The sequence below is a fragment of the Emys orbicularis genome, chromosome 3 (genome assembly GCF_028017835.1).
Source record: "Emys orbicularis isolate rEmyOrb1 chromosome 3, rEmyOrb1.hap1, whole genome shotgun sequence".
Classification (NCBI taxonomy): domain Eukaryota; kingdom Metazoa; phylum Chordata; order Testudines; family Emydidae; genus Emys; species Emys orbicularis.
This window is the reverse complement of record NC_088685.1, coordinates 145,567,624-145,628,571: the sequence shown is the minus strand read 5'-3', so window position 1 is coordinate 145,628,571 and position 60,948 is coordinate 145,567,624. Positions and strand designations below refer to the sequence as shown.

Below are 60,948 nucleotides of genomic sequence, written 5' to 3'. Positions count from 1 at the left end.
AGCACCGCTGTCCCCGCCGGAGCCTCGCTCCCTGGGGGTCCGCCCAGCCTCCCCACGCTACCCTGCCCTCTTCTGCCCTGCCACCACAGAGACACTAACTCGCCAATCAGCGAGGCAAAAAGCCATCGCCACGGCAACCCTGCTGACCAATCCACACTGGTTCTCTGCCTGTGGGTCTTTACACCCCCGGCCCCCATCGTTCCGCTCCACTCTAGCGGCGCTGTCCAATCACAGGCCGTGATCGGTCCTGTGGGGCGGGGGGAAAAGAGGGAGAGCAAGGGCGTCCAATCGCTGCCGGGCTTTTGCTTTCGTCACCCAATGGAGAGCCGCTTTGCCCGCTTCTGTGCAATCCGCATTCCACGGGAGTCGAAGAGGGCCAAACCCGGCTGCCGCGGCCTCCTCTTCGCCTCCCCTCACCCGATAGCGCGGAGTAGCCGGTGGTTGCCTCGGGCTTTGTCCCAGGCCGGCTCCCCTCCCCCGCCCGGGTTCGTGTCTGCGGCCGAGCCGCCTTTTCCTGCCTCTCGCAGCGCTTCTCCCCGAGCCGCCCGGGTCCGCGGCGCCGCCCCCCCCCTCTCGGGGGCTCGGGCTCTGCCGGGGGAGGAGGGGGATTAGCGCTGCCGCCGCGGCCGGGCCCGTCTCCTGCCCCCTCCCCCCGAACACCATAGGCGGCTCAGGCACCAAGATGTCCAACCGAGTGCTCTGCCGGGAGGCCAGCCACGCCGGCAGCTGGTACACAGCCTCAGGTAGCGGGGCCGGCCGGGCGCAGCCCCGGCCACCGGGGGGAGGCCGGGGAGGGCAGGAGGTTTAGGGGCCCGCCCCAGTGGTGCCCTTCGCGGGGGGAGGGGGGTCGCTGCAGGGTGTCACCGCCGCTGGGTCTGGGGGCCCGGCTGGAGCCGGAAGCTGAGTCAGCGCTTTCCACCCCGGAGGGGCAGGTCGGCGCCGCGGCCGCTCATCCCTGCGCCGCCGGCAGGGCCCCTGCCTCCCTCCCCGGGGTGGGAGCTGCAGGCCCCGCCTCCGGTGCTGATACTGGGAGCCGCGGCGCGGAGGGGGCTGTGCGGGCACATGGCGCTAGCAAAGGCAGTTCCCTCCCAGGCAACGGGCTCGCCCCTGCCTGTCGCGCACACGCTCCGGAGCCCGCGGGCTGCACGTGCAGCCCCAGGTAAAACCGTGCAGCAAATCCCCGAGTGCGCCTGCAGAGCAAACTGGCTAGTAAAAGAGGACTGGAAGGGCTCGTTGTGCCGCTAACTGGCTGACCCGAGCTGCCCGTGTCCCAGGCACGGCCGTACCCAAAGCATCGACACGGGCAGCGGAGTGTGGTATGACTAGGAAAGGGAAATGTAAATTGATGATAGAAACGTAGGAATCGCTATATCAGGATCAAACCAGTGGTCTGAGATCGTATAATACCTCCGATGGTGTTGGAGGATGCTGGGTACCTTATAGGTGTGAGAAACTGTTGTGGACAATTATGGAATAATCAGTTTATAAGGGACGTTCCTGAAATAACTTTCTAATGTTGAGATGTGGTAGAACATGTAATGATGAAAGCCCCCATTTAAATGTAGGTAAAGTGTAACCCTAATAAACACATACCTAAGATGCTCAGAATGCAGTCTGATGTGAACCTAAGTAGAATAGAAGGAATAGAAGAATACATTGATGACCAATCCTGTACTTGTTTAGATGGACTGATGATTTAATGGAGTCTTTCTCTCTCTTCCACCTCCCTTTATACAGTGTGGTGATTGCATTGTATTATCTTAAAATAGTCTGTGGAGTAATTCATTTCAAAGAGCCAAGCATTAGTGTTTTTTGGCCTGCAAAACACTAACTGGGATTTTACTTTGTAATGGCATATATAATCAGACATGTTATCGTAATGTATAATAAAACTGGCTTACGTAGGTTGATTATGCCTTTGTGTCTCTTGCATATGAAACTCCTTGCGAAGTGGAGTGCATAAATGAATGGGTATATGCATGTGGTCTTGCCTCATAAAGTTAAGTAATTTTACACCCATTATGTCAACTGCTTAATTCTCAAAGCTGAGATGAAAACTCTCTTAATGTAAGTGGACCAAAACCAGTTTTTAAAAAAATAACTTTTGGCTTCCAATTCCATTGCTGTTTCTCTTTTTCCATCCCATCATCTTACTGAAAATCACTATTGAGATTGATAATGTGAGAACTCACTATCAGATACTATAGACTAGCTTTTATTTTTATGTTGATGCAATAATCCAAAACTAAAATGTTTTTATAGCATTTAATATTGTATAAACAGTACTATTATTTCTGTCCCTCAACCTCCATAGTCAATTTAATTATATAGGTGTCATATATTGGCTAGAATCAAGGATATTGTGGCACAAGCAGCTATCATAGCAATTTTTCCTGCATTTAAAAAAAAAAAATCTTACAGGGGGGGGGACGACACAGCATTTGTACTGCTGTTGCTTTTTCACCTAGCCCATTTCTGATGGCATTGTGGAATAAAAGTAAAGTAAAACTGATCTGATCCCTGTGTGTTTTTCCTATTCTTTCTGCTGGCCCTTTGGAGAAGTAGAAGATGCAGGTGCTGGGTGCACTCTATAGAGTTGATGGGGTTAGAGAGACACTAGCAATGTCTTTTCATGTAGTCCAAGCAGCAGTGAAGGAGTCTGTCATTGGCTATTGCACATGGCTTCTCCCTTTCAGTGATAGCAGTAAAGTGATAGATAGTGATCTGATCAGTTTCAAGCTGTGTCTGCTGGCACTTCAGGAAAGTGCTATATGTGGTGGCAAGAGACTGATCGTGAAGGAAGGTGGTGAACGTTGAGCTGGACAAAGGAAGTTGTACTGATGGCCTGGTGACACATCCAAACTTAAGAACAAGTTTTGTCACATGCTTTTTGGAATGTTGAGGTCTAGGGAATAATCCAGGAGGAGGAAAGAGACAAAGACAGGAAAACACAAGAAGAGGGAGAGACAGGAAGGTGAAATGAGTAGCTTGACTTTAGTAGGGATATTTTGTAACTTGAGTTTTATTTCCTGGAATCGTACACCTACTTCAGTGTAGTAGCAATCTTTCAGTTGGAAAATTTGTAGATGTGATCCACTCCAGGCAAAAACAGTAGATCAATTTTCAATTAAATTTAGAAAATAAAATTCTAATGCTTTACCAACTATTCTGTATAGACACCTCAAATAATAAATTTATTTGAATATGAGGTTACATATTTCAACACAAGTGAGGACATTCAAAAATTGTCTTTCATGGTAACATTAACTTGCCCAGATTGCGTTTATTTAATTAGGTTACTAAATAATCTTCTCACATTACATATCAGTTTATTATCCTAATTAGGAAAGTGATTTAAAATCCCCCCCCCCCCCCCCACTCTTATACTTAAATCTGGCCATGCTGCAGCTAAACATGGTTATTGTCTGCACACAACACAGAGTTTAGTTACCCAGTCAGCTAAGAGAGGCCTAGGTTGACACATGACTGTCTTTCTGTACTGGTTCAGCACACACTTTTTGGGCAGATGATACGCCTCAACAAGCCCGCGTAACTAGTTTTGTTCAGTTGTGCTTCACCCAGTTCTCTGCAGTAGGACATTTTAAGAGTGCATTGCCCTACATGCTTTTGTATGCATGCATTCTGGGTACTGACTGCGAAGACAGTATGGGATAGCTGGCCAGAGACTCTTCTCAAGGGAAAAAAAATAAGAGTACTAGATGTGGAGACACAGACACACGTGAAGGTAGAAACTGGACCATATTCTAACTAGTCACAAAACCATGGTCAAAATTTGTTGTGTGGATGGGGCCTTACTGTTACTTTATTTCTTTTAGTTAGTTTTTTAAGAAATAAAAGAAATTTGAAGGGAAAGAGCCATTGTTTGGTAGCTTGACTGGATTTTAGCCTACCCCCCCATTGTCCACACATATGCAAACCTTTAATCCAGGTTTGAATGTTCTTTGAATCTGGGCTTGCTTGTCTGGCAGGAGGTATAGATGAAAGTCCAGGTTTCACTTTAATGCGGGATCTAACCTGCCTACTTTGCAGTGAGGATACAACTGAAGATTGGGTTATGATAGTCCTCCAGTGCATTCCCACAGTTCTGCAGGGGCTATGTTTTCTGGTCCTCTTACCTACTCACTTCCTACTCACCTTCTCTACACCAGAAGTCACCTTCTGGTTTATGTACACTTGGTTGGCATTTAACCCTTCATTCAGCATGCTCCATTTCTGCAAAGTTCAGCTCATGTGAACAGCATGAGAAGATGCCGTCTCAGGGTGCTGCTAGCTGGCCAGAGGATCACATCAAGGTTCTAGTTGCTCTCTGGTGTGAGTTCAGTAAGGAAAACACAGTTTTGGGAGATGCAGTTGAAATTAGCATCTCTGCAGGAATATTTCAAAGACTGGGGGAGGAGAGGGATCAGGTGGATGACAATTCAGTGTAGGGGGAGAATTAAAAACCTCAACAACACCTACTGCAAGGCAAAGGACACCAATTGAATGTCCTGCAATTCCTCATTTACCTGCCCCTACTATGAGGCGTTTGACCAGATGTTCGATGCTGTCGTGAGTACAGAGCCCAGTGCCAGGCTTGATGGGCTTTTTGAAGTGGAATGGTCTGATATTTAGACTGGGGGCAGAGGAGAACCTCGTGGCAGAAGAGCTGGAGCAGATCGCATGGCCAGAGTGACTGGAGGATGTCCTTATGCTGGGTTCCATGGACCTGTTCAAGGATGTACCCAAGGAATGGAATGTCGAGGAAGCAGAGTCAGCGGTGGAGCCACAGTCAGGTAAGAGACAGCTATCACCTTTATTATCATTATGGGGGGGGGGTGTAAGTGTGGAGTAGGTTTTGCTGACTTTTGACCAGTGCAAATATTATTACAGAGGATATTGCATGCTATGAGGTGGCATTAGCTTCAGTTGAGGGTGGAAGCTATGCTTTTTCCCTTTTCCCTCTTCCTACTCCATCCATGTGTGATCCAGGATGGATTCCGGGATGGGAATGGGATGGAATTTAAACATGCAACTAGTGATTTATTCTAACTAGGATTTAACTGGTTGCTCATAACACACTTATTCAACATTGGGATTACAGGTTTAACAGGAATGAATGCATATATAATATGGGTACTCTGCGCTCTGTTTATAACTGTTATACTAGGATTAGCACTAAAGCATTGCCTCACTGGCTATATTAAGTGGAAACGTCCCTTGGTGACGGAGGTATTTGGCCTCCTTGGTTTGTGACATGTTGTCCAGGCCAGGGGAGATGGATTGGGGTGGGGTGGAGGAATGAAAATAAAAAGGCAGATCTATTTGTAGCAAGGCGGTGCATCCTCCTAGTTCAGTATCTTGTTTGTTTGCTGAATCCCCCCCCCGCACACACACACCTAGCTGATAATGCTTGAGAATTTTGTCAGTGAAGTTCCTTGGCAGGGCAAACTTGCTATACCTATCCCTGTAGCTTACTAGCCTTGTCCAGTCATTGATATGCTGATCAGGTACCAGGCAGTTAAATAACACCTTGGCATATATAAAGCTGATCCTCTTCCAGTCTGGGATCCCCAGTAGATCAACATCCCCCAACACTGTTGCATTGTGAAATAACGTTAGGACCATCACTAGTAACAGGCCCCTGGTCATGTAGGCCTTACTACCCCTTTTGCCCCCCACAATTTTAAAAATAAATAAATTATATAAAATACTTAAATTACATCTGTGGACTGGTAACCTGGGATACAGCTGCTTCTAATCATTTAAATATGTTATGGCTGAAATAAAGTCATACCAAGTAAAGAGAAGTATTTACTTGTGGCCTTTCTATTATACAGAATGTAAAACAGATACTTTTTCTTTCTTTCCATGGTCAAAAATATAATACTCTTTCATTGTCTTGTTAGGATCTTTCACCTCTGCTGGGCCCAGGCTTCTTGGGGAAAGGACTCCAGGGGAAAAGGAAAAAGGAGGACCTGGTACAAGAAATGGCTAATGACTTTGGATGCAATTTAGATGTGCACTTTGAGTTCCAGAAGGAACAGCTAGGGCGGAACAGGAAGGAGGAGGTAAACTGGTCATGGACTATCTTGAGCATGATGAAAGGATGAGGGAGCAGGACTGACAGCAGCAGAAGGAGCTGTTTTTCAGCTTGCTGCCATCGGGGGAGCCAGTCGCTCCACAGTGTCAGTGGACACTCTTCTGTGCTACCACGTCCTGCAGCTGATGAACAACTTGGGGTTGGTGTTGGTTATTAGCCATTCCATGTACTCCTGGAATGGAAGTGTGTATGGGAAACTTCTGTTCACGCAACCCTCATGCCTTGTGGCACAAGGAGACCAGGTGCACTGATGTGCAGTTCCATTTCAGTGAGATGGCATTGATTGTGGCAATTTACCCACTTGTTGCCAGCTGGGCTGCCTGTATGGTTCTTAAAGTATATTTGTAGTACTGTATAATAAAGTATTTTTTCACTATTGGTGTGTGAATGCTTGGGGAAACAAGGAGGAGACTGGAACCTCTATCCAAAGGTTTAATAGGTTGCTCAAAATTACATAAAAGCAGTAACAAATTGATAAATTGGTATGTGTACTAAACACTACATGGCATCACATTTCCCGTGCATCCCCCCCCAGCAGTGCAAGGATGTTGCACGCAAAGCATCCCTTACTTCTCCTGGACCCATCCCTAGTCATCAGAGGTATGCTTTCTGGTTGCCTTTACTGGGCCTTCAAAACAGCAGTCTCTTGAGCCCATTCCCAGTAAGAGCTCTCTTGTCCTCACAAATGTTATGTAGTGCACAGCACACCAATAATATGAATGTCATTGGGCATGCTGGCATTCAAACAGATTTATAGTTTATACCATCTTGCCTTCAGTTGGCGAAATGCATGTTCTGACTCCATCCTACCACTGCTCAGTTAAACCTTCTTCTGCCCAGTACTCTGACATCAGCATATGACTTCATGAGCCAGGGCAGCAGAGGGTAGACAGGTCCTCTGAAATATCAAGGGGGTTTCTGTGCCCACTGTTAACCATGTTATTTGGGTGGAATAAGGTCCCTTTTAGGCCAAACAGGTATGCCAGATCTCATGAATTCCGCGGTGTTCTACATCTTGCTGGTGTAGCCCACGTTGGTGTTCATGAACAGGCCTGTGTGATTGATCAAGATCTGCATAATGCGCAAGTAATATACTTTCTGGTTGATGTCTTCATGTACTCCTTGTAGTGGGCAACTGTGTACATGTGCCAGTAATAGCTCACGTTTCAGGAGCTATTAGTTCAAGAACATTAGCATTATCCACTGTGGGTGGGTAAACCACAGCAATAATGGCCTATACTGGGTATGCAAACACCACATTGGAGAACAAGAGGTTAAGGAGCAGTTCTGGAACCCGGTAGATAGGGTGACCAGATGTCCCGATTTTATAGGGACAGTCCTGATTTTGGGAGCTTTTTCTTATATAGGTACCTATTTACCCCCCCCATCCCCTGTCCCGATTTTTCACACTTGCTATCTGGTCATCCTACCGGTAGCACCCACAGACTCTGCACCAGCTGGAGGTGGAGCTTAAAAGGGGAAGCAGAGCAGCTCAGAATGGGGCAAGCAGTGGAAGGGAACAGACCTCTGCTCTGGGTAAATAACAGCCCAGGAGCTCATGTTGCCTGTGACCTGACCGAGTCTGCAAAGGAGAGATTGGTGACTGTGAAGATCAGAAACTTTATTTTTGGTTCAGTTCTTTCATTTACCCTTTGGCGTGGGGGACTCAGGCAGGAAGGGATGCAGCTATTTAGCACCTCAAGGTGCAGAACTTAGCTGCCTACCATCAGAGCCTGGTGTGAAGGCTCCACAGGATGGAGCTGTAGAGAAAAAGGGAGATGTCAGGGAGGGTGGGACCACTTGCCATACCCCTGCCTGACAAGAATGTGGCACTGCTAGAGATAGTCACCCTTCACATGGCCTCAGACACATCCACCGTCTCTGCCCCAACAGTTGACTTGCCAAGGCAAAACCGGTTAGCCACTAGGGTGACCAGATCACAACACTAACATATCGGGACACATTAGGGTGCTGTCAGCCCCACCCACAGTCCATCCCTGCTCCTCCCAGGCTCCGCCCCTGGTCCCACCCCCTCACCATACCCTTCCTCATCCCCCGACCCACTGCTGGCTTGCTGCGTCCCTCCTCAGTCCCTCACCTGCTGCTTGCCTCCTCACCCTCCGCTCGTTCGCTTCGTCACCCCCCCCCCCCCACGGTGCCAACTTCCCCTCTGCCGGGTGGGTGCTCAGCCCCCCTGCCTCTTCCTGCCCTCGCTCTGCCCCCATTCCACCCCCCTCCCCCAAGTCCCTGCCCCTGCCCTGCCTCTTCTCCACCTCCTCCCCTGAACGCACCGTGTCTCTGCTCCTCCTCCCTCCCTCCCGGAAGGAGGCACTAAGCGCCAACAAACCGCTGTTAGGCAGCGGAAAGCGCTGGGAGTGGGGGGAGAAGCGGGAATGCGGCAAGCTGGGAGGAGGAGGGGAGCAGGAGGTGAGGAGGGGGGAGCTTGGCTGCAATTTTTCCCCATGGGTGCTCCAGCTCCGGCGCACCCATGGAGTCAGCGCCTCCCTCCCGCTCACCTCCTTACCTGAATATTGGGACAAATGATGTCGCGATTGTACATTGATTGGGATGCGGGACAAAGGGTTAAATATTGGGATATCTGGTCACCCTATTAGCCACAGACCTGTAGCAGTCTGGGCTAGTAAGCTTCCAGAAGGCCATATCAACCCACTTCTGGACTAGTATGGCCTCCCTCATTTGAAGGTCAGGCGAGCTCTTTACATGGCTCTGTGAAGGTGGCCTTTCTTGAACAAAAGTTCTAGAGCCACTGCTGTTCATCCCAGGAACACACAATTATGTAGTCTTGCCACTCTGTGCTTGTGGTCCTGCACCAGACCACTGGTCAACCTAAAAGGAATCCACAACAATCACAACCAGCATTATCTGTGGCCTGTGCCATGCACCCAGCATATATGATCTTCTGGCTGAGATTTCTTGTTGCCTTCTTAGGGTTGCAGATTGCTGCCATAATGCCCTGTGCTATGTCTCATACACTCTATCTGCATCCTGCTGCATTAACAGAGCAGCCAAAAACAGAAATAACATTGTGCTGTGTTGCAACCATGCCTTTCCAGTATTGGAAGGGACAGAGCATGCACAGCCAGAAGTGCTTTTAGTTTGATGTGTTGGCAGGCTAAGAATGCTTCTGCACAGGAGCTCAAAAAACAGACAAGTTGGCCCACAATGCACCATAAAACAGGTCCTAAAGTGACTCAGTTTAGTGAGGTGCTAAGAATCCTGGGATATTCCCTTAGAAATCAAAGCACCTTCTCCTGGTTGCTGTAGCTCCACTGTGGAGTTGTCTACATGAGTCTGATGTAAGTGAGGCCAGGGTGGATTTGATTTAAGTCAAATTGATTTAAATCACTAGTCAGGAAGACTCAATTTAATCATGGTTTAATACATAAAAGTGCATTCTTGTTGGTTGTTATAACCTTAGTACATATTCTTCACAACTCAGAGATAGATGTAGGTTTCATTTTTAGAAGATACACACTATACATTTTTAAACAGTGATTTATTTTGAAAACTTTTCAGATTAGTTTTACAGCTATATCAGAAAATGAGTGATTGTTTGGTTATTTCATTTACCAAAGGTAATTGAAGCAGATATTTATGAAGTCATTGGGAGGTGAACTATCTCCAATTCAACAGGTTAATCATTAATATTTGGAGGATTTTCTTGCCATGCTGTATTAGGAGGAGAACATCACCAGACAGACATTTAAATTGTTTTATTTAATAAAAACAACAACGTTACGTATTCTGGATTTTTTTCTTTAACAGCAAACATATATTTTAACAAAACAGGCATATGTCCTTCGATTCTCAAATTTATCTCCAGACTTCTTCTCCTTGTCCAGATCTATTCCGCCCCCAACAATCTTCTATTCATTGAACTTTTTGAAACTTTGCACTTTTAGAGAGAGGTAAGGGATTGACTCTGTGTACACAAATTTGCAGAGGGACAATAGGCTTGAGGTCTATTATTTCTCACCTCTATATTTTATTTATTTACTTAAAAACATTTTTGCTCTTAACAAGCATGTTAGCTCTGGAGAAACAAATCCACAGTTTGAGAACTGCAAAACTAAGCATCTCTGATAGTATCTTCTAGACTGAGCACTGAGTCCCATTGGGTAGATAGAAAGATTAACCTAAATAATCTATACAGAAGCCCCTGGAACCCCATAAAATTGGGTCCCTAATCCATGAACTATTGGAACTCATTTACAAAACTTTTCTTAGACATTACATGTATATATTGTCTCATACTATAGAATTAGAATATATAATCCCTATTCCATGATGAGATCTCTTTGAGCTATAATGTATCTTAATTAAAACTATCTTTAGATAGGTTTTGTCCTCAAAAAGCATTTTATAAAAAAATATCCAACTTAAATAAAAAAAAATCGGATTTTTTTTTATTAAAAAAACAACACCACATTGATTTTTATCCACCCTGATTGTGGCTCTGCAGTGTGGATGCTTGTAGGCAGGCTTGGCTAACTGGGGTCATGGATCCAGTCTAACTCTCCAGTGAAGACATAATCAGAGAGGTAAACTTGGTGCCTGTTCTTGCAGCTTTTATTTATAATAGCGGTGAATAGTCCCACTGGAGTCGCTAGGATTCCCTGAGTATGGGGTAATCCTGTGGTTAAGGGTTGCAGTGTTTTTGGTGCTTGCTTAGTTTTCATTCTTTATACACTTCTGATGTTTATATTTCAATAAGACTCAATCTGTCTTCTGCAAACTTGACCAGCTGCAGCCTCCGAGTCTCTCCAACTTAGTTGGAACACTGTGTGTCGGAAAGGGAATAGGTGCTTAAATAGGCTGCTAAAATCTTGGCAGATGCCAGCGGAGAAGCTCTTCGTTATAGTTGCTTAACTTCATTTTTTATTTTCAATCCCCCTTCCCCAGCTGAATGAAAAGTATGTTCCTCAGTGAGGTCTGTTTATTTGAAAAGTTTGGAAGGTTGTTTTTTTTTAAGCTGCCTGATATTGTTTAGCTTAGAAAATGTTCTGAGGAGAGCTTTTTAGGAAGTTAGAGATATGGGTTATATTGAAATTATAGCTGCTATAGAGTTCAGAGGAGCATTGAAATGGCTTTTGTGTCCTACCCTTCTAGTTTAATAAATACTTTATTTAACATGTTATATAATGCCTACAGTTTGCTAGACTGATAGTAATAGATACAGTCTCTGCCCTGAAGAGTTGACAGTCTTAAGAGGCAAGTAGTGATATATCATAGGGGAGGGTAAATGAAAGGGATACGCATGGCTATACTACTAAGATTCCTATGTTTTTTATTGAGCACCTTTTATGGTGGTAATTCATTCTTTTTTAGCATTTACTTAATGTGACAGGGTGTTTTTGGGGGGTGGGGTGGAAGGTGGACTGTAAATGGAGAGGCAAGGAGTGTAAGGAACGAACTGGAAGAGTAGAGGGTAGTCTAAAGCACCTTTTCCATAGTACTTAAGCACTGATGTGGTAATGAGTCAAAGTGGGGAAGGAGGGTAGAAAGACAAGGTAGGTGAAGAGCACAATAAAGCAAGGTATGGTAGTGATATGGTTATTGTGTCACAATAGAATTCAAGAAAGCCCAATATTGGTGTCAATGACTGTCAGGATGTAGGGATTATTAGGCTGATTCTCTGGTGCTAGCAAAGGCTGTGTGAGGTGTCTTCCAGAAGCAAGGACCTTTATAGACCATTTGAGAACCTCTTTCCTGTTTGTCTGTCTGTGCACACGTGCAAGAGCCTATGGAGAGCTGCACCCTGGAGCAGTTAGTGTCTGGTCCAATGGGTAATGTGGAGAAGAGCTTCATATGGAGTAGTAGGGTTGTGGGTACCACTGGTGCTGTGCAACATTTTACCAAATGGTGACCACTAGCAGGAGCCTTCCACATACAAACTTTAATTTAAAGCTTTATTTTAACTACAGTCTGTGGTTCATATATTGCAAAACCTAAAAATAAAATTCAACTTTTTATGAACTTTCAAGACATTGAGCAAAATGTGTGTGTTTCCTCTTACTATTAATCTTCCACCTGTTTTTGGAACTTGATTATAGAGAGTGGATATGTCATCATTGGCTCTTAGAAGTTAATGATGTCCTACCATTCTTCACCTGGAGGTTGACAGGCCACAGATTTTTTTTCCCCACCTGTTTTTCTGTCACTGGAGGAGTAATCAAAGAAGAATCTCTCACTCGTATCTGTGTTTCTTTCCTTAAACATGGAATATTAACTGACAGATTTTGTTTTTAAGTCCTTCCCAGGGAAATTGGGGAAATGAATATCACAAAAAGTGTTGGATAATCACATTATTTTCATGAATTCTTTTTCTTACATTCACTCTAGACTTAGACAACATTGTGATGGAACATGGTGTTAATAATTAAAATGTGATATTTAAGATTACATAATCTTAAAATGGCAAACTGCTTATGTACTAGAATAAAATTTTTCAGACTTTTCTTTAGGTGGATCACTGAATATATCAGGGGTGGCTAACCTGTGGCTCCGGAGCCACATGCGGCTCTTCAAAAGTTAATATGCAGCTCCTTGTATAGGCACCGACTCTGGGGCTGGAGCTACAAGTGCCAACTTTCCAATATGCCGGGGGGTGCTCACTGCTCAACCCCTAGCTCTGCCACAGGCCCTGCCCCCACTCCACCCCTTCTTGCCTCCTCCCCTGAGCCTGCTGTGCCCTCACTCCTCCCCTTCTCCCCCTAGAGCCTCCTGCACGCCACAAAACAGCTAATCAGGAGGGAGGGGGAGGCGCTGATCTGCAGGGCTGCCGTTGGGTGGGAGGAGTGGGGGGCGGGGAGCTGTTGCGGGGTTGCTGACATATTACTGTGGCTCTTTGGCAATGTACATTGGTAAATTCTGGCTCCTTCTCAGGCTCAGGTTGGCTACCACTGGAATATATTCTGAACAGGTACTTTGAGACATCCTAAATGAAGAATTCAGACCCACAATATATCTCACCCTAACTTTGAAGTTGATAGTCTTTCTCTTGGTATAACCAGTAATATTATACAGTGGGCCTCTATAGCCTATCGCATACTCCTTTTCAGTTTGAATTATATTTAGCGTACATTTATCAGAGCCAAAATTTTCCTCTGAGCTACACAGTAGTAGTACCTCACTTGTTCAGGTTCCCATTGACCTCATTGGGATAGCAGATTGTTGAAGTGAAGTATTACTGCTTTGAGGATCTGGGTGGAGTATGTAGACTGAGTGTAGGGAAGAGAGGAATCAACGGAGACTTAAAAGATTATTTGCAGTAAAGCAAGTAAGTTGCAAAGCTTGTTAGAAGGGCTTCTTAAGGGAATGCACAAAAAGTGGCTTCTGTTGCAGTGTGGTGGTTGCTATTTGTACATCTCAATTTCTGTCCTTCAGTCACTTTGTATAGATTTCATTCTGTTCAAATTTTGATTTATCTTTATTAATTAAATTAGTGGAACCCGCTGCTTATGTGTTCTTTTTACATATCTAAAATAGGACTTCAAGCCTAGGATAGGATAATTTAAGTTTAAAAAGATATAAAGAAAGATCACACACATAATTCTAGTGTTTTCACGCCTATACTTGCAATCTTAGGTTTATATAATTTTGTCTTGGTGTCTGATTTATATGCTATGCTGGCATCCAGTAATGTAGAAGTATATATTCTAATAACAGGATATATACTCATCATGAATAGAGTCCCTCAGACTCAATTTTCTGTCTCACAGGGCCAAATCCTAGTTTTTGTGTAGATAAAATGATCAGGATTTGTCAGAGACAGTGGCTAATCAAATGAGCCCAGTGTCCTTTGAATCATTGTTTTAATTTTCCTTGTATAAGGTAAGGGAGGGAGGATATATACTTGTTTTATGCCACAGTTTTAAAGAAGGCAATATAATCTGGTGGATGATAAATCAAATTTGACCATATTTGTAAATTAGTCTAAATGTTCTCCGTTCCCCTCCAAGGTTCACACTGACAGGAAGAAAACTTGTTTAGTACCAGCCATTAAGTGTACTTATTACTGTATTGAGGGACAGTAACTAGTCATGTGCCAATCCACAAGATTGCACTGTTTACGTAGCTTGACCAGGGCCAGCTCCAGGCACCAGCTTAACAAGCAGGTGCTTGAGGCGGCCAAGGGAGAGGGGCGGCACCTGCGGCAATTCGGGGGCGGCAGGTCCCTCACTCCCTCTAGGAGCGAAGGACCTGCCACTGAACTGCTGCCGCCGATCGCGGCTTTTTATTTCTTTTTTCCAATTGCCGCCGCCGATCGCAATTGCGATCGCAGCTTTTTTTTTTTTTTTTGCTTGGGGCGGCAGAAATGCTGGAGCCAGCCCTGAGTTTGACTATTTAACTCCCTCCTATGAATTAAGAATTAAAATAATAAATGCATATATACTAGTATTTTATTTTAAGCACTTCATAGTGTTGAATCTCATTTGTCATAGTTAGGAATAGGGAAGTACAAGACTTGAAAAATCTGCCGGCTTGTGGTGAGTAGGAAGCTTTCCTGGATGAGTGCAGAAAGTGATGACAATCGAAAGTTTCATTTAAAAAAACTAGGGCTGTTGATTAATCACGCAATTAACTCAAAAAAATGAACTGCGATTAAAAAAATTAATTGTGATTAATCGCACTGTTAGACAATAGAATACCAATTGAAATGTATTAAATATTTTTGGATGTTTTTCTACATTTTCAAATATATTGATTTCAATTACAACACAGAATACAAAGTGTACAGTATTCACTTTATATTATTATTTTTTATTACAAATATTTGCAGTGTAAAAATGATAAACAAAAGAAATAGTATTTTTCAAGTACTATTGTGCAATCTCTTTATCGTGAAAGTGTAACTTACAAATGTAGATTTTTTGTTTGTTACATAACTGCACTCAAAATCAAAACAATGTAAAACTTTAGCGCCCACAAGTCTACTCAGTCCTACTTCTTGTTCAGCCAATTGCTAAGACAAACAAGTTTGTTTACATTTACGGGAGATACTGCTGATTGCTTCTTATTTACAGTGTCACCTGAAAGTGAGAACAGGTGTTCGCATGGCACTTTTGTAGCCGGCATTGCAAGGTATTTACGTGCGAGATATAAATTTTTATTAGAGAATATTTAAAAATAAACGGTACAGAAGATTTGAAGAGTCAGTTGTCGATCATTGGGGGAACATACAGAGTATGGGGGGGATGTTGTTATGTCGGGGTTGGCAGCACACATAATATATACAGACTGTGATGTCTCCAATGGGGGGGTAAGCGGTGGGCGAGATCAAGACACAGTTGGTAAGCGGTGAGGGTCAATCATCCACATAGGGGGTACAAATAGTCATGGGTACAAGTAGGTGGGCTGGGTAATGGTGATGTGGCGACCCTCACGTGGTGGGAGTCAGTTAGGTTGGGTAGGTTCAGGGTTCAGGGGAAAAGGCCCAGCGGGGGGGGGGGGGGGGTTAATAGGTCCCTTCCCCCTTGCGGGTGGGCGAGGTCTCCCCGGCTCACTCTTGGCATTGGCGGTGGCCGGTGAGGTTGGGTGGGTTCAGGGCTCAAGGGATAAGGCCCATCGGGGGGAGGGGTATATAGGCCCCTTTCCCCTTGCGGGTGGGCGAGGTCCCCTCGGCTCACTCACGGAATTGGCGGTGGCCGGTGAGGTTGGGTGGGTTCGGGGCTCCGGGGGTAAGGTCCCGTAGGAGGGGGTTTAAAGGTCCCTTCCTCCTTGCGGGTGGGCGAAGTCTCCCTGGCTCAATCTCGGCATTGGAAGTGGCCGGTGAGGTTGGGTGGGGTTGGGGCTCAGGGGGTAAGGTCCCTTCCCCCTTGTAGGTGGGTGAGGTCTCCCCGGCTCGCTCTCGGAATTGGCGGCGGCCGGTGAGGTTGGGTGGGTTCGGGACTCAGGGGGTAGGGCCCAGTGGGGGGGGGGAGGGTTAGCGAGTCCCTTCTCCTTTGCAGGTGGGCGAGGTCTAATCGGCTCACTCCTGGTATTGGCGGTGGCCGGTGATGTGTTCCGTGTAGATGTCCCGGGACCAACGGATAGTGTCTGAGACCATTAGGTGTCTCATGAGCCGTGCGTAGTGACGGCCCACTCCACAGGTCTTCAGCACTCGTTCGTTGCATGGGTCCCAGGCACCCAGGGCCCCGACAAGCAGAGCGTCTGTGTGTACCTCGTAGCCCTTGGACCGCAGGGTGTCAGCCAGGGGGGTATATTTTTCAAGCTTGCGCGCTCGGGCTTCACGGAAGGCTGGGGTCCTGTTCTTGAACGGGATCGTTATGTCGACCATGATGACCTTTTTTCCGACCTCGTCTGTGATGACAATGTCTGGGCGCAGCAGGCTGTCGGTGCCGGGGACGGTGCGGTTAACGGTGACTTCCCCCAGGCGCGGGTCGATGGCCTTCACCAGGCGGTCTTGGACGGCGTTGTGTCGCAGTTGCCAGGCTCTGGCGTAGGGCTTGCAACTGCATAGGACGTGGGGCAGGGTTTCGGCGTCGTACCCGCACTTCCTGCAGCGCTTGTCCCGGTTCCCGTGGCGGACGGCTCCATTGAGGGGGACGCAATTCAGCAGGGCACGGTGTATGAACCGCCAGTCGGCGAACCGGGTGAAGCTGCCCGTGGGGAGGAAGTGGTTGCTGGAGTCCCACTTACTGGTCACCTCGAAGGCCTTACCCTGGTCTGGTTTCTTCTTCAGGGTGTCCACGTAGAGTGCGTGGACAGCGGCCTTCAGGGATCTCTCCAGCACGCCTCTGGCTCCGGGGGTGATGATGGTGTTGTCCTCTGACTCGGTCCGCGGCACCAGTATTCCCAGCTCTCGACGTTCCTCATTCCATACCCAACGACAGCCCAGTCGTTTCCCCAGTCGGCGTGTGGCATTGCGGGCACGGGACCATAGTGAGGCGATGGGGCCCTGGGCCACCGGCCCGGAGACTGAGGTGGGATTCGGTGTAGTGGCTGGCGGGGGCATCCGGCTTCCTTGCGGTGCAGGAGCAGTGGGCCGGGGCGCAGGAGGGCGGGAGGCCGGGGCCGGAGTTGCCGCTGCGCGGGCTCTCTTGCAGCTGGCCTGGTGTGCCTGGTGTGCCTTGCACCTCTTCTGGGTTTCGAAGGGCAGGCTGCAACGGGCGCAGCTGAAGGCGATGGATTTGCCCCTTAATGCTTCGGCCACCATTCCAGAGGACATGCTTCCATGCTGATGATGCTCGTTAAAAAAAAATCGTAAATTAAATTTGTGACTGAACTCCTTGGGGGAGAATTGTATGTCTCCTGTTCTGTTTTACCCGGATTCTGCCATATATTTCATGTTATAGCAGTCTCTGATGATGACCCAGCACATGTTCGTTTTAAGAACGCTTTCACAGCAGATTTGACAAAATGCAAAGAAGGTACCAATGTGAGATTTCTAACGATAGCTACAGCACTCGACCTAAGGTTTAAGAATCTGAAGTGCCTTCCAAAATCTGAGAGGGACGAGGTGTGGAGAATGCTTTCAAATGTCTTAAAGGAGCAACACACTGATGCGGAAACTACAGAACCTGAACCACCAAAAAAGAAAATCAACCTTCTGCTGGTGGCATCTGACTCAGATGATGAAAATGAACATGCGTCTGTCCACTCTGCTTTGGATTATTATCTAGCAGAACCCGTCATCAGCATGGTTGCATGTATTCTGGAATGATGGTTGAAGCATGAAGGGACATATGAATCTTTAGAGCATCTGGCACGTAAATATCTTGCGATGCCGGCTACAGTAATGCCATGTGAATGCCTGTTCTCACTTTCAGATGACATTGTAAACAAGACATGGACAGCATTATCTCACTCCAAATTGTAAACAAACCTGTTTGTCTGAGCGATTGTCTGAAGTAGGACTGAGTGGACTTGTAGGTTCTAGAGTTTTACATTGTTTTATTTTTGAATGCAGTTAATTTTTTGTACATAATTCTACATTTGTAAGTTCAACTTTCATTATAAAGAGATTGCGCTACAGTACTTGTATTAGGTGAATTAAAATATACTATTTCTTTTGTTTTTTACCGTGCAAATATTTGTAATAAAAAATAAATATTAAGTGAGCACTGTACACTTTGTATTCTGTGTCGTAATTGAAATTAATATATTTGAAAATGTAGAAAACATCCAAAATATTTAAATAAATAGTATTCTATTATTGTTTAACAGTGCGATTAATCGCGATTAATTTTTTAAATTGCTGGACAGCCCTAAAATACCCCAAACCAAATCTACTCATTATGATTGCTAATTTTTTTCTGAAAGCAAGCAGAATGTAAAGGATGCAGTGTTATCTTAGTGCTCCAGTTCTTTGGCTATTGCTTAGAGCTTCGCATGGCTATACAGTATAAATGTTTAATCCTTTTAAAAATCCTGCTAAATTCTTGGAAAATATTTTGTGGCAGAATCCACAGGTTAATTTAGCTACTGTGTAAAATGTTTCATTAGTATTACATTTGTTGCCTTCCAGTTTTAATCAAGGGTTCCCTTGTTGTACTGTAACAACTTGTTTTTTTAAAACTGGAACTTGACGTTTTAGATTTTCAGCGGTTTATACTGCTTTCGCCAAATCTGAATGTTCTAGCATATCTTAAAAAGGAAAATACTTTTGGGATTTGTGCCTTGTTTTCCTCTTAAAAACAACCAAAACCCAAACTTATTTTTATACTTTTTCTGCTTGATTATTTGCATTAGAAGTTCAAGTCTTGGTTGTACTGTTTTTCCTAGAACTATCTTTAGGTTGCTGGAGACTAGTAGGATTATGTCATCACACATACCACATACCAAATAAGCAAAACCTGAGCATTTGAGAGAGAAAGAGACTTACAGTGCCCATTTAAAACATCTGATTTTTCCTTCTGATTTAACTCAGATGTCTAAACTATTGGGGGAAATCTTTTTGTTGGATTCAGCAGTCTGCTGCTTAAATTAAGGGTTAAGAGAGCTCCTATTCCGCCTGCTCCAGTTATATGTACCTCAGAGGAGCAGTGAAAGCAGAAGCTTGCATATCAGTCTTTCCCTATTGGGGGTCTTCTCTCAGGATGGACCCATGAACTTTAATTGAGTCCAGTATTAGTAAAGTCAGATCTGTTGTCTCTGCTATGTTTTGCAGGTGGCATCAGTAGCCCAGTAGAAAAATATTAATTTTAACAAGTCTTCCACCACTAGTAGATGGGATTGTTACAGATATTTAGCGCAGATTTGTGTTTTTAGATTTATTTTTTCCCCAATTTTTCATGACATATAATGTTACAATTTCTGTTGAGACCAGATTATTAAGCAGAGTCTTTTTTCGTTTTTTTTTTCACTAAAACTGACACATTCTCATGCAGTGGAAAGAGCATTAGTGCCCCCCCACCCATTCTTTCTCGGCAATGATTGATATAGTAATCCAGGCATCATCCATAATCAGGATGCAGGCAACTACTGTTAAATGATACACAGCTTAATTAATAGCTCTAAAGCAGCTCTGTAGGTTGTTTGATTTCAATTAATATTTTCTTCCCCTTCTACAGATGCTCTGGCTAAAATTGTTCTCATCATGTGAATTTCCCTGACACTGGTAGCAATACTAGGCTCATGAAGCATAGGCTGCTGACATGTAGTAGTTCTTTCTTGTTTTGAACTCTTTCCTGTATAAAATCTTCTGCCTGCTTTCACAGAGGTCTTGTTCAAGGCAGAAATTATTTCCACCTTTCTTTCACCTATCTGAAGTTGGGATGTAAATAACATGTAAAAAAAGTAAGCGTTTAAACTATTAAATTTTACCGGGTAAACATTTAATGGTTAGGCTTCGCGGCCGGCCCTGCGTGCCCTGGGGCTCTGCTGCTGCCCCGTGCAGAGCCCAGGGTGTGGGGCCGGGAGCGGAGTCCCGCAGCGGAGTTTAAATGTTAACCGGAATACCTTACCGATAAGACTGATGCTTATTGGTTAATCGGTTAACCAGTTAACATTTTACATCCCTAATCTGAAGTACATACGGCCACTTTGTGATTCTTGGTGTTACAGTAGTTGAAGCAATGTGTCTCTGTTGATATAAACTGGTTAAAGGCTTGATAGCAAAAGGGAAAGCATGATATCAAGAGTTAAATGAGAAAAGTATTTCATAGTCTGCCCTCTAATACAACCCTATGTTCTCAAAAGTCTGTGTCTTGTATGTGACAAAATCTATTTTTGGTCAGCTCTAATTTTAATACTAATCAGAACTCTTTTGCTGCTCTGCATGCTTCTACCACAGTAGTCCTGATCAGTGACTTACCAGCAAAGTATAAGGTACTCGCTGTCACCCTAGCTTCCTAATGCTATTTTATACCACCATTGAGTTAGAGTAGGGCCACTGCCTTTCATTTGGGGACAGCTGGTCACTGTAAAGCAGGCACAATGAAGGTTATAGCTGGTCTGTAATGCTGCTGCTCACTCCAGGTCTGCTTTTGGAGGAATGTTTGGCTTACCATGTCCCAGGATTGGGCTGCTCACTGCCGTTTCCAACTGTCATCAGCTGGGCGACAGTTTATTGCCATGTAATCTCATTTAAAATTCAAAGCTGTTGTGAAAAGTTGCCGCTGCAGAGTCAGCCATGATACTGAATGAAGGAAGGTGAATTTTGGGATACCTTGCACTAAACTTCCAGAATGCATCCCTCCTTGTAGGCCTCCATTTTGGAACGTATCTGAGGCCATGAGCTCTGAGTAAGATGCTGAGTGCTGTGGAGAGGTGCTTGAAGAGTCCCAGAATACATTAATAAAAGCCCATTAATAAGGCATATTGCTGTGGGGATGAGGGATGAGCTGAACCATTGTAAGGATAAGAAAGCCAGTCAAAAATGTCATGCAATCTTTGCCCTTACAATAGCTTTGGTTAACGTAGATGCATCATTGAAGACTGTACACTGCAAAATCTACCCTGGTGGAAGTCATGTTATGACATGATTTGCTATTGGCTATATGATACTAAACTTTATTGTAATAACCACATTATTAAAGTGTTACAGCCCTGGTTTTTATAGTGCTGCTTTGAATAGAGTTGATTGAAGCTCTTGGATGGAGGAGCAACAGAAAAAGCCAGATAATCTCATTTTCTAATGTAAGAAAATTTGAAAATGGGGCAGGGTAGAAGCAGAGAAGCTATTATTTTGGCATGAAAATTCTTGTATGGCACCAGTTTTTCAGGGGATGTTCATTGGATCTTTCCATCTAGATTGTGAAAAAACACCCCTTTGAATGACAAAAGTTTTAGCAATGAAAAGTGCCGGTGTGGACAGCACTTCAGCTACCACCTCTCGTTGGAGGTGGTTTTATTCTGTCACCGGGAGAGCTCTCTCTGGTGATAAAGAGCGACTACACAGCGCACCTTACAATGGCGTGGCTGCAGTGGCACAGCTGCGCTGTTGTAAGGTGCGCAGTGTGGACATACCCTGAGATGCAAAACCTCTAGCAAATCAGACAGCTCTATTAACCTATTTCCCCCTCTCCATCTCATTCTGAATAAACTGCAGTGGCCGTCTGCTTCTAAGCAATGTCCTGTGAACTCTGGGGCCAGCTGAACCTAAATTCTGCTGCAAGATCTGCAGGACTGTGATGTGTGTGTGTGTGTGTGGGTGGGTGGGGGGGGGAGGGGGCGGGAGGGAGGGACAGACTGGAAATTCAGTGACAACTTTAATAAATTTTAAAATGCAAGTTCTTAAATACAGTCCGTATAATAGCTCCTGCTATTTAGTGTATTAAATTCCATTTGTTTTACACTGTCTGCACATCTTCCATTTTCACTATGCCAAAGCTTTTTTTATTAACACATAGCTGCATTGTGGGAGTTGTTTGGTGAAGCTGGATGTTTTGCATCTGTAGGCATCAGAGGCAATTTGGGATTATGGGATAAGCATATTTGCTGGATGTTTCTGCTAAAATAATTATCAGTGAATTGGGTTAGCCATATTGGCATTTAAGCTGTCATCTTCAGGTTTCAAAATAAACACCCCATACCAGTTAATATGGGCTAGTTCACACGTCTTTTATCTGTTTTAGGTTCCCTGCTGACTCACAAAGACAACACTACATTGATTTATCTTGATTTATGTTTTCTGTGTTCTCTTCACAACCATAAATGGCTAAAAAATCATAAAATGAAAGTTGCAGCTGTGCAGATAAGTCTATGCTAAGGGATGGATTTCATAGCAAATTCTGCAGATGCAGAATACGCAAGGCCATGCTTGTAGGTCCCTGTCAGAGAGTTGCCACTGGACTGGGGACTTAGGCAGCCTTCAGCGCTTGCCATCTTAGACTTCCATTTCAAACGTTTCATTAGGTATCCCCATGGCTCTGGTACATATAAAGTAATCATTACACTCCTGTTACTGAAGGGGAAAATAAGAGGCTGAAGAGAAGTAAAAGAGGAAAATAAGAGTTTTGAGGGTTGAAAGCAAGATGGCATTAACGAAAAATACATTGAATTAAAATGCGAGCTCTTGGGGACAGAATTTTTTTCTGACTGTGTAATGTGCAATAAGGTGCTGATTGTGACTGGGGCCTCTGGGTATTACTACAATACAAATAATTTAACCAAAGTGGTAAGCATTATAGGAAACTTAGTCTGAGGGGAATGCACACACACAGGGTTGTGGATTTATTGAGATGTTCATGTAGAAAACCTTGCATATATGTGTGAATTTATTGTAACTTTTACAATTTTCCCTATTCCCACCCTTTTTTGTTGCTCTCATTTATCATGTCTATAAACATTGTAAGCTCTTCAAGGCAGGGATCACCTCTTTTATGTAAGGTTAACAATTTTTGCAATCTTTCTTGGGACTTGAGTAATTTTGTCTTCGTTTTAAACTTCAGATTTGGCTTGTATCTGCCGTAATCCATAGTGAAGAAAATCATTTTAGCTTTGAGTGTGATAATTTGGTTAAGAAATAAAGAAGTTAAAAACCTTTGGAAGTGATTATGCAAATGTTCTGTTTACTTCATTTTCTTTAGCAAAATAATTTTAACTTTTAGCAACTTTTAATAAATTTAGCTTTTAACTTTAACATTTTACAAAGAGATTCAAATGCATTACTGGCATTCATTTGTTTGGAATCAAGAACAGTGAAATAAAAGCTCTTGTTAGTGGTCAAACTAGTGTGCCTTTTACTTGAATGCCTCTGTGATCTTAAATTATCCGTCGTGTCTAGGGTTTGCAGTGCAGGTGAATGTGTTGATTCATGGTTGAATCTGTTGAGACAGTCAACACCTCCATTGGATCCAAGACCTTTCTTAAAATGATACTATTTTGTACATTCTAAGAAACTGATTTATAATACAATGTGTATTATCCTTGCTTTAATGATGTGATTCTTTGAGTGCAACTTCTGCTAGAGTACACATTTCAAATGTGTGTTTTAGTATAATTTTTTCTTACGTAAATAAGGTCATTCAGTGTGCACAATTCTTTGTGCTGTTAAGATTGAGAATTTATTTGCCAAAAAAAAATTCAAAAGTTGGGGTTTCCACAGCATCATTAATCTGTTGCATTCTCTGAGTACCAAGGGTTACATTTAACATCATAATTCTAATGCAAAATATTTGTGCAATACAGTAGAACCTCAGAGTTACGAACACCTCGGGAATGGAAGTTGTTCGTAACTCTGAAATGTTGTAACTCTGAACAAAACGTTATGGTTGTTCTTTCAAAAGTTTCCAACTGAACATTCACTTAATACAGCTTTGAAAATTTACTATGCAGAAGAAAAATGCTACTTGTAACCATCTTAATTTAAATGAAACAAGCACAGAAACAGTTTCCTTATCTTGTCAAATATTTTTTTAAACTTCCCCTTTTTTTTAGTAATTTATGTTTAACACAGTACTGTACTGTACTCTATTTGCCTTTTTTTTTTTTTTTGGCGTGTGTCTCTGCTGCTGCCTGATTGCATACTTCCAGTTCCAAATGAGGTGGTTGACTGGTCAGTTTGTAACTCTGAGGTTCTACTGTGTACTATGTTACTGTCTCTGGGAGGACCATAATTTTTGCACTGACATTCCTAATGTGATTGTTGCCCCTTCTTTGGACACCACTATCCCAGTTAGCCACCAGTGTTTCTCCACTGCCAAGTAGTAGCAGATGACCGGTGTCTTGAAAGTTGGCTTTCTGGTGCAGGAGAAATCAGTGATGCAGAGTCTGGGTATATTCTAAGTATAACTCATGCACTAGTCCTGTAATAGTGATGGTCAAACAGCATGTAGTGTAATCCCTTTTTTCAGGAATCTCTGCCCAGCAGCACCAGTATGCCCAGTTAGTTCCCAGAGAGCAGCTCTGTCTCAAGAAATGACTAATCAGATACCAAGGCAGAGAAAAACTCTACTGCTATTCCCACAGCTCCCTTTCCAACGGCCTCTGCACAGAACCTTGCATAATCAAGACTAACACTGCATGTCTTTTCAAGTCTGAAAATGTTCTTCCATGGTAAGAAAAATCATTTGGAGACTGTAATAGCACACCTGGTGACGCTTATTATAATGTAACACCTAATGCAAAATCTTTTGTATACGGTTACCCATCATGCAAAAACAGAGGAATTGGTGTTTTGCAGTGAGCAACAATGACTCAAAGTGCACAAAACCTTAAAATTGTGGTTAATTGCTAGGAAAATTTGAAAATTGATACCAGTAGCTCATGCTTTTTTGTATTGATTCCATGGCAAATTTTTAAGTAATGTGCAAAGGATTTTCCAGCTATTACCACAAGTAAAGTGAGATTCCACTGGAAATGAAAGAGTATATGTGGTGTTTGTGGCATGAACTCTTGATCTGTTTCCAAAGCAGTCCTCCCTCCACTAGAAAATAAAATCTGATCATATATTGGATCAGTTTGTAAATAATCAATGAAGAATGCATTAAGAGGAGCTAATTTTTTTCAGTGTTCATGTTCCAGGCTATTATGGATGCACCTAAGAGCCTGATTGATGCAGTTTTGATTGCAGTCCTTCTCAGTCAGGAGCTACAGTTTTCTGTTGAGAGAAGGTTTCACGCATGCACCTTACAATTACCAAAACTACCACAGACCACATACCACAACTTTAACTTTGGCTAGCTATGGCAGCTTTCCATCCCTCACTTTAACTGTCCTTCTGCACACAAGCCTTTACCGGTGTAGCCAACTACCCACAATGATTAGTATTAGAGGAGAAAATAATCTGGTAAATCTACATGAGCAGGAGGACAAAAGGGGGACAGAGTTAAGGTCGCAGTATGAGATCTGCAGTATGCCATTGTTGTAATGATAAGGTGCAATCTTTTGAGTTCGGGAGCAGAGAATATGTACTGTGAGGTGGTCTAACTTTTTGTTTTCTTTTGTGGGTTTGTTTGCTACAGTGTGTGTGTGTAGCAATACTAATTGCTTCACAACAAATTTTGTGTGTGTGTGTGTGTATTATATTTCGGTACATAGAGATGCAAAATCCCAAATTGAATAAGGTTTGTCATTCTAGAGTAGATAAATTGTGGATTTTCCTATGCCTCTCATGAAATTGAGATGAACTAGGACATGCTTTTATTTTGTCAACTATTAATATCAGGGCTTGACACATTAATCAGGCACCTCGTAGCCAGAGATCTAAACCTGCTATTCATAGGTCAGGAGAAAGATGAGGAGACTACACAACAGTAAAGTGCAGGAGCAACACTCTACTGAGAAGCCCATGTCTGTTCCCAACAGCTACTGGGAAGAAGGAAGTTGCTGAGCTTTCTACCAGGGTTCTGTCCCTGGACCCTGCTTGGGGGCTCCATCTTTCCATAGCTTCGGGAAGGAATAATAGCTGTCCGTTAAAGAAACTTCTTTGTTTCTAGCTGATGGAAGTAGGAAGCAACACACTATCTTGCGTTGCCTTTTATCCCAGATCTTCCCCAGCCTTCTTTATTTATAGGTCTTGTCTTGACTTGTGATAAACTCATTATATCTTTTGTCTGTGTAAATCTGAAACAGAACTCAAAACTGGGATCAGAAGAGCTTTTAAATGACTGCTTTAGTTTCTGACACAGACATTAGCAGCATAGCGATTTGGTTTGGTCTCTTCACTTTTTCATAATGCATTTTAATCTGTTAGTTTTCTTTCGCTTGTTAACTGGTTAAGAAATTTTCAGAATGGAAGGAATTTTTAAAGTAAATAATTCACTTTCCAGGTTTTAATCTGAGGAAAAAATCCTGCTTGCATTTGGTCAGTTTCATGCCCTTCTATTAACTGTTTTTAAAACATGATATTTTGCAAGTTAATTCACAATGTAGATAAGAGACTGTGTATATTTTTTCCTTTGGATATATGCCTGGGCTCAGAAAATAAGGAGATTGTAAAAAAAAATGTAGAGGGCACAAACCTATATTTTTCCTTGGAGGGGCACCATTAAAAGCTGCATCTATACTATACGTTAAACCATATTTGAACTTGGCTTAAATACAGCTCCAGATAAACTGGTTCCAAAAATTGGCCCCCAACCATGAAGTTTTACTGAGTGCTTCCTGTGAGGCTTTTGAGTTTAATGAGAGTTGATGGTATTCAACAGGTTCCAGTGTTTGCCCAGCTGGTATAAACGGGAAAAATGAAACCATTTTCAAAAAAGCATATTGTAGCCTAAATCCTTAGCTTGTCCTCAAGACTATGTCACTGCTTAGTCTTGAATGGTTTTCAAAATCACTTTTAGCTAAATTATATTCCTCCCACATTGGGAGCAAAACCATGCTGTGTAAAATAGTTTTTAAAATTAATTTTTACTAGCACTAAATCTTTAATGGTGGTTGTGCTTGGAGGAGTGTGGCAGGGATTGTTTGGAGTGCTAGTGACAAGTGGAATGAAGGAGGGAGAAAGGAGAGTGACAAGGAGAGAGAGAGACTCAGGGTAGAAAGAAAGGGGGGGAAAATGGAAGACAGTTTATCCCATACTAGATAGCGTGCTTTACATCAGTGGTAGGGAAGAAATACTGAATCCAAAATAGACAGAGAGTTCAGACATTAGAAAGTGGTGGGCAAAAGGCAAGCGGGTTAAAATCACTTGATTTTGGACTGGTTCCTTATATTTCATATTTTGTCATTGATGAGATACAATTCCACTGTGACTCATTTCTTAAACTAATCACAGGATTCATTCACCTCCTTTGGAAATTATTTATCCAAATACCCACACACTGTGTATTGTCTTCTTAGATCATCTTATACTAAATAATGTCTCTTTGGTTCCAAAAATTATATTTGTTTGCATGCCTACTTCAGATGAATTCTTTGACTTTAGCTAAGCAATTACCTTTAAAACCTTTTTAAAATGTTTAACTATAAAGTCACATTAAGGGTCACTTTGTGACCTGAGAATATAATTAATTGATTGGATCAATATTAATATCCTGTTCCTATAAATATGTCATGTATAATTAAAATTAGTCAGAGGGATTGTAACATATCACAGTGCCATTTGGCTTTCTTTATTGAAAAGGGTGTTTTATGCAGTGGTGATGTAGCTGTGTCGGTCCGCTTATATTAGAGAATCAAGGTGGTGAGGTAGTATCTTTTATTAGACTGACTTCAGTTGGTTCAGTGGATCTCCTTTCTCTCATTTTCTACTGCTCCTCTGCGGACACAATATAATTTTATTTTCATTTTTTTTTACAGTAGCACCCAAAATGCATTAGGTACCGTACAATCGTATAAGAAGTCAGGATTTACATTCTGAAAAGATAGTTTTCAAAGAGTGGGTGAAAGGGGGAAAATATAAAAGTGCATGTGTAACCTTTTGGATAGTCAAGTGTGTCTGCTTTAACACTGCTGCTTCACCATTATGGTTGATTACCGTATATACTCGTTCATAAGCTGAATTTTTTTAGTAAAAAAGGGAAGCACCAGAGAAGGGGGTCGGCTTATGAACGGGTATAGAGAGGGAGAGGTGGGACACAGCCCCTCCCCCCAACAGAGGGAGCAAGGAGAGGCAGCACAGCCAGCAGAGAAAGAAGGGAAGAGGCGGGGCCAGAGTCTCTCCGCTTCTGGCCACGCTGCTCTCCCCCCCCAGCCTCCGAAGCAGGTGCAGCTCCGGGAGCAGGCTGTGGCCGCGTCGCCCCGCCCTCCGGAGCACGCTGCAGCCGCGCCGCCCGGTCTGGCCTGCCGGAGCAGACTGCAGCCGCGCGGCCCAGCCTGCCGGAGCAGCTCCAGCCAGGTCAGAGACATCCTCCCTTGGCCCTCCCCAGATAAGGTGGGAAGGGATGGGATGGGGAGAGTGTGGGGGTCCCAGGCTAGGGGTGGGGTCATGTGAGGGGTGGTCACAGGGGTTACTCCCCTGACTCCCAGCTTCTCCCCCCCAAAAAATTTCCCCACCAGTTGCTGTCCCGGCACGTCAGGGTAAGCAGCTGGCGTGCTGGGACACTTTGTTTACTTAGGTTTACCTCCGTGCCTGCGGACGCTCGAGGTAAACAAACCATCTCGGCCCACCAGCGGCTTATCCTGATCGCCTGGGAGCCAGAGTTTCCTGACCCCTGAATTATAGGGTCAGCTTATGAACAGGTTATAAAATTTTTTCCATTTTTACTTATCCATCTTGGGGGGGGTCGGCTTATAAATGAACCGGCTTATGATCGAGTATATACGGTAATTACTTGTAATCCTCCTGGTAGACATGAGACTTTTGGTTGTGTTTAGTAATAGCTGTTTCCAAGATTTTATTAATGTTAAGAGCCCATGAATGTAATAATTGTTTAAGCAAAACATGAGATACCTTATTCTAGTGTTGCCTTAACTACAATATGCCAACCCAGAGGTTTACCAAGCAGCTAATTTTGTTTTCTGAAAATGCAACCAGACTTTTGGGGAAATTCTTCTAGAAAATCTTTGAAACAAGTTCATTACTCCTTGGGTTGATTATTCAACTGGTGTAAAATGATATAATTCTATTGACTTCAATGGAGCTAGCCAGATTTATACCTATTAAGGATCTAGCCCTTTAAGTCTGTTGACTAAAATCTGCTAGTCGAAATTGGCAGCCAATTTTAGGAGCCATTCCTGATATGTGTGGTATAATTAGAAAAATTGGTACATATGCATGTGGGACCACCTAAGCTGACTTTGTCCTTTACCTGTCAATACATGCATGAGCAGTTATGATTATAATTGAGTACTTATCTCAAACTTTTTAAATTTCTATACAGTGTATAGTATATTAGTTGTGCAACTCCATCCTCCACTTGCTACTTTGTAAATGTAAATGTTTTAATATATTTAAGATGTTAAGATATAGCCAATAATTGGACAATAAATTGATATTAATTTCTGTACTCAGTTACAGACGTTAAGACTCAACACCCATATTTTACTTGCAGCATGCAATCCTGTCTTTATATAGTGCTCTGCAGCCTATTTAATCTTTCTCATTTTATAGCCTGTGTAGCTATCTAAGTATGTAAGTATGTTAGACATCTGTCTATCAATTGCAAGATTTTAGAACTTTCAAGTGATCCCTAGTTATAAGGTTATTTTGTTATTATTCTTCCTTAATATGTAAGGCTAGGTAAACTGAATTACGAGACCCATTCCAAAACTGAAACTATAGACTCAAACCTTTTTTGAGTTTGATAAATTTTGATTAGTTTTTCTTCTTAGTTATTTTTTCATTTCTGTGTATTTCTGCACTGCCCAATTCTGGTCTGGACCAGAGATGAAAGTGCTAAAATCATATAAGAGTGACTGTCCTTGAGAGATTACCAGCCCAGGTTTGCAGCATCAAGAGGTCTGGATAAGACTTGAATAAGCATTTGAGCTTTTGGGTGCGTATCAGTATCAAACCTTCTGAGGTTTGCCCATCACTAGTAGCAGGGCTTGAAAAATTTGCTGGGAACCAGAAGTTGATGCAAAAGAAGGGGCCTCATCAAGGCCCCATGAGAGACTATGCCCTGCTGAGAAGCCAACCCCCAATTCAGCTCCTACCTGTTTGGAAGGGAGAGGGTGCTTGGATTTCTGCCAGTGTGCTATCAATGAACCCCTTATTTTATTTTTACTTTATTTTGGGGGGGTATGGGCAGCTTCATATTTTGTATCAGCTTTAGGCTTTGCAGGGGTTTGATAAATTTGAAGCCCTAATTCTATTTAACTGCTGGAAATGAGAGAGAGCTTTCTACCTCTCCCACTCCTCCATAGCCTCCTCATTGCATAGAATGGTAGTGGCTCTCTGCTACTTTAGTCTATCCTCCTGGCTGCTGAGAAGAGGATAGGACGAGAGGTCTGTCTATTCTACTCTATTCCTTCATCAGCCTCCATTTTTAGATAATTCTGTCTCTGCTGATGCTCATAATGGTCCCAAGCAGCAGAAACAACCTTGTGAGATTGGAGCGATTGTTGACAATTTCACTGCTGCCCAGTAAGTACTGTATTACATCAGTGAAAAAATGTCATTCTTCTGCTCATTGGTAAAGCTGTGAACCACAGCAGAGGCATTTGGGCTATCTGCAGACTGAGAAAGCTAACAGTTCATTGGTTTACATCCATCTCATATTTGGAAGATTTTCTTATCAACGGTAAATGTAGAAAATGATTAATTATAAAGTGGTAGCTTGAATTTTGCAGAAATTGCTGGCTGAGGTTCTCCCCTCACTAGGGAAAACTCTGTTGCCACTGGTGAGTGGCTGAGAGGATTTTTCAAGATCTGGGGCCTGGTCTACACTAACAAGGTAAGTCGATTTAAGTTACGCTAGTTAAGTTATGTAAGATATGTAACTTAAGTCGACGTAGCTTAGATTGACTTACAGTGGTGTCTGCACCACGCTATGTTGACGGGAGACGTTCTCCCGTCGACATAGCTTCCACCTCTCTGGGAGATGGAGTACTGAAGTCAACAGGAGCACTCTCCCATCGACTTATCGTGTCTTCACCAGACCGGCTAAATTGATACCCACTGCATCAATCACAGCAGCACCAATTTAGCCTGTAGTGAAGACAAGCCCTGGCTGTCATGCTGGCTGCATGCCTCCATTTAAGTTGTTTAGAGGTCTAAACAAATCCTTGAAGAAATTGTCAACTTGAAATCTAGTCAGATTGAAAAATGATTGTAAAATTGTTTCAGATGCTACATCTATCCCTGAGTTTCCCTGCCAATATTTGTGACACAAACAAGGGGAACTGATTTTCTGTACAATACATTGCAAGTGAAAGTGACTTAGACAAATGCATGTGGTAAACTGAAAAAAAAAAAAAAATTTCTTTACTCTTTTTGTTATAATAGTATATTATGTGTTACTTGTAACAATAGTAAGTAAACATTTTTCAGATGGAAGTGAAATTTTTAAAAAGTTAATTGTGTTCCTTTAATAAAGAATATTGTGTTATAATATGGTAAATATCAGTTTCCCAAGAGTAGTTTTATACCAAGAGAGAGTACTCTGATGTAAATATATTAAAACGTATTTTCTTAATGTTGCCAATAACATCTCTGATTGAAAGGATTTCTTATAACCTACAAGGGCTAGTAAAGTTGCGAATGCTCAGCACCTGTCAGGGTGCTCAGTAGCTTGTGGCATTGGGCCCTAAAATGAAAACTATTAAATTAAATGGTATGAATACTGATTCTATAGGCCTGTTTACTGAACTCTAAACTTACTGCAAATACTGTACTTTTTCTTAATATATGTCTGGAATTTTCTCACTTTAGACAGCCTGGTATCTGCTTTACAGGTTTCTAGCTCACAGTTTGCTATATAGTCAATTAGGGATCGTTAACAAACAACTGTATCATAGCCATTGGCCACCTCCTTGAAATTATATTTAATCAGTAATACTTGGTAGCTAAGGCCTTTGGTCACATGCATTTTGTTCATACTGTTTTCTCTAGCCCACATAGTTCTGATTATTCATTTTGAAATCTAAAACAGTAGATAATTAACAAAGTAAACTAATTGAGTGTATATCATCACCCCCTTGTGAGATTGTCAGTGATAGTTGTGGCCCTGCACACATTATGTGTATGTCTTCTGTTCACCGAACAAGAACAAACCGGTTGCGCAAATGATGAAGTAATTATAGTTTTGGAGGCTAAAACGTTCCTGACATGACCTTAAGCAATATGGGCCATGCTGCTTTTATAACTTTTGTTTGCTTGTTTATTTTTTATAGTCTTGAAACACAAACCTTTGATTTTATTTATAATGGTTTTAAATCTCATGGTAATATTTTAAGATTACTGATTGTACTTGGTTATATTTTAAACTGTGCTAGATTGTTTGATTTTTTCCAATATTTCCTTGTATTTTTGTAGGACCCCAGCTGAATGCACAACTAGAAGGTTGGCTTTCTCAAGTACAATCTACAAAAAGACCTGCTAGAGCCATTATTGCACCGTAAGTTTCATATCTGTATTTTAACATTTGCGATATTAAGTCCTTTCTTCAGATCTTTCTTAAAGTATTGTTTTTTGCCTAAGTAGTATGCTGACTGGGCTCCAATTAAATTGGGGTTCTCAAACTGGGCATCGTGACCCCTCAGTGGGTTGCAAGATGGTTACATGGGAGTCGCGAGCTGTCAGCTCCATGGGGCTGACAGCCCTAAGCCCCCATTAAATTAACCCCCCCTACCCTGTTTTTAATTTATAAAGGGGTCTCACTCAGAGGCTTGCTGTGTGAAACGGGTCACCAATACAAAAAGTTTGAAAACCACTGAAAATACTCTGAATATCATGAAAACTGAGGCATAAAACCTGTACACAGTATAATATGTGATTGATTATTAGTTTCTGTGGACAGATGAGATAATAAATGCATTCCTTTTCCCAGAAAAAGGTTTGTTCCTACAAGCCAGTTCAGAGGTGATTTAGTAGAGTGATAGTAAAAAGATTGCAAAGTCGTCAGAAGGGACTTCGATTCTTTCTTTGTCTGTGTAGCACCAAGCACAGAATTGGTACATTAATAATAATAATGGCTACCTAGATTCTGTAAACATCTTATACTAATGTGCATTTTGACTTGTGGATCAGTTCAGGTTTATCCTTTTTTGCTTCCATTTTTTTTCTTTATAAGAATTTCAGTTTTAAATGTTTTTAAAATAATATTTGATTGGGGTTCTAGAAAAATCTTTGTATGACTCTGCTTGGTATGTCTGCATCTGAAAAATGCCTTCAGAATGATTAAATAGAATTTGTACCATGCTTTCAAAAAAGTTACTCTTTGGGCTGTGAACAAGCTAGATACAGTTAAGCCCAAATGCTAATTCTCTTCAGACATTTGAAATAGCAGGAAAAAGTGGCTTATTAATATTCCTCCTTGTCCAAAAGAGCAGTGACACTGACTAATTCTAGACTTCTAGGTAATGCATGAGATAGTTGTCTTTTCAATGGTCAAACAGGACCATGAACTAAATACACCTCTACCCCGATATAACGCTGTCCTCGGGAGCCAGAAAATCTTACCGTGTTATAGGTGAAACCGCGTTATATTGAACTTGCTTTGATCCGCCGGAGCGCACAGCCCCGGCCCCCCCGGAGCATTGCTTTACCACGTTATATCCAAATTCGTGTTATATCGGGTCGCATTATATCGGGGTAGAGGTGTACCCTGAAAGATCATGCCCTTATTAAATACTATAAAAGTTCTTAACTTTCACTGCAGTGGTGAAGTAATGTCAGGCCATAGAAATCTTTTAACCCAGTTTTCCTTGTGTTCCTTCAGTCTCTGTGAAAGCAGTGAACACATTCTGATTGAACCTTAGCCCCATGCAAAGATCAAAGAATATCACTTCTAGTGCAAACCATAGGGAGGGTGAACAGATACTGGAAATAACAGTTGTAGTTTGGTCAGGAGTATATTCTTATTCCTTTTGGGACTATATCATATACTAGCATCAAAGACACTGAGAGCCATAAAATTGTATTGTTTGCAGGAATAACAGTTACTGCAGAATTTATAAACACTTGTGCAAGTGTCTGAACTACCAAAGTAACATAGCAAATAGGAAAATAAAAAGAGCACAGCTATTTTGCAAAAAGCCTAGCCATGTTTTTAAAACTATTAACATAGCAATAAAATCTTAGACTGGCCATGCAGCCCTATATAGTTTTCTATCTGCAGGATAGATTGGAAAAATAACAGCTAGCCATTTCTAAAACACATTCAGGTAGAATTGGCAGAGGAGACATAAGATGACAGAATAAAAGAATGAGGCCAATCCAGTTTACTATGAGATGGGAAAGATATGTTAAGGTAGGATAATTTGGTTATAGTGACTTTTATTTAAATGTAATGCTTGATGTATATTTATAACAATATTACAGAAGTTACAGTAAGAAACTGGACCCAAATCCTGCAAACATTATGGAAGACAGTGTGGTCAAGTGGACAGATACTAGACTGAGTTCTGTTTCCAGCCTTGCTACTGATTCTTTTTGTGACCTTGGGAAAATCATTCATTTATCAGTGTCTCTGCTTTCTTCCCTGTAAAATGGGACTGCGCTGCTTACCTTCCTTGATAAAAATGGATGGAGATCATTGAATGAAATAAGTAGTGTAGAGAGAAATTACAGACTAGGTAGTCAGATTTTTACGATCACAAGGGATCATTGTGATCTACTCTGACCTGCATAACAGCCATCAAATTTCACCCAGTGATCCTGCATTGAGCCCAATAATTTGAATTGCAGCATATCTTTTACAAAGATAAACCCTCTTGACTTAAAGGATTTCCAACTCACTGTGTAAGCTTGTTTCAATGTGTAATTGCTTTCACTGGTAATTTCTTATTTCCAGTTTGAAGTTTTCTGTCTTCAACTTCTAGCCATTGGATTTTGTTATGCCTTTGCTAAATTAAAGAACCCTATACTGTCAGATATCTTCTCTCTGCATAGATGCTTATAGACCACTTCTGTTGTAAGATTGATCTCCTTACGTTTCTTGTTGAAAGGTGTTTTACAGACCACAAATCATTCCTGTAGCTCTTTTCTGAACCCTATCCAATTTTTCAACATTCTTTTCAAAGTGTGGACACCAGATCTAGACATAGGATTCAAAACAAGTAGTCTAAATGACTGGAAACCTTTTGGCATATGATGGGTCTGGAAAACCAGGAAAGGGAAGGAGCATCTCCTCAGCCAGTGATGGCCATAGAGTGTGATAGGAAATGACTGGGTTCAACCCCACTCCTCTCATTTAATTTCCCAATAGTTGTAACCATTACTGTGCTAGATTCCATGCATTTACCCCACACCCATTTATTCTCTGGCAGATGTATTCCTTTCATTGCCAAGGTACATCCCCTCGCTTCCTTTCCCACTTGCTTCCCATCACATATAGTAGTCCTTTAGTGCTAGAATATAGGTATTGCTTTCACCTTCTTCTTATTCATTCCTCTGTGTTGCTACAAAGTGCTAATGATGTACAGTTGTATGGTGTGCAGCATATTGACAAACATGAAGACCTAGGTGACCATGGATTTGTTATAGTATCTTAGATAAGTAACACAGCTTAGTTAGTGCCAAGGGCTGCCTTTAGCAATGAGAGGTACAATGCCTATAAATAGTAGTAAATACAATATGTACAGTATATCTGGGATGTCATGTGCCAGTTAACCTTCAGTGTTGTGGGTTTTTTTTTTAGGTTTTTTGTCTTACAAAGATTTCAATTTCTTTTGCCATTTTCAAATAAGCTGTCAGTTTTGTTACTACTTTAAATAGCCTTTCATAAGGAAAACAGTGGAACTTCTTCAAAAATAAATGTTTAGAACATATTGTAACCAGCACATCCCACATATACCTAATATTGCCTTTTAAAAGTGTCAGCCCTGGTTAATACTTGCCAGCTCTTATTTCACAAGTTGATGTTTTGATCATTCTCTTAACAAGTTTTTCTTTTTAGATTGCTAATATTAATATGCTACTTGTTCTCAGTCTTAAACCTAAAAGTTAATTTTAAAATATGTGTTTTGTAGACATGCTGGATATACCTACTGTGGGTCATGTGCAGCCCACGCTTACAAACAAGTGGATCCTACTATTACGTAAGTAGCACTAAAATATCTCAGTTTTTATATATATATATAAAATTTACAGTGGAAAATGTTCTTTAACAGCATAGGTTAAGCTGACTGCAGCTCTTCTGATTATGTTCTGAAATGTTGAATTTTCAGTTGTGATTGATAGTACATTTTATAAAAAATGGTCATGTTTCCTGGCTAAACTCCGCCAACTGGAAAGGTGTCAAAAACATATTTTCATTACTTTATGTTTTAGACCTTAGCATACTGCCTAACCTTTATTTTGCCCTCCTGTAAGCACAATGCGTAGTTTAAAAATAAAAATATCAAATATTTAGTGTAACCCTGTTGGAGATGAAAATTTGTATTATATTTTTTTCTGAACATTTGGGGAGAGGAAACTTATTTAAACTTGAAATTTACTGGGTCTTGCCTCTTAAATTGAATGTACTCTTCTGTCTGTATTTTGTAGTTATAGCATTAGTTTGATATTTATTGTTTGTTGTTTATGATATCTCTCAGTTTCAAAGGGAGTCTGAGCTGTTTCTTTGGTTACAGTTACTTTTTTAAAGCACATGAAAGTAAGATCTTAATCCTGCAATAAACTCTGTTGGTTCATGAGTTTACCCCTATAAAACTCATTGTGGGATTAGTGTCTATGTGTAGCAAGATTCTGTTTGCTCCAAATGGGCCAAATTCAATGGCATGCCTTGATTAGTACCTTACTCTCAAGTTCATATTTCACATGTAGTCCTACTGATTTCACTGGAAGTGTTTGTAAAGTCAGGTGCTATTCTGTTTGAGTAAAGGTGGCAGAATTTGGCAAAATATTTTTAAAGTACTATGACTGTTTCTCATGGTTTTATTACAGTGTAACTCCATTGAAACTGGACTTGACACAAAACTGGAGTAATTCAGTGGTAGCTGTTTATGTGAACTTGATCCAGCTCCCTTTCATAGTCAGTGGACGCACCCTCACCGGCCTCGGTGGAAGTTAGACCAAGCCCTGTATAGTCATAGATTTTTAGGATCATTACAATTTTCCAGTCCAGTGGTGCTCAAACTGTGGGTCAGGACCCCATTTTAATGGGGTCACCAGGGCTGGCTTTAGACTTGCTGGGGGCTGAGCCCCACCGCCTGGGGCCGAAGTCAAAGCCTGAGGGCTTCAGCCCTGGGTGGCAGGGCTCAGGTTACAGGCCCCCTGCCAGCTTGGGGATGAAGCCCTTGGGCTTTGGCTTTGACCCACCGGCCTGCAGCAGTGGGGCTTTGGCCCCCCACTCCTGGGGTCATGTAGTAATGTTTGTTGTCAGAAGTGGGTCGCAGTGCAATGAAGTTTCAGAACCCCTGTTCTAGTCTGATCTCCTGCATAACACAGGACATAAAATTCCACCCAGTAATTCCTGCATCAAGCCCATAACTTCTGGTTGAGATAGAAAATATCCTTTAGTAAGACATCCAGTCTTAAATTCTCCAGGGGTCTATAAGTATAATTACACAAAAAAACTACATTAAAAGATCATTGGTGCAAAGTCAAGAACTCAGAAAGTAGAAGATGCCAGAATTAAGGTTGCCTGTACAACACAATTAGTGACCACCTCTGAAAAGTTTTGTTAAGTGACATTGAACCTCTGTGGCAGAGGCAGAAATAGAATCCAGTTCTCCAGGGCAGCATTTGGCTGCCTTAACAATGAGGCAGTCCTTTCTCTTCCTGCAATCCTTGGCCTCATTCACTACCCACCTTCCAAAGCTGGCAGCTCTTTCACAGAGCCACAAACACGGGCGTGTACCTGGTGTGGTTCACAAACTCCCCTGCCCCTTTTGTGGCAAGAGGGAGACCCTGGTACACATCTATTGCGTCAGGTTGCAGCCCCTCTTCTAGCTCCTCCAGAATCTCTTATTGAGATTCTGGGTGTACTTCTCCCCGCACCTCCTGATTTTGGCAAACCCCATCTGTGATCCCACTAAGTCGTGAGATCTACTTTTCAACCTCCTCCTGGCGTTGGCCAAGATGACCATCCATCATATGAGGAAGAGGAAGCTGGCTGGGTGAGGGGGTGCTCTGCAACTGTGGGGCCTACTTTTATTTCCTCGTCCAATCACACGTCCAGGCAGAGTTCCTCTGAGTGGCATCCACTCACTCCTGAGATGCCTTTGAAGAGTGATGGGTGCTGTCGGGCGTTTTCTGCTCAGTGTCCCCTTCTGGTTCCCTAATTTTTACCCTATGACCTTCACTTACCTTTCTGTTTTTTCATTTGTTGTCCCCCGTATTCAGTTGTGGCCCAGGTCCACTGGTCCCTCCCCCCTGGCTAAGGACCTAGGCCTGCCATTTTCCCCAGATCTACAATAGGTACAAACCTTCCAACTCCTGCAACAAATGAGGCAGGAGTCCTACAAACAACAGCTTCCTTCACTATACAGCCGTGACTCATCCCCAAAGCAGGTCCAGCTTGTGCACAGAATGAGGTCCTGTGGAAAAAATGGTATATGATCACTGAAGTCAGTGGGAGTTACTAATTGTTCCAAATGTACTTGTTCCGAAAATGCACAGGCACAAAACTGGTCTGCAGTTGCCTGCTGAACCACAGGGCCAGTTACTGTAGTTTAAAAAATGAAAATCTGCATGTATTTTGCTAGTTGCAGCATATTTCACAACTTCCTTCCATGTATTAACAATCAATTCTCATGTAAAGTATCTTCAGTGTTTGATTGAAATATGCATTTTGAAGCTAAATAGTGATACTTTAAGATAGATAGTGTTAGAAATAATAAACCAGTTTCTTTTTTGTTTCATCAGTGGTTTATCAGAAAAAAAGCAAACCATGGCCAAAAGTAGTAAAGTTATTCTGATTCTTTCTGAAATATTTTGAACAAAATGAGAACAATTTTTTTTAAAGGAAAACAATTGATAACACTATATGGGTATGTTTTCTGCATTGACATTTCTAGAACAAGTTCCACTTCCCAGATTTAATGGCATTGAATTGCTGGATTTTTTTCTACGTCACTTATTGTTTACCACATTGCTTGTTCTAAACTTGCAGGAGCACCTCATTCTGCCTCAGCTGAGGAACTGTATTTTCTGGATAGATTTCAAAGTGGATTGATGCAGCACGTCAGCATTTTTTCCTTTGCTTTGCTCCACCACTGCTTGCACAAAAAGCAAAGCACAACAAAACTGGTGGTATCTACCTGCTGAAGCATTATCATAGATTTCCCATGCAAAGGGAAGACTGGTTCTGAAAATTTCTCTGGCAGGAAAGACTGACCTTTAATCAGGACCAGAGACTTGCTGAAATGACTACCTGTTGCCCACAAAAAGACAAAGCCTGCAGTGCCAGTAGTATGCTAATGACATGCAGGTCTATGTAGTTTTTTCATGTAGCTGATTCACAGATAACAGAGTGCTTGAAGGAGACTAGAGCGTTGGAGAAAAAAAGCAGCTCGTTTAAATCGAACTCAGGAAAGACTGTAGTGAAGTGAATCAGAAGAAGCTTTGAGTAATTGATAATAAACATACCACCCAAGCCTCAGTGGGTGGCATGTGCCCTCAGCTACTTAAGATGGTGTACAACATGGGACTCATGTTGGACTCATCACTAACTCGGGAGAATCAAATATCATCTATCAGTAAAGGCCTGCACTACGGTAGGGATATTTTCTAACCAGCTCAGTTAAACTAGTTTTCATCATCTAAAGGAGGCTTTAAAACTGGCTCATGCTGTAGTGCAGACCCTGTTTTAGGTGGTTTAAGGTGGCCTTAACCCATTTTTACTGAACCAGCTTCAAGATCACCACTCAAACACTCAGCACTTTGCAGCATCAGACCCTAAGTGACCAAGAATTGAACCATGCTCTTGCTCTTGGCAAAGTAGAGCACTACCATTAGCCACCAGTTTAACCCCCCAAAAATTAGAAAAAAGTTTATCATTTTCTTTTTCAACTTTTTTTTTTTTTTTCTAACACAGTGTTTTGTGGGAGTACAGTTGTTCTGATTTTGGTTTTTGTATTAATTATCCTAGCCGGAAAATTTTCATCCTTGGGCCTTCCCATCATGTGCCCCTTTCCCGATGTGCACTTTCCAGTGTGGAGATATATAGAACACCTCTGTATGATCTTCAAATTGATCAAAAGAGTATGTATATAGTAAGCTTGCGTCTTTCAGATTTCTGTATTTTTTAAATTATTTGTATTACTGCAACACCTAGGAGCCCTAGGTTTTGGGTGGGTGGGGCGGGGCGTGTATTTAGAAGAAAAAGTCCATAAATTACCAGTGCAAGATAATACTTGTAACCTCATAAACAGGTAGAGAACTGTTTTTGTCATATTCAGCAGTTTGTGTTTTGTGCAATGGCCGATGGCTAAGGTGCTATATTAATAAACATACACATCCAGCAGCAGCTCATTTGATCAACTTTTTCCTCACCAATATAGAATCATATGGTCAGTGGAAATCTAAAAACACAAAGATTAGGTGGATGAGTACATGTTTCAATATATTTTTTGTACAATTTAAATCTTTTATTCCATAATGACTGTAGAAAGCATCTCGAAGATGCTAAAGATGTCACTGCTTTACATAATGCATTCTTAACTGTAAGATACAAACTTAATTAAAAATGTTGTAACTTGGTTTTAAATGCAAGTTGCACTTCAATTAGAAAGCTACAACGGAGAATGTTCTGTGATCATAGCCCCCAGAGGCAGGGTGTATTATTTTAGTGTGCCACTTCTAACAAGATACGCTGTAATGTAATTTTTGGTAAAAATTTATTTTAATGAAGCATTTTAATACATTTTTTAATCTTTTCAGTTTATGGAGAATTGTGGAAGACTGGAATGTTTGAGCGTATGTCTCTACAGACCGATGAAGATGAACACAGTATTGAAATGCATTTGCCTTATACTGCTAAAGCCATGGAAAGGTACTATGGCTAAATGCTTATTTTGCAACACCTAAAATTATATATTTGAACTGCATGTGTGTTCCAGTAGGAAGAAGTGATCCTCTTTTGGTGGGAGAATGATAATTTTTTAACAGAAAAATTTAAGATTACAAATTCGAGACTTGAGATTTCTTGGTAGGAAGGAAACTGGGAGCAGGGCAAGCAGTTGAGCAATCAAATCTGACCATCCTGTAGAAAGAAAGTAGTTAGTATTGTATATTGACTCGTGAATACAGTTAATTTGGGGGAAAACTTCCTAACAGTGAAATCTACGAGTCTGTAAATTGTAAGGCCAGAAGTGAATTTTTATTTGCAAAGCTAGGTAAAATTAATTAAATCTCCCATGTGGAGATATACATGTAAAAGACTTGACAAAATACTAATACTGTAAATGTACAGCAGGGAACAGTCCTGCCTTGAAATATGTAAGAGATGACTTAATAAGTCTTCCATATCTCTAAATGTTAGGATTCTGTGACTGGTTCACTGAACCATTTGCCCAGTTTAAAAAAAAATTCGAATAGTGTTATATGTTTTCTATTGAGGTTCCAAAATTTGTATATACTTTTGGCAACTTAAAAGTCAGTGTCCAGTTGATAGCTACTTTTGTTACAGGTGATCCCTATGATTACTATAACTAAAAGAGAGTAAGGAAAAACCCACAGGGTTCAGGGGCTGTCCCTGGCCCCCCACGCTGGGCTCCACTCCTGGCCCCACTGTGGGGGAGGGGTCTCTGGGCGGGGGGCGCTGGGCATAGGGGTTGGTGGGGTGGGCACTGTGGTTCTCAACCTGCGGCCCAGGTAACAAATAGGTTGAGAATAAATAGATTGAGAACCACTGGTGTAGAAGGTCAGCATCACTTACGTCCTATCTTGCGGCTTAAGTACAGTTTCAGTGGTGTGTATCCGTTGTGTTGCTCCTCTACATAGGGGACTTTGCCTCTTTGATTTTGTCCATAGTCACTTGTTTACTGTTTCCTCTATAGAGTTGGTTTCTTCTGTTGGTTTTGTGGCTTTCTCACACTGCAACTAAGGAGAGAAAAAAGATTTTTGAAAATAAGAAAATGTTGCAAAATAGCAAACATTGGCAGGGGTCTTGGGGAAGGTGTAGTATCTAAAGCTATTTTTAATTGTGTTTTTTAATTAACTACATTTCAGGTCAATAGTGTCCTTTTAAGGGGCAAATTTATAATTTCAGTTATCATACCTTGAAGAAGAACTCTATTCTTAAAATTAATATTTTAAATATGAAATCTTTTTTCTTTTGCTTATAAGCCATAAGGATGAGTTTACCATTGTTCCAGTATTGGTTGGAGCACTGAGTGAGTCAAAAGAACAGGAATTTGGAAAACTCTTCAGTAAATACCTAGCAGATCCTAGTAATCTCTTTGTGGTTTCTTCTGACTTCTGCCATTGGGGTAAGTTACAGGTTTTCTTTGTATTATAGCAATGTGGTAGCTACATTGTAGCTATATTTGAGCAGGCCCTTTCATTAAACATTCTTTGGTGCTTAGAACTTTATGGTAAATTTATCCTTTGAACGTAAATGATTTTCTGCCTCTGTAAGGCCAAAAGGGAATTTTTAAAATTAGGTTAAATTAAATTTGGCAGCCTTTGAGTTATCAGTGGGATGGGAGAGGGCGGTAGTGAAGGTATGTGTTACATGCTTCTCTGCATTATTACAGCCTGGTAACAGTGATTGTAGTTCTTTGCTCTTATGTTGTTCTTCTGTGGATTTAAAAGGAATTTACAAAATTAGTTAACTGATTTATGAAACATGCCAACATCCCTATGATGGAAGTAACTATACCTATTTACAGATGCGTAAACTGAGGCACAGTGCTTATGTGAATTACCTAGGATCATACATCAGGTGTTGGTGGCAGAGTCAGAATCCAGGAGTTCTGAGTTCCATTTTGTTGTGTTAACCAATAACACTTTGTTTATGTAGCTTTTTAATGTATGATTATGGCTGATAAAGGGACTGTTTCAAAAAGGTACACCCTTTATTACTGGTTCTGGTGTGCAGGCAGGAGAGAACATCATAACTTTCAGATTCCAGATTGATTTTGCAGGGCTGTCAGTGAGAAAAAACGTCCATTTACTTGTAAACTGAGCAAATTTGATATGAAGTCATTGGTAGGCAATTAACATTGGACCACACAATGCCATTTTTACATGGTCATTTTTCAAAGTATAACTGCACTTTAAGTGGTATGGTTTTAATTTCTGTGTTTCTGGTGAGGTTCTGTGGTGGTGTTTGGAATGGAACAGAAAGATATAATGGAAAATACCATTCTTTTATGAATATCTTAAAGGCATCACTTCCAATTTTTGATTTACAATTGATTTTACGTTAGATTGGCTACCAAAGGTGTGGGTTCAGGTGTACTTTGCTTTTCATTATAATTGAAATCATTTTGGGGAGTGTTCTAGCTACTAATCTGTCCCTTTTTATTTTGTACATGATTTTTGTTTCAAGGTCAAAGGTTCCGTTACAGTTACTATGATGAATCCCAAGGAGAGATTTATAGATCCATTGAGCACCTAGATAAAATGGTAAGATTTTCAGATTTGGGGCAATTAATTGTCTCATAAGTTTCTCCTTCACATGACTTTGAATGCTTCTAGACTCTCTAAGAAAATATTCAAGATTTGATACATTGTTGATTGTATGCTTTTTCTCTCTCACTTGTCACACAGCGGGTTTTTAACTACTGTACTGTAGTCAGTGTATTGGCAGCTGGTATCATACACTTTACTGAGTGTGCACAATGTATAGTGGATGTAATTATTGTGATACAGGAGGGCCAGGGAGCAGTGTTAGAGGGGAAATATATAAGCCCAAGGCTAATTAAGGAGTGGTTCCCTGTAGACTAGGGAGGATGGCTACAGGTTAATTGGAGCACCTGCAGTCAATTAAGGCCCTGTCAGGAACCTAATAAACACCCCCTGCTTCAGGCAGATAGGGAGAAGGAGGAAGGAGAGAGGACTGGAGCTTGGAGGTATTCTGCAAGACTTGAAAGATCAGAGAACCAAAGTAAGGGAGACCCTGCCCCAGCAGGGGAGGGAGACTCCTTCCCCCAGCGTCTAAGGACCGAAGGTACCCCACCCAAGGGGGATGAGGGTAAGAACCCGCAGGGGTTGAGAGGGCTGGGGCTCAGAGTAAAGAGCAAACCCAGACCCCTCCCCCGCTTCCCTCCTTTACCACCTTCCCGGGCCAGTAGCGGGGCCCTCGGCGCCCCAAGAGCAGGGGCAAGGGTTGCATCTTAGCCCCCCACCAAGAAAAGTGCAGGACCCACCATACTAACATCGGCCATCTTGTCACTTTATGTAAATATTCCTTATGAGAAAAAATGCTTGCCTGACCGCTCGAAATTCCCTCAGTGTAATTTTTTTGTTTAAATGTAGATATATCTGTATTTAGGGGAAGCAATAAACCTTATGACTTAGAACATAAAGTTTTGTTAGCTTACATTTGTAATAGTGCTAGTTTCATTAGACAGGGATCATACCTATGTTGTTGCTGGTAGTTTCAATAGATTTGATGCAGCTATCGTGGGGAAAAGGTAGGGGTCACACTGGCCAAGGAAACTAGAGCCACTTGTGTTCCATTGGGACTGTCACCCACATCCTCTCCTTACTGTAAAATACGGAAGGAAAAAGCACCTGCCTAGGTCTACAACTGCGTTTCTGTAGAGGTTTAAGTGTAGACCCTCCCGTCACTGTAGTTAATCCACCTCCCCAAGAGATGGTAGCTAGGTCAACAGAATTCTTGCATTGCTCTAGTGCTGTGTATTTAGGGGCTTAGGTCGGCTTAATTACGTTAGTGAGGGGTGTGGATTTTTCACACCCCTGAGCAATGTAGTAGGGCCCACCTAACTTTTTTGTGCAGACCTGGCCGAAGAATCCAGCCTATATTTGGGTCTGGATTTAGATGTGCTCCATACACAAAAGTCAGGTAGCTTCTGATCTCTCTTCCAAGAGAACGTGGATGATCCCAAGTCAATTTCCCAAAAGCAGCAAGACCTTCTAGGTTTTTTTAAGGTACTGAAGTGACCAGTCAGTCAGTATCCACTTTGAAGGAACCTGGAGGAACGCTAGAAGCCTTTTGTGTCAGTTACTCCTGGTTGTCTCAGATTCATATGTCCTCATCATTTTCTGCGGGGAGCCGCAGAATGTACTTAAGAAAAATTACTTCAACTGCCTTTCTTTAAGAAATGCACTTAAGTTCAACATTATCATGAAGATACATTGCAGGAAATCCAATACTTCCTTGCAGAGAATGTCACTGAGCCCATGTTACTGCGTCAAGGAGGAAAGGGTATTTATTCCAGGTTCTTCTTTGTCCCAAAAATACATGAGGACTTAGGCCCATTCTGAATCTCAGAGATCTAAATTATTATCTAGTGGGGAAAAAATGGTCTTTGGAAACCAGTAGGATTCTTCTAGAGCAGAGGTTCTCAATACAGAAGGATCGAATCATACACGCATTTAACTTGCACAAATTCAATTATACGCGCTCGGCAAAAAAAAAGGAGAGGAAAAATAACAATTTAAATAGTGCGGGCTGAGCGAGGCGGGCGGCTGGTATCCCTGAGAGACTGGCAGCGGGCTGAGTGGCTGCCCAGCCACCGGCCCCGATCAACCCGCTGAGGGTCTGGGGTTCCGGCTGCCGGCTCCTGCCAGCCGGGGTCACAGCCACAGGCCCGCTCAGCCCGCTGCTGGCTGAGTGAACGGAACCCCAGGCCGGCAGTGGGCTCAGCGGCGGCCGGGACCCGCACCCTGCCATTAAAAAAAAAATCGGGTCCTGTGCCACCTTTGGCACGTATGCCGTAGGTTGAGGACCCCTGTTCTAGTGTATACTGTGTATACAGTGGAGTCACATCTCACGGGGGTTAGGTACTGTACTTTATGGTAATTTTCACTATATGCGATTTTCCGCTTATGCACTGACCTTAGTATCTAACCCCCGCGTAAGATGTGACTCCAGTGTATGTGGTCTGTGAAGCACTGGCATGATGTGGAAGATGCATGGTCACGTAGGCTGGCTTCTAACCTTATTTATGGCTGTTGTATGGTGTTAAAAGACAGAGAAAATACTCTAAATACTTTCCTGTTATTACATTCTTTGAGTTGTGTCCCTATGGGTGCTTCACTTCAGGTGATCAGAGATTTTCAGTAGCAGTGCCCGTTTGGTCTGTGCATGCTCCCTGCACATCCTTGTGCCCCATACCAAGGATATATAGGGCTACTGCGGGCAAACTGCTCTCTGTTTCTTCTCAAGTGCCTTGGCCTGAGACGGAGCATGTAGCATGACCACTTCTATCATTCAGAGTTTAGCTTTAGAATCCTCTAGTTTTTAGTTTAGTGTAGTTATTTACTTCTCCTTTAATTCATCTGTATGCTTTTGCGTGTTTTTGTGCTACAGGCTTGTTTTATACTTCTTTTTGCCTTAATGGAGGAGTTCCTTTTGGGGTTCATCCCCTTTGCCTCCAGGGTATGCCAGGATCTCTGGGATTTAAGCACTGTCTCACCTGTCAGGACCCGTCAGTGATGCACGTTCCAAGTGTATTCACTGGTTAGGGGGGACACACATCCCTGAAATGTGTATTATCTGCTCAGCCTTTAAAAGCAGAACTAGAAAAGATTGGGAGATTAGACTCAGGCTCCTGATAATAGAGCGAACCTTCCTCCCAGCTTCAGATCCAGGCCAAGAAATACGCCCCATACCTGGGTCTCTGAGCAAGCATAGTGCCCCATCAACCTCTGCATTGTATTCGCATAGGCCTTCATAGGAGAGATCAGTGGTGGATACTGGGAAGACTCATAAGAAGGGGAATGCTAGTTCTCATAAAGAGCCTATTTCAAAGCAATCCTAGTCTCCTCAGAAAAAGACCATGTTGGAGACTTTATGTCCCAGTCTGGGTACCACTGAGTCTCCAGGTTGCTTTGGTACCAGTACTGATTCTAGGACTTCAAGCTCTTACACAGGTGTGTTTGCAAATGTTTCCTTTGCAAAAAAATTAATTTAATTGATTTATTTAATAAAGTCAAATTAGAGAGAATTCACTTGTCCTCTGAAGAGTAGTTATGGTAAATTTGAAGACTAAATTTAATTTTTAAAGTGTGGAATTGATTCAGTTTTGCTAGAAATGAAAATTCCAGCATACATTTTAACTGGAGTTATTACTGACTGATCCATAATTTTGTAACATTTGAAGAGAGAGTGATAAAATTGTTGCTGTTCAGGACATGTTTAACTTTTTTTATTGTTAAATGTTGCCTGTTGCAGCCTTTCAATTTTTCTCCTTGGAAACATCCCTGGAGCTTTTTACTTTCCATGTCTGCGCTAGCCTCTTCCTTTCCCACCGTTCAGTTTCCTCACCGTGGGAACACTAATCCAGGGGAGGGCAGAGGTTTTTTAACCACTGTGTCAGTGGGGATATTTTCCAGTAAAGACTAGTGTAGACAAGGCCCATGAGTGGGAATCTGTTGAGATGGGCATCTTTTTAGAAGAGATAATTAAAGTATGGTAGCAAACACCTATTCTCATTTGTTCATTTCTGTGACCAAAGCTTGCAGTTAGCACAGGGTGTGGCATATTTAATTGAGCCACTGAGCCTCCTTGTACTGACTCTTTTCTTTGGCAGTTATTCAGCAAAGTCGGTATAGCATTTTTAATAATTCTGATGAAGTGATATCTACTATACCATGGTTGATCACTATGAGAGTAATTTTGTAATCTTACTTTTAGAGGGAGAAAACTAAAGTATACTCCATAGTAATATGCTGGTTTTGTCCCCCTCAGGGTCATCTTTCTTTTCTAACCAGTATTTGAATGTGTGACACCCTGTTCCTGTATTGAATTCCAATTTATTTGTAAGCAAACAGCACTCTCTATATGGAATCCCCATCTCTGTTCTGTTTTCCCCTGTCTGTTAACAGAGCTTGGAACCTTTGGTCTCTGATGAGACTTTGTTTTTCTGTGGCCTGGTCTACACTACAGGGTAGGTCGAATTTAGCCGCGTGAGATCGATTTAAAAATGAATGCGTCCACACAACCAACCTCATTCCATCGACTTAAAGGGCTCTTAAAATCGACTTCTGTACTCCTCCCCGGCAAGGGGAGTAGCGCTAAAATTGACTTTGCTGGGTCGAATATGGGGTAGCGCAGTCGCAAATTGACAGTATTGGCCTCTGGGCGCTATCCCAGAGTGCTCCATTGTGACTACTCTGGACAGCACTTTGAACTCCAATGCACTAGCCAGGTGCACAGGAAAAGCCCCGGGAACTTTTGAATTTCATTTCCTGTTTGGTCAGAGTGGCGAACTCAGCAGCACAAGTTACCATGCAGTCCCCCCAGAATCATAGAGCGTAGAATGTTTCTACGTTCCCCCCATCATCTCCGTCCCTGAGGTTATTGCAGATTAGAAGGCAAAAAAAATGCACTCGCGATGACACAATTTCCGAGCTCATGCAGTCCTCCTGCACTGATAGGGCACAGCTTAATGCATGGAAGCATTCAGGGGCAGAGGCCAGGAAAGAATTAAGTGAGCGCGAAGAGTGAAGGCAGGACGCGATGCTGAGGCTAATGGGGGAGCAAACGGACATGATCAAGTGTCTGTTGGAACTGCAGGAAAGCCAACAAGAGCACAGACCCTCGCTGCATCCACTGTATAACCGCCTACCCTCCTCCCCATGTTCCATAGCCTCCTCACCCAGAAGCCCAAGAACGTCGGGGGTGGGGGGAGACTCCGGGCACCCAGCCACTCCACTGCAGAGGATGGCCCAAGCAATAGAAGGCTGTCATTCAAACAGTTTGGTTTTTAGTGTGGCTACAATAAGCAATGTGGCCTTGTCCTTTCCTCCTCCCCCACCCCACCCGGGCTACCTTGTCCGTTATCTCATTTTTTTGGTAATTAATAAAGAAAGAATGCATGGTTTCAAAACAGTAGTTACTTTATTTTGAAGGGGGGGGGGGTGGTTGGCTTACAGGGAATTAAAGTCAACAAAGGGGGTGGGTTTTCATCAAAGAGAAACACACACAACTGTCACACCAAAACCTGGACAGTCATGAAACTGGTTTTCAAAGCCTCTCTGATGCGCAGCGCGCCTTGCTGTGCTCTTCTAATCGCCCTGGTGTCTGGCACAAAACGATTGTCTGCCATTGCTTTCACGGAGGGAGGGGCGACTGACGACATGTACCCAAAACCACCCGCGACAATGTTTTTGCCCCATCAGGCATTGGGAGCATAACCCAGTATTCTAATGGATGGTGGAGACTGCGGGAACTGTGGGATAGCTACCCACAGTGCACTGCTCCGTAAGTCAATGCTAGCCACGGTAGTGAGGACGCACTCCACCAACTTAATGCGCTTAGTGTGGACATACGCAATCGACTTCTATAAAATCTACCTAATTTCATATGAATTTTGGAAATTTTCTTCAGCAGTTGTGTAGTAGGTGTGCAGCCTGTGCATCTTTGGAATTGGAAATGGCGCTGCAATGTTCTCCTCATGCAGGAGATCAACCATGTTTCCTCAGCTTTTGGTATGAATGCTTTCAGTTTCATATCCTATCCTCAGCCCACTCCTGTTTCCTCAGATACAATCCAGGTCTGGGTGGAATCTGATGGAAATGCTAAGGAACAATGTGAAGCTATTCCCTCTAGTTCTCTCCACAGAGAGAGACACAAAAAACCCTATGTTTTACCTTTTGAGGGTCCTACTCTATTTGGAGACAAGACCAATTTCATGCTGGGAAAGATAGTAACCATCACTCTTAAACTAACAACTTGCTCGAGTTGGGTCGCTATTTAGTAAAGCGCTTAAGCATATGCTTCATGAGCAGCGTAAATATTCTGGAATAAAGTGCCTTTTATTTCAGAATAGTATCCGCAATGGAGGGCTATTCCAGAATTTCTATTCTGGTCAATTTCCCTGCCTATATAAGGCATAAGGGACACATGTATCACTATCACAGCCAGCAGGCAGGGTGGATTTGATTTAAACCAAATTGATTTAAATTATGGTTTTTATTGAGTGTTACTCACTACATTCACTGACACTCAGTACTACTTTAAAGGTGAAATTGTAAAAGGAAAATCTGCCTATTTCAGCTATTTATTTTTTATCACAACTGCATCTAAAATGATAGTACCATAGAGTAACAACTATCTTTTTTGCTCAAACATGAGAATTCAAGAGTAGTCCAGAAGAAAGACAGGCAGTCCTTAAGAAAGAAGTATGAAATAAAAAAGTTTACCAATCTGAAGATCCTGCATGTTCAGATATGTTCCTTTCATCATCTTCAATGCAGCATCCTCCTGAGAAGGAACACTTCTCATGATGTTGTTTCATTCGGGCAACCAGGCCTTGCATTTCTTTGTTGCACTGTTTGCATTTGCACGCATGCCTGTCTTAACCACAGGTAGAGGAACGTCATTAAAATATTCCCAAACTGGGTCTCTTTTACGGCCTGCTGCCATTATAGCTTTTTCCCTTCTAGTGAGAGAATGGTATGGTAGATCTCAAATCAATGAAAGCTACACTCAGAAAGACCTGAAGACTTCTGGAATATGCTGCTCAAACAGTTTCAGTTTTGTTTCTACTGCCTGTCCCTCCGTTCTCACATTTATCTCCAGACTTCTTCTCCTTGTCCAGATCTATTTTGCCCCCAACAATCTTCTATTCACTGAACTTTTTGAAAACTTGCACTTTTAGAAAGAGGTAAGGGATTGACTGTGTGTATGCAAATTTTCAGAGGGACAATAGGGTTGAGGTCTATTATTTCCCATCTCTATATTTTATTTATTTAAAAACATTTTTGCTGTTAACAAGCATGTTAGCTCTGGAGAAACAAATCCACAGTTTGAGAACTGCAAAACTAAGCCTGGTGGTATCTGATGATATCTTCTAGACTGAGCACTGTCCAGTTGGGTAGATAGAAAGATTAACCTAAATAATCTATACAGAAGCCCCTGGAACCCCATAAGATTAGGTCCCTAATCCATGAACTATCGGAACTCATTTACAAAACTTTTCTTAAACATTACATGAATATATTGTCTCATACTATAGAATTAGAATGTATAATCCCTATTCCATGATGAGATATCTTTGAGCTATAATGTATCTTAATTAAAACTATCTTTAGATAGGTTTTTTCCTCAAAAAGCATTTTATCAAAAAAATCCGATTTAAATAAAAAATCTCCAATTTAAATAAAAAAAATCTGATTATTTGCCACAATTTACTGATGTAAGAGCAGGGGGAGCATTTGTTTAGAAAAAAATGAAGAGTAATTTGTTCTGCTCCTGGCTAGAAAAAACTACCTGCCACAATCAGGACCAGATTGCTCACCTCAATTGCACTGGTGTAAATCTGATAACTGCATTTAAATCAGTGGGGGAACGCCTGTGTAATAGCGATCAGAATCTGGCTTCACTTGAAGCTTAGTTTAAGTATTATTTGCTAATATCCCATCACCTTTTATTTTTTCACTTATAAGATTCAGCTTACAAATCCATCAGTTCATATCGTTACTAGGACCAAAGTTTCCAAGAGCAGCCACTGATTGTGGGTGCTTTTGAGGTGTGATTTTCAGAAGTACTATGTACTACCTTCAGCTCCCATTAACTTTTGTTAAAGTTGTGGATGCCCAGCACTTCTGAAAATCATCTCAAGTTGGGCACAAAAAAGCAGAGACACCCAGAATCATTGCTGATTTTTGAAAATTTTGTTCTGGATATGTTACAAGCTGAGAAAAGTGAGCAAACTTGAAAAATGACTGCAAAAATAATTCGATTATTTGCATAAACTATTAACTGTTAGGACATTTCTACTTCTATGTGTATTCTACTCTTGTCCTACTTTTCTTAGAAACAAAGTAGATATTATGAAATTGACAATAAATATAATTGAATACAATATTATTGGACATTATAGTATGAAATACTGTATATAAAATAAGAACCTCATCTTGCAAACTCTTACTTACATGAGTAGCCCCATTGATTACTAAACCAGGAGTTAAAAATGAATTTTGTTATGTTAGATATTCCCCATCGCATTGCACCTGGGCACTGCAGATGTCATTTAATATGTGTTTGGTAAACCAATATATACTACATATATGGTGGTATTGTGGTATCCACATGATAAATTACAGAGCTGTGTGGTACTCTTTTCTCTAATTCATATCCAGCTGGACTCCTTCGACGCTTGCAGATTTCTAAACAGCTTAATGCAACTGCCATTTAGAATGAACAAAAACACAAAATACCAGGTGACAGCAGTATTTCCTTATTCTCTCAAACTGTGGGGTTTTCCTCCTGTACATTACACTGGCCTGAGAACCAGTATTGGCAGTACTCATTTTGAAATCAAGGATTCAAAAAATAGTTCCAGTACAATTTTTAAAATTCTGTAAACCATTGCTAAAATAGACGTTTCGGTAAAATGTGGAGAATGCATGATGATATATCGTGCAATGCAGGTTTTATTTATATTAGTTTGGGACGATGAGCTAAACTCTAAATGTTCCATGGTCATAACTTTTGTATCAAAATCAGCTTATTTGACGCTGATAAATACAGTGACCATTTAGTGAGGACAGCTGCTTAAATTGTCAGATAGAGTTCAGGATATTTCAGTGGCTTATTGCTGTGACATGAATCTTGTACCACACTGTAGGTTCTGTACTACATTAATGAAATGAATTTTTTTTTTATCTGCAAAATGTGTTCTGCTGTTCATAATTAAGGCTACGATTTAGTCATGGGTATTTTTAGTAAAAGTCATGGACAGGTCACAGGCAGTTAACAAAAATTCACTGCCCGTGACCTGTCCATGACTTGTACTATATACCCCTGACTAAATCTTAGCGCAGGGGGGATGGGGAGCGGGGGCAGTGGCACCAACTGCCCGGGGCCACCTGAGCAGCAGCTGGTGCAGTTGCCCCCGAGGCCGATGGGGCTGGCTGCGGGGTCGCCCGAGCGGCTGGCTCCGGAGCCGCTGCAGAATTCATGGAGATCACGGAAAGTCACGGAATCCGTGACAGACATGGAGCCCTATTCATAATCACAGTTGCAGTTGGCATATCTCATTCCATTTTGGGTATGCAATTAAGCTGATTCTACTTTACATAGCTGTACAATAATTAAAATTTACAAGAAAACTGGAGAGCTCAGGAGATTATCTTGTCTTTCAAATTGTTGTTCTCCAGTTCATATCCTTCCTAGGTCAGTAGTGAACGAAAGTTTATTACACCACTGAATAGCTTTATATGAAACAAGCTGGTCACAGTCCAGTTAGTGGACAAGTGTTCACATCACAGTTGGTACCCTTGCTGACTTTTAGCTAGAAAGGGAATAACTGAGTGAGTTGGAATGCTAAGGGCCAGAGCATGCCTTCCTGAAAATCCCTTGGAAAGCAAGAAAATTGCAGCATTTCTGGAAGAATGGGCCATTCTTTGTTTTGAGGGAAGTGTAAGTGGCATTGTCATCTCCCCAGCAGACCCTTTACCATGTTTAGGGCTTTGTTGTTGTGGGGGATGGATGGACTTGACTTGGTGTGAGAGGATGGCCGCTCTTGGGGTGACGATTTCTCCTCTTTCCATCCAACTTCCCCTAAACTCAAAACAGAAAAAAGCACCTCAGGAGAATTTCTCCATGAATATTGTGCACATGCTCTCTCCCCCTTGCCCCTCCCCCCACCCCCCCCCGCCCCCCGTGAACTTACTTCCACTCCCATGACAAGCGTACTGTCCTGTTCTGAACTACAGGGGAATTTCCTTGACTCATCAGTAGCTGGACCTCATTAACCCGTTGGCAACTTTAAGGACTAAGCATTTCCCAGACAGGAGAATGTAGGACAGGACCTATCACTGTTTGGCAAGAGGCAGCTGGGGAATAGCTGAGGAAGGTAGAAGCTGTAAGGTAGATTTGTTGTAAGCTATTTTACATGTATGTGATGTGTTATATGCTGACAAGGAAAGAGCAGCCTTTGCCTGGAACACTGGTGGGATTTTATTGGTGTCTGTATAAACATAAATTTTAGGATATGTAATTAGGTTTTATTTTCACATGTGGATTTTAGCCTGCCTAGTATTTGGTGCTACTGCTCTTCAGAAGCCCATAGGAGTAAAATTCCTCAGGGAGTAGTGTTGCCAGGGGAACAGGCAGAGGCAGTAGTGGGAAGGCAATATTCTTTATGTGGCTGTCTCAAGATTTGAAGGATAGTCCATGGATGTCAGATCATTCACGGCTTTGGAAGGTCATACCCCCATCCCTTCTTTTTATAAGGGACAGGGGCAAGGCAAACCCACAGTTAGAAAATACTGTTTATATCCTGAGATTCCCATGATTCAGAATTGAGGTTTTTCCTTCTCAAACACATCATGTAGTTGTGATGTCCATTAATTAAAAGGCTCACACATTTTAACTAGGTAGGCAGTAATCATTGCTATTGACTCTTTTTCAGGGTATGAGCATTATAGAGCAGCTAGATCCTGTATCTTTTAGCAATTACTTGAAGAAATACCATAATACAATATGTGGAAGACATCCCATTGGGGTATTATTAAATGTAAGTACCACTCTTTGTGAAAATGTTGACTTCTTGCAAATTTGTTTAAATTTCTCTCACCAATAAATTGCTACGGGCCTATTCCCTCTGAGACTGGAAGTCTGAATCCAGTTTGTTTTCCCAAGTTTTCAAACTCTGTAATTTTCTAGGCTGAAACACAGGCAAACTTACCTTTTACCACAGCTGGGATTTTCAAAAGTGCCTAAGAGAGATAAACATCAAGTTCCATTGAATTTCAATGTGAAATGGGCAACTAACTCTCCTAGACTCCTTTGAAATTCCCATCCCTAGTGAAATGTACAATATTAATTCCTGAATCAATAGTGGTAGCACATATATTTTAAAGAAAGTATGTTTGCCTGTATATTATTTATTTGGTGATTGTGAACTTATTGTGGCTTCTGACAATATTTCAAAGGGGAGTTGCACGCAGCAACTCTGAACCAGCTCCTAAATTAATAGCCATTATGGGCCAGATTCTATGTTATATTCTGGCTACTGTGTGCTCCTCTGGTGATACAAAGCAGCTGTAAACTTGGCTTAATTAGCTGATCACAGTGGGTTTGTGGCTGCTTCACAGCATTGCTGGATTCGTGCAAACCAGCTAGATAGTACTGGTGAGTTTAGTCTTGTATTTTTAAATGTAATTTAAAACACAAATGGGAGGGACATTATTCTTTTTTTATTTTAACCAGGGAGGATGTTATTCATTGGGAGGTTGAATCTCTGTGGAGAACACACTGAGGAATCTCTACAGGAGGGGGCCTGTGAAAAGATCTCTATTTGCAGTGTCTATATTGGGAAGAGTATTAAAAAAAAAAAAAAAAAAGTTAAATGTTGTAGCTCTGACCATGTTACCAAAATCACAGGAGTCTTTTTGTTAAAAATAATTCTACAATTTAGCAATAAATCTAGGTCCCTACATTTTGTTGTCTCTCTTGCTTCGCATTTTCCTTCTCTTAATGGTCCAACTGCCTCAAAGACTACAAGCACCAGTATTCAGTTTGCCTCTTGTAAAAAATTCCTACTGCACAAAAGATTACGTGAGGGATGGGTCTCTCTGCATGAATAATAGGGAGTCACATAGGTGGGGTCTCTCCAGAAGGTGTCCGTGGAGTATTTGGGGGTTTTGAGGAAAGGAAGGAGCTGCAGGAACGCATTCAGTCCAATTGAAGGAGGGGGCTGGGGACTAAAGTAGCAGAGTCTGGTGGCATAAATCATCTTGTGAATAACTTGTCCTTAACGTGTTTGTTTGTTTTCTTTTTTTGTTTTCATATAGGCTATAACAGAGCTCCAGAAGAATGGAATGAATATGAGCTTTTCATTTTTGAATTATGCCCAGTCAAGCCAGTGTCGAAACTGGCAAGACAGCTCAGTGAGTTATGCTGCTGGAGCACTAATGGTCCACTGAACCTCCGAACACTCAGGGATGCCACCTGCACACATACTATGTACGGGGTCCCAGCCTAGCCCTCACAAAGATACGGTTCCTGGTCTTCGGGTATACTGAAACCTCAAACTAATAGAACTCTCTTCTTTTCCAGTAGGTGTAGTCCTTCCTTAGTTTCAACTCATTTAAAAATGCTTTCTTGTTAAACCAATGGAAGGAAGGCTTGTGTCAAAACTTTGTGATTTAAAAAAAAAAGATGATGTCTGTAAAGGCCTGGTGGTAGACAGTCCTTGCAAATATAACATGTAAAGCATTTACCATATCCTAAATTTGCACTCTTTGCAGACCTGTGCACATGTACTCAGCTTTCAGAATAGTTTTGCCAGTTGTAAACAGAAAAAAGGGTGGGAGCTTTTTAATGAAAAAAAAAGCATTTATAAATGATCCTGTATTAGAATATAATAAAACTCCAGTATAGTCCATTACTAGCTGTGTTGTACAACAGATATCTTCTATTTTAGTTGCTAATAAAGGGCTACACAAACCAAAATAGTCTGATTTAAACTTATTGCTTTGTGTTCTGTATGTGAACTGCTTCTCATTAACATCATTCTCCTCCAGATTCTCATGCCTGATGATAAACTCAACCATTCTGTAAAATACTGTAGAATGTATTTTATATTCCACATTTATGTCATGACTTCTTCATTTACAGAATTTTTTTACCTCAAAGCTGTAGAATGAGTTCAGCTTTGCAAATTAATTTTTAAAATCTTTTTTTATATTTTAGTGTTTGCATTTATTTCACAGAACTACATATAAAAATTATCTTTTGGTATGTGATACAAATCTGTGTCAAAATAATGATTTTGGTGACTTTTTTAATGTCAAAACTTGATTATTCAATTTATAATGGATACAGTACTTTAATTGCAATAATAAAAATTGAAAACAGAAGTCTGCCAATTAGGTAATTCTGAAAACATATTCAGCATTCAGAGGTCATTCAGGCCAGACAGTGCTACGTTCATGCAACTGTTCCTTAAGGATTTGATTGAAAAAAGAAATTTCTCACGTTTGAATTCTTTAATAAGAAATCGTCTTAAAAAAATTCTGTTTCTTCCAACCTCTTGAAACATCACTACATCTTATGGGTTTCTTGAGCACTTCTCCAACCAAAATAATGGTAATTGTTTGTTCAATTAATACCATTTTTGGAAGTCTTCATTTTGTTTAATAAGTAGTGCAAATTGCGATGGCAGTAGTTATTGTTTAAGTAAATGGAGTTAACATTCCCTGACATTTGGTCTACTGTCAGGCGACCTTTGTATGTCTCATACTTGTCGCTTTTTTGGTGGGGGAGAACGTCTTTGTATGTAGACACTACTTGCAGAAATAATTCCGCATCTAATTTTCCCTTAATTGGATGGTCACCACTTCAGTGATATCAGGTGAATGCTCCATTTATAAAATGAACTACTTTGCAGATATTTTTATGCCATCATAAGCATCAGTCTTCACTCTTTGCATGGCTTCTCTATATTAGTTGCCTTGCTGCTCTGACTTGTTCCTGGAAACTCTCAGCAGCAGATAGAAAATAATCTTTCAGGCTTTATCAAAGAAAATCTCACAAATATGTACAAATATATCTGAATTTGTATACTCTTCTATAAAGTTTCAAAGGTTTCTGATGACTGTGCCTTATTTAGCAAAACCCATTTGATCATTGAAATTAGCATTATTTTGCTTCTCTTCCACATGTTAGTGAATTCAAGGATTATTTAGAATAAGAATTTCTGTTAGTCTTAATGCCAAATACTTATGTCATTTCTGAAACATGCAAACTTACTTAACAGGTAACAGGTATTTGGAATCATTAAATATTTTTACCCTAAGGTAAATGTAGTAATAGCCTTTAAATAAAAATATTTTTTAAGTTGCCTCATAGTTCTGTAAGAAGATATTTTTGTTGTTATTTTTTTTTTTTTAAAAGGAAAGTTCCAAGGAAATCTATAGCCATTTTGCTCAGCACAATGTTCTGAAATATCTCATGGTGAAAGCACTTCTCACCACATGTAAACTATGTAATGTATTTCACAATAAAGTTTCTAATTAAAATTGGAATTTCTGAGCCTACTAATCACGCTGATAATTTTGCTGAAAAACTCCCAAACTGGCCTCCCGTACTGTTGCAATCATAGAGACTTAATCAGAAGGACTTGTGGTAGAACTGCCTGTCTTGTGAGAACAGGACACCTCTAGTGTCAGATATACATATACTTTATATATATATATATATATACGGTTGCCTTGATTTTGGCTTAATTTGAAGAATTTCTAGGTGTCTCAGTTTAAATATGTCAAAAAGTGAAAGGAATTAAGAAGCCAAATATAAGAATCTTTAAAGGACCAATCTTTAAAGGACCTTCACTGAAGACCAGAACAACATTGTTCCAGCTTCACTGAGGACCTATTACATGCTTTTCTCATTCAAATAAGAGTAACATACTCTTTGGGACAAATGCTGATTGCCTTACTTAGATGAGCAGACCCACTCACCTCAGTGGGACTACTGTAGAAAGGGGAGAAGGATTTGACCCCTCTTTTATAGCATTAAATATCATTAAAGAAAGTGGTTCTCGCAGTCAGTTTGTGTTACATAATTGGGTACACACACACATCAGATGAAAATGTTATTGATTACAAAAACAGAATTACCTTTTTGTTTTTCCGTTTGAGTACAGGTTCCTAGTTTATTTTAAAAATAACATCACTGCAGGATGCTTATTCCTGGATCTCATGCTTCCAGCTTGAAACAGGGCCAAATTCTTATAAGATTTTGGACCCGCTGAGGCGCTGGGAGCAGTGCTTAGCACATATGGTTAACGCACCCTCTAAGTGGGTTACCCGCTGGAGCCCTCAATTCCTTTTCTGACCATAGTCCACAAAGGTGCTCTCCTCAGGAGAATTTAAGCAAATGCTGCGCTAGCTCTCACCAACTCACAATCTGTTTCTTAGAAATTAATTTCTCACCCAATCTGTGGAGCCTATTCATGATGATCTGGATTATCTGAACCCAAGAGTGCCCTCTCATTTCAGCCTCAAGCCCTCCTACAGCTCAGTTCCATTGCAACCCCTCACGTGGAGCTTTTTCAGAATTGTTACTTTAGCATGTCCTGGCATTTCTGTGCCCAATTCTATTGTTCATTGTATTCCATTCAGTGCTGCTTCACTTTGTCTTGAGGCCTCAGCATTTTGTCACACAATTTTCTTAGAGCTTTGAATTGGTGCTTCTGGCAACTCTGGGTGTCTTCTCTTGGTACTGGTGGTATGTGTAGTTTCCCGATACTTTGGAACTTTCTCTGGATGGTTTGGTGTGATTTTTCTGTAGTTCATTTCTTTTGTTTTCAGGATGTTATTCTCTTCCTCCATTCCCTCAAAGAAATGAAGAGAACCAGAAGTTTCAAAAGAAATGCTTGATTTAGAAAGACGTTGGTCATTGCTAAGTGCAGCTGCTAGTTCCTCAGCCTTAGAGCTGAGTCTGACTTCGTTGGGGGAGGAGGGGAGAGAGATCTGCCTTGAAAAGTTACCCAAAGCCATCAAGTTTCATGGAGAACATCAAATCCATTCTAGAGACACCCCCGGTTCTCTCTCACTCCACCACAGGAGACTGCTATCAGTTGAGCCTGCAGCTGGACCAGGAGGAAGTCTTCAGCGTGAAAGCCTTAGTTTCTTACATGCAAGGCCACCTTATTAGTGATGGCAACTTCAACTGCAACGTGTAACTGAGCTTTAGAATCTAGTGTAGTGCGTCTGAGGGATATTTTAATGTTGGACATATGTAAGATAGCCAGATGGTCCTACATACACTTACAAAGCTTGGATTCAGTCTCTAGGGAGGATCCGGCTTTATTCTTTCAGTAATGCAGAACCTGTTACCCAAATTGTCCAGATCCCTAGAGCTTTTGTTTCTTTCGGGTTGTCCCTTATTTAAGTCTGTCTTAAAGTTGTTTTTTCGAGCACACCTCCATCCAGGCTTTCTGTTCATGCCTTGGGACTTTGGGGGATATTTTATCCCTACTGTACCTAACTATTTTAAATGTTCTTGTTTCTTCCATACTGAATATTAGTCTAATTTGTACACTCCTTGTTGCAGTGTTGTTATTTTGGGATATCTCTCACGCTTGTTCTCCAAGAGTGAAAATCCTGACTTTAGAGTCAGAAAAATGACTTATCTGTAATTCTGTTGGGATAGTTTTTAAGGATTCATTTTTACATTAGTTATTCTTTTTAGCCGGGTGTGCTTGCTTCCTCTCTTCTTCAGGAACTGACAAGAAGATTTTGGTAGCATGTGCTGGGCAATATGAGGGGAGGGGAATGCACAAAGACTGCTACTATTGCTGCTTTAGAAGGTCAAAAACCTTAGAGGAGTTCTGCCCTGTCTTGTGCTAGGAGCACAAACCCCGTGAATGAGAATCCTTTGTCATATGTTCAAAGAAATAAAACGAAAGGTAAGTAAATTTATCTTCTTGGTCTTCAGTCCAGTCTGCCGATCATTCTTACAGGATTCTAAAGTGAGATCAGGAACTGACGATAACGCACTCTGTTTTAGCCAAAGTGTGTGATACACAAGGGATGCTCTTTCCAGTCATGCAGTTCCAATTCTTGTTAATAATTACACTGCTCTACAGCCAAAATGCTTCTGAAATAAATGTAGTCAAACTTTACTAATTCTGGGTCACTGAGAATGAAAATGATGCTTAAAATTGTTGATTGGCTCTAGTTTTCAAGATATGCTATTGGGTCAGTATCTACGACCCTTGACTTGGGAATGGCGGAGGATAAGTGAGTTATAAAGGGAAGGGATCTCAATTTAAACCAGAAATGACTAAAATACATCTTTGACTGGATCTATGAATAAATCTATGACTGGGTTTGGACAGTACTTGCTTTTTAG

At 41.5% G+C, this 60,948-nt stretch overlaps 1 protein-coding gene across 1 annotated transcript; it reads left to right on the top strand.

Annotated features, from left to right (window-relative positions):
* The first annotated feature begins 603 nt into the window (after positions 1 to 603).
* On the top strand, positions 604 to 56,541 carry MEMO1 (mediator of cell motility 1). Its single transcript, XM_065400842.1, has 9 exons — positions 604 to 743; positions 32,370 to 32,451; positions 36,026 to 36,094; positions 40,090 to 40,202; positions 40,881 to 40,992; positions 42,288 to 42,430; positions 43,495 to 43,571; positions 54,497 to 54,601; positions 55,881 to 56,541. The coding sequence occupies exons 1-9, from the start codon at positions 683 to 685 to the stop codon at positions 56,010 to 56,012; spliced, it is 894 nt and encodes a 297-aa protein (XP_065256914.1). The 5' UTR covers positions 604 to 682; the 3' UTR covers positions 56,013 to 56,541.
* Positions 56,542 to 60,948: the final 4,407 nt, after the last annotated feature.

Bases quoted from the DNA above. Each gene is read 5' to 3' on its own strand.
- MEMO1 (XM_065400842.1), top strand. From the start codon at position 683: ATGTCCAACCGAGTGCTCTGCCGGGAGGCCAGCCACGCCGGCAGCTGG. The intron at 36,095-40,089 runs GTAAGTAGCACT...TAATTATCCTAG, and splicing joins CAAGTGGATCCTACTATTAC to CCGGAAAATTTTCATCCTTG. The intron at 40,993-42,287 runs GTACTATGGCTA...TTTGCTTATAAG, and splicing joins ACTGCTAAAGCCATGGAAAG to CCATAAGGATGAGTTTACCA.